This window comes from Helianthus annuus, chromosome 10 (genome assembly GCF_002127325.2).
Source record: "Helianthus annuus cultivar XRQ/B chromosome 10, HanXRQr2.0-SUNRISE, whole genome shotgun sequence".
In the NCBI taxonomy this organism is placed as follows: Eukaryota; Viridiplantae; Streptophyta; class Magnoliopsida; order Asterales; family Asteraceae; genus Helianthus; species Helianthus annuus.
In genome coordinates, this window is record NC_035442.2 from 172,809,553 (window position 1) to 172,881,641 (window position 72,089).

Genomic DNA, 72,089 nt, shown 5'->3' on the forward strand with positions numbered 1-72,089 from the left:
AAATTAAATGAGAGAGTGCCACGTGCCATTATTTGTAGTCTTTTATTAGAATTTAGATAAATAAATATATGTAATATTAAAACGCCAAATGTTTTGCAGTCTATAATATATAAATATATTAATCTATAAGTAATATTTATAAATATATCGCACATTCAAATGTTTTGTATTTATAAAAATTTGTATTAGATTAGATTTTAGATTTGATTAAATATTATTAATAAGAATTTGTATTAATTTAGATTAAATATTATTATTTTTAGTATTATTAATAATTTTAATCAATTAAATGAGAGAATGACAAGTTTCCCAAAACAGGTTTCTTTTATTATATAGTATAGATTTCGCATAAAGCAATGGTCAAGTATCCATACTATAACTCATCGAAAACGACACCTAACCCTTCCATGAACGAGGGTATATAATTTTTTTTTATTTTATTTATTGAACAAGATATCGTTTTTAATTTTTAATATGAACAAGGTTGTCCATAAAGAATGTAAACATTATAAAACCTGATAAATAAAATAATATAATATCACATATTACATATAGTCAATAAAATTAAACATTTAATACAATTCAACTAAACATGCTTTTTTTGAATCAATTAGATTTAAGAATACACATATAAGATTATGGTCAATGTTTTGTAAACACCAACCACCATTTTATATAAACAATGTTAGGAAATTTTGTTTATGATAATCCCTATCCAATCACTATGTATAAACAATGTTAGGAAATTATGTTTATCATATTCACTATCCAATCACTATAAGTTTTTTTAATCATATCATTTTAGCTTGTCAAACACATAATGTGAATCCAATATTTTTCTAATAAAATAAAAAAACCAACTAAAACAATATCAACTCAAATGTGAACTTCAAAGAATACAAGATTACACAAAAGTATAACCTAACCAGAAAATGTCATATTAGCTTATACATCGCAACTGGTACACTTACACAATTTTGGTCTTAAAATTAAAAAATAGCCTAATTGAACAACCAATGACGCGTCAACCCAAACAAAAAATAAAAATATAGTGAAGTTTTGAGCTAAAATAACGCAAAAACATAGTAATCTTATTTAACCAATGAGATTTAAAAACGCTCACACTATTCACACGCCCTATCTGTTTATTTGCACACCCTTTGTCTCGTATAGGCCTATACGGGGCGGGAGTATAGGGTTACATCAAACTCAGTGTCTGACTCATGTCAGTTCTGGTTTGGCTGCTCCTATATGCTTATACGGGGCGTATAGGACCCCTCGTGTAGGTCTTGTATATGACTCATGCCACGTATAGGCCTATATAAGGCGTATATAAGGTTTTTTTAACAAACATTTTATACAATAATAATCGCTTTAGTAAACTTTTATACAAAAAAAAGTTTTCTATTTTAAAAATAACAAGTGCAGGATATGATACAACACTTGTATAGGCCTATACGAGACCTAAACCACACCTATAGTCCTATGCGAGACCTATACCTATACGAGTTATTATAATTAATATGAGTTTTTTATAATTAATATTAGTGTTATTGATATTGATATGAGTTTTTTATAATTAATATTAGTGTTATTATAATTAATATGAGTTTTTTTTATAATATTACTGTTATTGATATTAATATGAGTTTTTTTATAATTAATATTAGTGTTATGGATATTAAAAAGATAAAACAAAAAAAATTAAAAATATATGCCGCATATAGGGCTAGACTGAGCGTATAGTGTGGTCCAAAAGACCATTATAGCCCTATTTTGCCCCCGGTCTAGGCCTAACTTAGGGCTAAAATGGTAATTTGCCATTTATAAAAGTGTCTTAAAAACCCACATTATATACATACGTCTCATACAGACTTATACTAGGCATATAAGAGAGGCAAAAAAGAGCAATTTACCCCCAGTCTAGGCCTAACTCAGGGGTAAAATGGTCTTTTTCGTCTATACGCCCCCTATAGGTCTATACGAGACATATACGGGGCATATAAGACAAAATATGACATAATCAGAGATTCTCTTGGAAATTGAAAAAGGTTATATGCGACGTATAGATCTATACCAGGCATATATGAGGGTGTGTAAATAGGGACTAGGGTGTTTAAGTATGTAGACCCTTTAAAAATCTAAGCTTTAATAATGTATTATTTTCAGATGTTACCATTTTCATGGATGAACTTGGTACTGTACCAGTACCAAACCGATAGTACTGATCCCGAAAAATGTAAAAAGTGGGTACCGGTACCAATAGTGGCCGGTACGGTACGGTATGGTATCAGTATTGGAAGACAAATTATCTTAAGATACTGTATTGTACTAAACCTGTACCGATCTAAAAAATGCAAAATGTAGGTATCGAAAATGTCACGACTCGATACGATACCGATATACCGATACCAAAACCTTATACGAAATACTTATCCCTAACCTTTTCTCCTTCTACCTAATCAAGCTTTGTAAATAAGAAACTTGATCAAAAGATAATATCCATGATTAATGGGCTGTTTGAAAACTTCTAAATGGTTAAGTGCTGAACTAGTAAGAGATCTGAATCATTAAGAGTCGGTATAATGCTTAACCATTTAGAAGCAAATGTCTAACCAATTCTGATTAGAGGTCTTAACCACTCATACTTAGGGGTTGTTTGGCAACTTCTAAATGGGTAAGTGTTGAACCAGCAAGAGGTCTGAACCATTAAGCTGAACCATTAAGAAGTCTGAACTATTAAGAGCGAGTATAATGCTTAACCGTTCAGAACCATTAAGTCATTTGCTTGCGAAACAAACAGTCTGAACCATTAAGGTGCTGTTTGTTTTTTCTGAAAAGCTCTGTGCAGGCTCTTCTGTCTGCATCGCGCAGACAATGCACAAACATTGCCACACATAGACTGTTTGTTTTTCAAAGACGTTTTATTATAAAACGTCTGCGTGAGCTCTTCTTGGTGCAGATTTGGCCCAACCACTTCTAAGATCTTCTAAGGTCAGTATAGGGTTAAACGCCACCACCCACCACCACCATCCATCATTACCACCACCGTCCACCACCCACCACCGTCCATCACCACCACCACCACCACCACCACTGTCCACTGTCCATCACCATCCATCACCACCACCCACCACCGTCCATCACCACCACCCACCACCACCATCTACCACCATCACCGTCCACCACCACCATCCGTACACTACCACCATTTTATTTTAAAAGTCTACATACATTAAAAAACAAACAGTTTTATTCTTACACACTACAGAGATTTGATCCACATCTTCTTCGATGTGGTTCTGCAGATTACAGACATTTTACCTCTTAAAAAAAAACAACAGCTAAACAAAAGGCACTAAAAAACAAATTTCAAGAAACGATTTTTTTTTTGTTTACATGAACAATGACGTTATCTATTGGCAGTATCATCAGACATCAAAGATCAATCATGCTCGCACCCCTCCTTTTTCCTTTCTGTCTACCTTCGTAGCTGCTTCCACCCTCTGCAAACGAATCTTCATACAGACGAAAAAATTGTAAAAAAAATCACTCACTGTTGTGATCATCCAATCACTTTTCAAAGGTTTGACCTTTTTGATTGCACTTATATTGATTTATTCTCAGTTAGCTTCTTGCTTCACAAAATCTCTACTGATCATGGTATCTTGTTGCTTTACTATATTGCTTTGAGTAAGTTATTGAAATTGTTTTATGGGTTTGATGAAATTCAATGTTTTGATTCAGAATTTAGGGTTTTAGTATTCAAATCTTGAAGGGGGTGAGTCAAATTTGGAATCTTTTGCTGCTTTTTTTTTTGGGTTTTTGTTGATCAATTTAGGTTTTTGGTTATTAAAGTCTATAAATTGTTGAAATTTGTATATCTAATGGCAGTTGAAGTGGTTTTAAAGTAGGGTTTTGCTTTGTTTCTTGTTTCATCAATTGGGTGTGATCCAGTTTAATGATTTCAATAGAATTCATAGGGGAATTATTTTTGTTTATATATTTATGTTTTTATTGCAAATCTTGAAAGTTTTCTATATTTGATGTTGTGGGTATCAAAGAATGGATTTAGGGCATTTAGATATCAAATTCTATGGATTTTTACAGTTTGTATATCTAGTGGCAGTTCAAGTGGTTTAGGTCTTTTTTTTTTTTTTTTTTTTTTTTTTTTGGGGGGGGGGGGGGGTGGGGTGTTTCTTGCAAACTTGAATCTTGAAACTTTTCTATATTTGATGTTGTGGGTATCAAAGAATGGATTTAGGACATTTAGATATCAAATTCTATGGATTTTTACAGTTTGTATATCTAGTGGTAGCTCAAGTGGTTTAGGGTTTTGCTTTTTTTTTTTTTTTTTTGGGGGGGGGGGGGGGGTTGTTTTCTTGCAAATCATGGAACTTTCTATATTTTATGATATGGGTATCAAACATTCTAGATCTTTAAGCTACATAGTTTCTTAAATTTTAGGTTTCTTGAAAAAAGCAGTTTTAAGTCAAGAAATCAGTTTATGTGAGCTTCTGAGTCATTTCCATAAGATTCTTTTGCACCTGCAACTCACATCTCACATGGGTAATTTTACATTTTTCTATTTTGTAATCAGGTTTCGATATAGACCTCTGGTTGACTTCCTCGGTGATTGCGGAATAATTTCCATAGTGTGAACAAGACAACTTCATGATTCTTGATCCAAAATATCAGAGAAATTAAAAAAATTACCACTTTCCTATTTAGGTTCTCTCGTTTTTCTCGGTCCAATGAACCAAGAAATAGTCTTTTTCAATTTACACTTCCCAAACGAATGAAAGTCGCAAGAGAATGTGATCAATATAATTGTCGATTATATTCACCGTTCGATCGTCACACGCGGTGGATGATCTTTTTCAGGTAACTTTGTAGTCTGTCAAATTATGTTTCTGTTTCCTTTTCGAAGAAACGAAAATGAGATTTATATGTATAGTTTTGTGTTACGTGCAGATTATTTATATTTAAAGGGTGGTAGGAGATATTTACGTGATTAAGTTATAAACGAAACTCGAAAATCGGTTTTTAGAACAAACTATACAGCCATGGATAGTGCCCCTGGACTCTTGTTTCTTTGCTGCAGTTGTATTTGCCCTTGTTTTCAATCCAGACGGAAAGATACAGAAGATGCGGTTCTCGTTAAGGAGTCAAATTCATGTGAGTAAAATTTGTGATATTCTGAATTACTAAGCAGCTATGCAGTTAATGCGGTAAAATATCGGATATCGGTCAAGGACCGATATTTGAAATATAGGTTATCTCGGTGAGATATCTGTGGGATATCGGTAGTTTTAATATAATGCAGAATTTATATATATAGCCATTTAACACCAATAATTCCGTGATATATCAGTGATATATCGGTTATATCGGTCAAATATCGGTGATATATCGGTCAAATGTCGGTCAATATTGCCGATAATATCGGTACCGGTATTTTGACCGATATTTGACACCGATATTTTACTAAGGGACCGATATAACCGATATATCACCGATATTAACTGCATAGCTAAGCAGTTAATGCGGTAAAATATCAGATATCGGTCAAGGACCGATATTTTAGATATAGTTTATCGCGGTGGGATATTGGTGGTATATTGGTAATTTTAATATCATGCAGAATTTATATTTATATACATAAATATAACAATTTAACACTTAACAATTCTGTATACACTCCTGCCATTAACAAATTAACCTTTTGCAACTTGCAAAACAATTGTAGCAAGTAGGAACTGATTAAGACTTAAAACACTAACAATTAACAATTAAGACTTAAAACACTAATAGCAGCAATAAGAAGAAAGACGAATGGTAGAACTAAGAAGAAAGGTACTGATATCGAGGAAAACGGTGATATATCGGTCACATATCCTTTAAATATCGGGACCGATATTTTATATGGGGGACCTATAACCGATATATCTAGGGGTGCAAACAAGCTGAGTAACTCACGAGCTACTCGAACTCGGCTCGAAAAAAAGCTCGAACGAGCCGAGCTTAAACGAGCTCGAGCTCGATCCCGAGCCTAAAAACAAGCTCGTTTAGTAAACGAGCCCGAGCTTCGCTTATCGAGCTCGAGCCGGCTCGCAAGCCTTAACGAGCTTTCTTTTTATATATTTTTTATTAATATATTAAACATATATTTAAATAATAATATTTACCATTTATATAAATATAAAAAAATAACTAAATTATATATATAACAATAATTATAATTAATAAATACTAAACGAGTCGAGCCCGAGCCGAGCTCGAGCTTCAAAAATTACCTTCGAGCCGAGCTCGAGCTTTAGAAATAAAGCTCGAATTGAGCCGAGCTCGAGCTCAAGCTTTCATAAGTTAAACGAGCTCGAGCTCGAGCCTGGTCGAGCTCGGGCTCGGCTCGGCTCGTTTGCACCCCTAGATATATCACCGATATTAACTGAATAGCTGAGTTATAACATACTCTATTTTCCCCATGAAAATGTTTAGATATTTGAGAAATAGTCAAAATGTTGTTCTAAGCCATGTGTAAAGTCATATGTTGCAGTATTTTGACGTGTGAAGTATGTATTTGATATTGTAGTGGCTCCAGCTTCGTCGGCAGAAATGGGATCCGTATCTGGAAAGATTGCTGCAAGTCCACTACGGGTCCCACCAAGTCCCGGTAGATTCTCGATGTCACCAAAACTTGATAGGATTGGTTCGGTTCATTTGACTATGCGGCAAGTTGCAAGAGCTACACAAAACTTTTCACCATCGATGAAGTTAGGTGAAGGAGGTTTTGGGACCGTTTATAAAGCTCAACTACAAGACGGTCAAATGGTCGCCATTAAACGCGCAAGCAAGGTAACATTTGCACACATATTGTAATTCATTTTGACTTTTTTTGGGTCAAACTGTCCATAGTTGTCAATAGCGATTGCTACGGTCTCTATAGCAAATAGCGTGGCGTATAGGTCCATGCTCGCTATATGGTCTGCAGCGATAGATAGCGGCCTTTAATTTTTTTTGGTTTTTTTAATATATTTTTTTTGAACGGCAAATTTCTTTTATTTGTTTCGTCTGTGGGACTTGAACCCAAGACCTCCCTCACCCTTTTAATATAAACTAGTTTTTCTTACGTCGCGCGTTGCGGCGAAACCGAGCAAATGATAATGTAAAACAAACGTGATTTGAAAATAAAACATATTATTTAGAAAGTCGAGCCATTAGAACGGTTTAGTTTATCATCGTACCATTTTATAATACCAAATAAATACTTTATTTTGAGTACAACTTCGTTTTTAACAAAACTTGTAACGGAATGTCAGGGAAAAAATAAGCACAACTACGTACTTAAGTTTTTAGAAAAAAGTTATAAACGTAAATTATTAGAGAAGTATCAAACTAATCGATAAATTAAAATATGTTCAAAACAAAGAAAAGAGAATTGTTAAAAAATGGTAAAGGAAATATATGGTTTTGATTTTTAAAGAGGTAAAAGAATATTAAAAATATGTTATTAAAAGTAAATATAATAATAAACTGTTATAATATATTAAATAAAAAAATAATAAAAAGCTATATATTATTATAAAATAAAGTTACTATTCATCGTCCTTCATCTGTCATCAACAATATATATATAATAGCAAAATATAGTTATAAAATAGCTGGATTTTAGGTTTTTGTTAAATAAACATGTAAAATAGCGTATATACGAGGGTATTTTGATATAATATACATATAAAATATTTTTAATTTTTTTTTCTAGTGTAACGTATAGCGCCCGCTATTTATCGCTATTAGCTGTGTAGCATATATCTACCTTATCTCTATTCGCCATCAACAACAATGAAACTGTCATATTTTTGCGGTCCTTGTGTTAATTAAAATGTTTATGCAGGAAAACTCTGATGCCCTAAGAAGTGAATTTAGAAGTGAGATCGAGTTACTTGCGAAAATCGAGCATCGGAATTTGGTGAAATTACTTGGTTATGTTGATAAAGGAAATGAACGTCTTATTATTACCGAGTACGTGCCCAATGGTACTCTTAGGGAACATTTAGATGGTAAGATCATGTGTGTGTGTGTATATATGTATTTATGTATACAACATTTTATGTTTGTGATTTTATATTAGAGATTATAATTTTGTTATTTATTTCCGTAGGTATTCATGGAAGTTACCTAGATTTCAGTCAACGGCTTGAAATTTCCATTGACATTGCTCACGGCTTGACATACCTTCATTCATATGCAGGTAATGCCCGTTTCTGTTCGGTTTGTTAAGGGGATGTTTGGATGTGTACAACCAATGCGTAATTATGTATTATAATGTGCGTAATTATGCAAAGTTAATTACTATTGTGCCACCACGTTCAATTGAAGGCCTAGATTAGATGTGCAGTTGAGATGCTCTCATACACATCACATGATAAGGTGGTCTTGTACGTTCAGCGGCCTCTATTTTTTTAAAGACAATTATTATTTATTTTAACCAGAAAGTTGTGTTGTACACATGAGCCCCTAACACGACATGAGTATTCTCAGGTTGACCCGAACACGACCTATTTAACCCAATATTTGTTTTTAATTCAATATTTCTGCATAGTACTCTAAAATTGCAAATTTACAAAAAAAAAAAAGTACATATTAACTATGTGTAAACTATAGAACCGGATGCTCGTTTACCCTTGTACATTTAAATTTTGGCACAACTGATTCAAGTTATGGCATAAATACGTTTTTTAAACTATAAAAATAAAGGGTTTAAACGTGTTCTTGGGTTCGACTTGAAACTACCCGAACCCGTTTAGCAAACAGGTTCGTGTCGTGTAAGAAATCACAACTCTAGGCTCTAACTTGGGGTGTAGTTAAAACAAGCCCGCTTGGCGAGCCCCAACCGGAAACCGAACAGGGCTTGTTAAGCTCACGATCGTTTCTGTTTTTTCGTTCTTACTTTATTAATATCTTTCAACAGGAAAACAAATAATCCACAGAGACGTGAAATCGTCGAACATTCTTCTGACCGAAAGAATGAGAGCCAAAGTGGCTGATTTTGGCTTCGCAAGGGTTGGCGATAACGAAGCTGGTAAAACACATGTTATGACCAAAGTCAAAGGGACGGTTGGGTACCTTGACCCCGAGTATATGAGAACCTTTCAACTCACCCCGAAAAGTGACGTGTACTCTTTCGGAGTTCTACTCATAGAAATTCTTACGGGTCGTCGGCCCGTTGAATCAAGACGGTCACCCGAAGAGAAAGTCACTGTTAGATGGGTAACCTTCGGTTCCTTCTCATAAACATAATGTGCATTTTGCATTACTATTTCAAAAAAAAATATTTATATAATTATATAAGTAATACAAGTTAACCGGTCGGCTCGTTTTACATGGCTGGTTCCAAGTTCCAAACCGGACCGAACCGTTAACCAGCAAACTGCCAAACCGAGCTGTGAACCGAATTGTTTGGATCTCAAACCGATCAAAACTAGGTGTGCTCCTCGAATCGAATAACAAATTTTTGAATATTTTTTTTTGGTTGAATTCGTATTCAATTAAAAACTGGTCAATTCGATTCGAATTCTTATTCGAATTAAAAGCTAATTCGTATTCGATTAAAAATTTGAATTTGAATTCAAATAAATTCGTTTTAATTCAAACTCATATAAAATATGTAATTTAGTATGGGCTATTTGGGCTTGGTTATTTCGTGAGAATAACGTTAAAAGAGGGGGATGGTTAATCATGCATCATGTGATGGCATTGATAGCCGAAAGACAAGGGGGTACATGCACTAATCGGCGTCTGTCTCAATTGCTGAGTGTTATGTGCCTTATGTCCAAGGCTTGATGCAAAACTACAATCGAGCCGGGGGTCTCATTGGAAGCAGCCTCTCTATTCCTACGGGTAGAGGTAAGGCTGTCTACATCTCACCCTCCTCAGACCCTGCCTTATAGATTCGTATTGTTTTTACTGGACTCGAATCGAATTTTGAACACCCCTAATCAAAACAACCGACTTGCCTCGGTTTGATCAGTTTACGAACACTTCTACATCATATAACCACAAGTTTCATGACTTCAATCAATCACATTCCATTTTCTTGAAACTTGAAATAACCGGTTAAACTAAGTGCGCCATACTTATTTTCGCAGGCCTTTGGGAAATACAGCGATGGTGAAGCGATGGAGTTGGTGGACCCACAAATGAGAGAAGCGGTGGATCCGACGATCTTCAAAAAGATGCTAAATTTGTCGTTTCAATGTGCAGCCCCCACTCGAGCTGATCGGCCGGATATGCAGTCGGTGGGAGAGCAATTATGGGCGATTCGAATGAAATATCTCCAACTTGGGAGAGAAGAGTGATTTAAAAAAGCTTTTAGTAGTTTCTTATGTTGTAGATTTGTATAATGTGTTTGTTTTAGTTATGTCATATGCGTGTTTCGGTCGGTTTCTTATATTACAGTTTCATGGTCCCAATTGTACAATGTATGTGTTTTTGAGTTGTACAATAACTATATGCATGTTCCTGAATTGGATAAAAGATTTGGAAGTTTCGCGTAAAGTTGATACCGTTTGTATCCGTATCTATTGTTTTAAGCGTGATACATAAAAAAGTTTATATCACTGTTTGTCTGATATGCACTACGTACAAATGTATAATACTGTTTTCACAATTCTTTACTTAAAACTGATACCGTTTTAATTGTACCTTACATAAGATATATTTACTACATATACATATAAGTCGAGGGAATAGTGCCAGGCAAGTACATATACATTTATAAGTTGAGGGAATAGTGCGAGGCAGCTTGCCTGGCACTTCCTTATTAGACTAATCTATTTTTAATTTAATTTTATTCCCAGTTTAAAATTACGCTTTCATCCTTCATTTAAAATTACGTTTTTGCCCCCAGATCAAATTAAAATTATAATTTTGCCTGTAGCTCAAAATTACATTTTTGCCCTCGAGTCAAAAACTCATTTTTAATTTTGTTCCCAGTTTAAAATTACGGTTTCGCCCTCCGTTTAAAATTACGTTTTTACCCCAGTTCAAAATAAAATAATGTTTTTTCCTCTAGCTAAAAATTACGATTCTGCCCTCAGCTCAAAATTACGTTTTTGCCCACAATTCAAAATAAAATTATGTTTTCCCCCCTAGCTCAAAATTATGATTTTGCTCTCAGTTTAAAATTATAATTTCGCCTCCAGTTCAAAATATAATCACGATTTTGCCATCTGTACAGACATACATGTTATGAGAGAGAAATATTCGGCTTATTGCCCCGCAACGCGGGCGGGGCAAAAACTAGTTCCAATACAAATAGAAGACATAACTCAAGAAAGTATATGTATATCAATCACTAAACACAACCAAAAAGCAAACATGAGCATCAACATATACAACATGATGTCATTCAAGGCCATTATTTTCTTAGCTCCAAACTTGTTATTCCTGCTTAGAAGCTAGTATAATTGAAAGCTTGAAACATAGCAATAACAAATTATCAGATACGACAACTACACAAGCTCGAGACCTTGATGGATGTCACAAATAGCAGTTACCTGTGTTCAGTAACTATAGACGACACGTATCTGCATCTTTAATAAGCGTCAAGTTCAGGAGTTGGGGTGATTGCGTGCAGATCATTTTCCTCTAGTTTTCTCTTTTTCCTGTAGAATGCGCATGGTGTAGTTTAGTATTAGAGGTCTAATGAGCGGAGTCGCTCTGAGATCGTCTTGCTAGAAGCACTAATCGATCCCGAGCCTATGCTTGACTAAGCTCTTGAGCCTGAATGAGCCTACTATTTATATAGAGTAAACTGCGATTTTGGTCACTTGTGCCACTTTAGTCCAAAACTGATACCTTTTGCATCTGGGTCCCTGTGGTTTCAGTTTTATTGCCATTTTGGTCCAAAAATGAAATCATATCATATTTGTCTTATAAAATCCTGCTATTTTGTCCTTTTCCGTAGAAGCAAAATGGTCATTTCTTTTTTATAAATAAATACCAGATTTTATAAGACAAATATGACCTGATTTGCCCCTGAGGAAAAGGACAAAATTGCAGGATTTTATAAAACAAATATGACCTGATTTCATTTTTGGACCAAAATGGCAATAAAACTGAAACCACAGGGACCCAGATGCAAAAGGTTTGAGTTTTGGACTAAAGTGGCAAAAGTGACCAAACCAAAGGGACCAAAATGACAGTTTACTCATTTATATAAATGTAATGATTTCTACTTTATATAACAAATATAAGTTGCCCATATATAAATATGATAAAAAATAACTAAACAATACATATTCGGTTATGTATAAAAATTATATGAATAGCTATACATGTGCATAAATAAATTAATTAAATCATATGTCACTGACAAAAACAACTAATCACAATAAAGTGGCAGGTAAACAAGCAACAAGCTGCGCTGCATAACTAATAAATGGGCCAAGCTTGAAAAGTTTCATACGGGCTCGTTTAAACCTACATATAGTATCCAACTTTTGAGTGGAATAATTAGATTAAGTATTTGAAAAGTAACAGACAAACGTACCCAGTAATACTCTACTCATAGCAAGCTAGTGTAATTGTAAAAAAAATAAAAAATAAACAGAAGTGTGAAACATAAACAAAATTGCAAGCTCAACATCAGCATCAGGGTGGAATGCGGTACTCACCAGTATTGGTTGCGCAACACGAAGGAATCCGTTGCAACTTTCTTTCCATCATCATTCCGATTCCAATGATAGAAGGCGTGCGTTTTGTTTATTAACTCAAGTGTCGAATGTCCATAACTGGCCTCTCGGAACGCCGAATAATCAGGCTGAGGGTCATTAAAACTACATGATCATTGAACACAGTTTAACAAAGGATAAAACACATATAGATGGTTTTTTTTTTTTTTTTTTTTTTTAAGAAAAGTTATAATTAGAAATAAAGAGTTAAAGACCACCTTGATGCAAGACCTTCTTGGTTTCCACCATCTCCAACGGTTATATAAATCGGAGCTGATTTGTCTGGAACGGGATAACTCACACCACCAGTTACGTCGTACTCGATGTTCGAGATCCGATGCTGAAATGCATATTATTTATGGAACTGCTATCTTTATATTCATACAAATATCAAAAGATATAATGGAGAGTGACGAACCGATCTTTCATATGCATGAACATGTCCTGCAAAGACCACATCAACTTTGTACTTAACAAACCAACTCTCGAATGCTGCTCGCATGCTTTCGCCTTCCATGTAGTGAGCACTATTACTGCTGTATATCGGCACGTGCATAATAACGATGAGCCAAGGTGTTTTCCACCTGTTGACTTTTTTAAATTCCGCTTTCAGCCACTTGTATTGCGGCGTATATTTCACTGTCACGCGTCAAGTAAATATGTATAACGTATCAGACACAGGTAATCTATAACAGTCGTCACATCCTAATAGGGCTGCAAACAAACCGAACGAACACGAACAAGACCTTGTTCGTGTTCATTTGTTATGAAATATATTTGTTCACGAACTGTACATGAACACTTAAACAAGATTTTATGTTCGTGTTCGTTTGTTAAATTTAGGCAACTAACTAAAACGAGTGTTGATGAACACAAATGGAAACAAACAAACACAGACAATAGTTCATGAATATAATATATAATACACTAACACTACTAAATATTTTATTTGTCGGAATTTAGAAATATTCAAATAAAATATAAAAACTAAAATCACTAATGAACTATCGAACATAAACGAACACGTTACCGAACGTACACGGACATAAATGAAAGAACACGGCCTCTGTTCACGTTCGTTCATTTAACTAAACGAACGAAATTTCCTGTTAGTGTTCGTTTGTTTATTAAATGAACGGACACAAACGAACTTCCCGTAGGGCGGTTCACGAACTGTTCGTTGAACGTTTGGTTCGTTTGCAGCCCTCCCTCCTAATGCAAAGGTAAAGGGGTAAATTACCGAATGGCGAATAACTGGATAGCACAATTATATGAGCGGATGCGCGTCTAACGGCATACCAAAGAGGACTACTGCTTTCACTCGCAGCATAAGGAGTCGGGTATCGATAAAGATACTGTTTGAAAGGAACAACTTCATCCTGCACATAAAAAATGTTCAAAAAAAAAAGAAAGTTGGGGACGATAACGTTATAGAATGTCATCTAGGGGTGTGAAACTCTTACACGGCCCAAAAACACGACACAAACCTAACACGAAATTCGCGAGTTTAGGTTTACTCTAAACGGTTTCGGGTCAGTTTCAGGTTGAACTCGGAAACCTGTTTAGCTAAATGGACGGGTTCAGGTCAACCCAGTTGGGTTGGCGCGTTGACCCTCTTAACCCATTTATATCATATTATATTTTTGTTACAATATGTTTTATATCATAAATTAAATAAGGTTTGTCTTTTATACCATAATTATAACTTAATTAAAAAGAGAAATTGACATTAGATTTCATAATTTAAATATAATTGCACTAAATACATTTGGGTTTTTTTAGTAGATTTTAATTTTAATATATAATATATTAGGGTTTGTCATTTATGCCATAATTATAACTTAAAAAGAGAAATTGACATAAAATTTTATAATTTAAATATAACTGTATTAAACACATTTGTGTTTTTTTAGTAAAATTTAATTTTAATATACGAATTTGCAAAAAAAAAAAAATAAAAAAAAAATTGGCTTAAACGGGTCGTGTTCGGGTCAACCTACGATTATTCGGGTCGTGTTCAGGTTTATACGTATGACACTATTTTCGGGTTCAGGATCGTCTAAAATTTTCGGGTTCGGGTCGGGTTGAACCCATCCTCCTGCGAACCCGACCCGTTTGTCATCTAATGAACGAAATCATGATTGATATTAGTTCCGACAGGAACTATATTCACGATAGGAAGAAAGTTGTAGAAAGGGTATCAATATTAGTTCCGCGCGCAACCTACCATATATGGCATATACTCGATCTCATGATTTCCCGCTGTCGATATCCACGGGTTATATGCTTGAATTCTTTCGGCGAAACGACCGTATGTATCCCAACGTACACCCATATCATCATATTCATATTTATCAGCATACGATAAATCTCCAACATGTAACACAGCTTGTGCTCCACTCTCTACGTAATGGTTAAGTGTTGAACGAGAATTATATGTTTGACCCAAGTCACCTAAAACACATAATAAATAATTAATCCACAAAAAGAAGTCATAATAATTCCATAAAAATAAATAAATAAATAAAATAGATAACTCACCTATAATTCCAAATTTGTAAGGAACATTTGGACCGATCTTTGGAGGAGTTTGAAACCAAAATGATCGAGCAGATTCACCTTCCCCAACCTCATAATAGTAAGTGGAATCATACTAATAAAAACACAATTGTTAGTTATGAAACAATCTTTTAAATGATTTGAGGTTTAGCCAGTTTTGCGACTTTCGTATACTGTTTTTTTCTTTCTGTGTCTGGATTCAAAAGGTTTGATTTCATCCGGCTTGTTAACTCCATCCATTTTTCTTCGTTAAGTCAGGGTATTTCCGTTTTTTTGTTAACTTGAAGGGCAATTCAGTCTTTTTCACGGATATTTGGTCATTTTACATAAAGTGAAAAGGAACGAATTGCCCTTTAAGTTAGCAAAAAGACAGAAATACTATGAGTTAAGAAGAAAAATGGATGGAGTTAACTAGGACCAGGCTTGAGCTTGAGCTCGATTAACTTATGAGAGCTCGAACACGCCTCGGTTCGAGCTTTGTTTTCAATGCTCGAGCTCGGCTCGTTTATTATCGATTAATTAATATATTAACTAAAAATGATAGACTTGTTTGGGTTCGTGAGTTAGATAAGTGAAGCTTCGGCTCGGCTCGTTTACTAGACAACTTTAAATAAAGAGTAAATGTTATTAAATATTAATAAAAACTATATTACACCAAGGCTCAATAAGGCTTAACTAAGTTGACGAGCTTCAGATGCAAGGCTCGAGCTCGGACTCGATAAATAAACGAGCTTTATTTTAGGCTCAAGCTCGGCTTGAGCTCGATAAGGCTCAGCTCATTCAAGCTTTTTCTCGAGCCAATCTTAAGTAGCTCACGAGCCGCTCGGCTTATTTGCACCCCTAGAGTTAACGAGCCAGATGAAAATGACAAGATTTCAAACTTTTTGGATCCAGATGCGGAAAAACAAAACTTGGGACGAAAGTCGTAAAACAGACCAAACCTCGGGGACGAAAATTACAGAATTATGCAATAGATAAATCATAATTGTTATGGAGTTAAAAAACAAATACCTCAAGGTCATCAATAAGGCACTCATGAATAAAGCCAGATGTATAGTTGTAAAATGTATAGCTTTTAACCGTCCCTTCTGCGGTAAAATCATAGTTTTTCTCTTCTTTCCCGTATTTTACTTGGTTTGACCCTGGTTCATCAGGTGTCACCCATGTTATAATTATAGCTTTTCCATTATAATCTCCTTGAGTAATGTGTACCTGCAGACAAAATGAGCTAATTAAACAAAACCCGTCGGGTTTCTAGCGAGTAAAAACCTGGGGATTTCGAAACCTATTAATTTGACAAATTACCCGTTGGGTATTACTCGACCCAAAAGGCCAAAACCTATAAGGTATCTATCGGATAACTACTAATCAGTTACTTTTACTATTTTCACTATAAAAAATATGAAATAACTACAGTTTATACGGAACAAAATACCTATATGTAAAAAGAATGGATGTACCATATATACACATATTTAAAAATATAAAAGAAATTATATCGGGCAAACGGGTCAGGTAAATAGGTAAATGGGTATATCACCAAATTCTAAACCCGTGAAAAAAAAACCCTGTCCCAAACCCGATTAACTGACCCTAAATCCATCCAAAATGTATCGGGTTTACCCATTGGGTTCGGGTTCGATTGCCATCGCTAATGTAAAAAAACGAACTTATACAACCTCAGAAGTTTACCTGCTCTGGAGCATTATAACCATTCGGAACTGCGAAAGCGTCATTGTCAAGAGGCATGTCATCCGATGGCCACTCGGAACGGATGAAACTACTTGTGACACCGGCATGTATATTGTCCAGAAAGTTGAACAAAATAAAGACGATAAGCGGAAACCGAGGTACTATCGATCCCATAAATATTTTCTTATCCTTCAAAATGATCATTGCTCAATCAGTTACAAATTCTGAACAATATAATCCACAAACAAAGAACGGTCACAAGTTTAAAAAAACACATAAAAACATTGCATTGTGATTATGTGAAGGAAAAAGGAAGGGTTGCGTTAGAATCAAAGGCGTATGGCTCTATTTAAAGTCGTGAATTATAACTAACGCCGAGGAATTCATGCACATACTAATTGTGTGACCGAATGATACTCGAACAATAAGGCTGGCTAGTCGAAATCCTCGATTTTAGGTGACATTGCTACATAACTCTCTCATGAACAAACAAACAAACATTGCATTGTGATCGTGTGAAAGAAAATGGAAAGAATGTGTTACAAAAAAAAAAAAAAAAAAAAAAAAAAAAACCTTGTACCTCTGTTTGAAGTCCTGATATAACTACCACAATGGGATTCATACACATACTAATTGTGTGACTATATACGTGAGATACAAAAATGATTATAATTAAATTCGCAACAGAAAACAGTTACTTTGGTTTTGGTTTGCGTAAGTTAGCAGGAATCAAGTTTATGGCTTACGTTAGTGTCATAAGGGGGGTATTACGCGACAAGGCCTTTTGAAGTTACAAAACGATAACGGTTTATATTAATCTTAGAGTTAATTGCCCGGATGGTCCATTTAGTTTCACGCTTTTTCACGTTTAGTCCCCACCTTTTGAAAATAGCAAGTATGCTCCCTATGGTTTGTTATTTTGTTACTCGGATAGTCCCCTGAGTAGATGCAGTTAGTTTGGAAATAGCAGATATGCTCCCTATGGTTTGACATTTTGTTACTCGGATAGTCCCCTGAGTAAATGTCAGGGGACTATCCGAGTAACAAAATGACAAACCATAGAGAGTATACCTGCTATTTCAAAAAGTTGGGGACTAAACGTGAAAAAACGTGAAACCACAAGAACCATCCGAATAATTAACTCTTAATCTTATTTAATTTTGGTTTTTGACTATTCTATTTGAAAGATATTTTATAATTTTGGGATATTTCTTCCGGTCATAAACATTTTCCAATATGCATCATGTTATTTGTAGAGAAAATAAAAAAAAATATAAAATATCTTTCAAATAGAAAAGTCAAAATTATATTGGACTTCGCCCATTGAGGGCCCAAAAAAGCGAAAAGGTGACCTGTATCCTATGAACAAACCCTTGGCTGGAATCTAGCCAGAATAAGACCGTCATTGACCGCCTAGTGTTAATCGGGATTTTTACAACCATGACTTTCGGTTTAATGGATCGTTTTCAAAAGATGAAAACTCGTAATTAACAACTTTAGAAATTTGTAATGTCAGTGCAATTTTGTTGTGTGCTTTCAAATGTTCATGCATTGTTGTTATAATTTCGTATTCTATTATGTTCCCCGACCCGAAAATGCCAACGTTTGTTGTGAGAAATCTAACCACCGAAAAAGGTGAACCCATAGAAAAAAATAATTTCTATGAGCTGTATATGTTTATGTAAATGGTACATACCCTCCTTAATCGATCATCATTAGGTTTAGTTCGCATCGTTGTATACATGTTTATAAAACAGTTCTGACCCTGAACCGAATTCCATGAGACACATAACAAACCGACCTTCTTTCGGTCCAGTTCAGGTTCTTGTTTTCATGCCTTTCGGTCCAGTTCCGACCCGATAACCAGCCCTATAATAAACCAAGGTGCAACGGGTCAAAAAGGCGTCTCATCTAGTTCGGGGTCAACAAATAGTGTATGTAGGAGGCTTATACGTAAACAAAACCGAAGGCGTATGAAGAAGTAATGAAAGGTCTACTTGATAAAAAGGTTGACGTGTAAAACAGACGCAGTTTCTGGTTGTAAATAAAGCTTATTTGGTCGTATGCGCTGAACCTTGATCCAGCTGTCATGACTCTTCCATTTGGGGCCAATATCGACATACGAGACACTGTTCGTTATAAAGAAGTCATGAAACAGTTTAATCTTGGACCCAACGGAGGAATCTTGACTTCACTCAACTTGTTTGCCACAAAATTTGACGATGTAAACAATCGCGTATCGGCGTACTATGCATTTTTTTTTGTTTGATTTATTTTAACCGTAGTGTTGTGATGTTAGGTGGTAAACGTAATTGAGAGGCGAGCAGATGAACTTGATTACGTTCTTGTGGATACCCCTGGTCAGATTGAGATATTCACTTGGTCTGCATCCGGAGCGATTATTACTGAGGCGTTTGCTTCGACTTTTCCAACTGTGATCGCGTATGTTGTTGATACACCGCGTGCAGAGAGTCCGAATACGTTTATGAGCAAAATGCTTTACGCTTGTAGCATCCTTTATAAGACCCGTTTGCCCATGGTTGTCGTTTTCAACAAAAAGATGTCATTCAGCACCAGTTTGCTTTGCAGGTGAAATACACTTTTGAAATTATCTTTTTAGTTTCTTTTCGTGCCTGTGGTTTGTCCAGTTATGTCGGTCCAGGCCAAATTTCAAATATGTACTATTTCCGTCCCTGACGTTCTTGAAACATGCCAATTCCGTCCAAAAAACTAAGGTTGAATCAAATATTTGGACAAACCACAGGGACGAAAATGGCAGTTAACTCATGTTTTTTTGGACGAAACTAGCATGTTTCAAGAAGGTCAGGGATGGAAATGGTACAAATTTGAAATTTGGCTTGAACTGGCATGATAGGACAAACTACAGGGACGAAAATCTTTTTGATTGAAGATTAAACACTTTTTTGTTGTGATAAATGAATAGTGGATGGAAGATTTTGAGGTGTTTCATGCTGCGTTAGAATCTGAGAACTCGTACCCGTCAACTTTGACTCGAAGTCTTTCTCTTGCACGTGAGGAGTTCTATAAGAATTTACGGGCCGTTGGAGTTTCAGCGGTATCTGGTTCTGGGATGGATGCTTTCTTTAAAGCTATTCAAGCAAGTGCAGATGAGTACATGGAAACTTACAAGTATTTTCAAACTCGAGTTAATTACTTTTTGAGTCCCTGTGTTTTAGTGGCTTTAACCACTTGAGTCCAAAATCAAAAAGTTTAACGCCCTGAGTCCCTAGCCATTTATTTTATAACGTTTTGAGTCCAATTTTGTTCATTTTATAACGATTTGAGTCCAAAAAATTGGACTCAAAAGGTTAAAATTTGGACTCAAAAGGACTCAAATGGTTAATGAAAATGCTTATAGGGACTCAGGTCGTTAAACTTTTTGCTTTTGGACTCAACTAGTTAAAACCACTAAAACACAGGGACTCAAAAAGTAATTTACCCTTCAAACTCTCTTTGTTATATGTTTCACACACACACACACCACATACGTTTATCTGTAATCTATATGAATGTTCGCGGTAAAAACAATTTTATATGCTTCTTAATATTGTAGCGTAGTGGTAAGCGCTTGAGGATTTTTTAGCAGAGATCCTAGGTTTGCTGCCTATACGCTACATAGCGATAGTGATGAAATGTTTAGCATACATTAGAAGAAAATTTTGGAAATATTTTATATGTATATTTTATCAAAATATGCTGTTTTTAATTTTTATATGTATATTTACAAAAAAAAAAAAAAACTAAAATTTCACTATTTAATAGATATTTTTTATCGTTATTTATATTAAAATATAAACAACCTATAATCCCGCTATAGAGGCGCAAAATATCAGATTGCGACCTGTTGCTGTATCACCACGCTAAACGCTATAGCAGGCGCTATGCTCGCTATTAACAACAAAGATTAACAACAAAGAGTGCTTGATTCTTTGGCTCAAAGAATAATGAAGTCATGGCTTTCGCAGCAGCAATCGGATAATCTTCTTAACGTTCACATCTCCAACTGTTGTAATTTGACCTTGAACGCTTTGATTTGATCTGGGTTACTTTTAATTTTTAAAACAATTAACAAATTGATCTGCAAATGGTGATAAGGATCTACTCATTTTTTAACTCAACTTAAATAGTTAGATCAAAAGAATGCTTATTTTTGTTGTATAATAAACACACTTTATTTGGATTATTGGTAGAGCTGATCTGGACAAAAGACGGGAAGAGAAGGAACGGTTAGAGGAAGAACGCAGGAAAGAAAACATGGAGAAATTGAGAAAGGATATGGAGAAATCAGGGGGCGGAACCGTTGTGTTGAGTACTGGTTTAAAAGGCAACGATAGCGAGATGGATGAAGATGAAGAGGAAGAGGAAGAAGATGAAACGTTGAGTGATGAAGGTGCAATAGATGATGATGATGATGATGAAGAGATTGCAAGTTTCAGATTCTGAGATTTTTGGAGTGACATTTTGGAGGGTTATTACATTTGACCTTTTCATCATGATCTCTATAATTTAGTTAGTTAAAATCATCTTTATTTTAAAATTTTTATTGATTTTTTAACAACTTCTACATTTAAGTAGTTTTAATCTTCATCTTGATCTCTAGTTAATAATATTTATTTATTTTTGTTACTTTTTTTTTTCATCTCACAAAATATGACAGTGAGAAATGAGGATTGAATAATGATTCCTTTTGAACTTCATTTTATTTTGTGAAATGCAATGCTTAGAAAAATCTAATGAAAACAGAATAAGATATGCTTTGACTGATTTGTACCTTTTTAAATTGGATTCATATTTTTTATTATTCATCTTAGGTGAGATGTCCTTTTATGTTTCTAGGTCAACTTTGATATTATATGTTTTTAGGTCAACTTTTATATTATACTAGTTGACGCCCTGCCCGCATTGCGGGGCGATAGCCGAATAATTCTCAATCAGTTAAAAAACACTATTATGGTTTTGTTAGGAAAAAAACTAAAACGATGACAAGACCGTAGTTCTGAGCTCAGGGCAAAACTGTAGTTTGTCAGGATTAATGAGCGAGTGTTAGGCAGCTCCTTCACATGGAAAAAAATTAAATCTAGTCAAACCAATTAAAAAAACACTCTTAGAGGGGACGGGGCGGTCCGTTATGGACCCCCGAGCACGCGTGATCATCAATAAGCACACCGCCGCCGCCCATAGTTTAACGCGTGTTATTATTAACGCGTAATGTGTATAACGCGTGGAAAACTCAAAAAATCGACCGTTTGGATGATGACCGTTGGTTTCAACGGTAACTTTAATAAAAAAAAAATCCATTTTATCTATATATATATCCACATTTCAACCATTTTTTCATACACCAAACTATATCTTTTAAACCATTTTAAACCCACTTCACACATTTTATATATCTTTCTCAAATGGAATTCCCTACCGATTCGACGTTTCCGATGTCTAGCGATTCCGAGTCGTCTTCCGACAACGACACACTAAACTATTTTGTGTCGGTGTATAACGAGCTTGATGCCGAGTCGTCCCGCCCAAAGAAGAAGATGGTCGGCCGTGATCGTATACGTGCCAACGAAGTTTTGATGAACGATTATTTTGTGGAAAACCCGCTATACAATTCCGAAACGTTTAGAGATCGTTTTCGTTTACCCAAAGAATTATTTTTAAAGATTGTTGGAGACATCGAGGCAAGCGAGGGATGGTTTCAAGAAGGTTACGATGCGAGGGGCAAACCAAGTTTCACGCCGATTCAAAAATGCACGTCCGCCATTCGCCAACTAGCGACAGGTAACCCACCCGATCAATATGATGAATACCTAGCTATGTCTGAAAGAACTTCACGTGAGTGTTTGCAATTTTTTTGCAATGCGGTTATTAAGTTGTATTCTAACGAGTTTTTACGAAAACCGACGAGCCACGACATCTCTCGTATTTATGCCGCACACGAGGCTAGATGGCATTTTCCCGGGATGCTCGGTAGCATCGATTGTACACATATCGAGTGGAAAAATTGTCCAAGAGAGTTGCGAGGGGCGTATGTGAGGGGAGACATCAAAAGACCAACCATCATACTAGAAGCGGTGGCGTAGAATGATTTATGGATTTGGCATTCGTATTTCGGTGTCCCAGGTTCAAACAACGACATCAATGTGTTGCACACGTCGCCGTTGTTCCAAAGCGTAACGGATGGTACCGCACCTTCCTCTCCTTTCTATGTGAACGGTCGACATTACAGACGAGGCTTTTATCTTGTCGATGGTATCTACCCGTCTTGGTCTGTTTTTGTGAAAGCTCCCTCATTTCCCGTCGAGGCTAAAGAAAAGGCGTTCAAAAAATTGCAAGAATCGGCAAGAAAAGATGTTGAGAGGGCGTTTGGTGTTTTAAAGGGTAGATGGGGTATACTACACCGACCGGTTCGTTCGATGACCAAGAAAGCAATACATAGCATAGTGTATGCGTGTATCATATTGCACAATATGTTGATCAAACACGACGGACGTGCAATATCCCCGGATTGGGTACCGGATCCTCCTACACAAGTTCAAGTTCCACAAGATATCAATTTACAATTGCGTAACGAAGAAACTCACTTTCGGTTGAGATACGATTTAATCGAACTAGTAGGTTCTCTAGGTTTGGAGTTTCCGGATTCGGACGAGGAGTAGGTTTTTTTTTTTTTTTTTTTTTTTAAATTGTATGTTCCTAGTATGTTAAATTCGAGGAGTAGGTTTTTTTTTTTTTTTTTTTTTAAATTGTATGTTCCTAGTATGTTAAATTGAAATAGTATGTTTTAAAATTAATGAAATTTTTAATTTTAGTGTTTTATTGTTAATTTCTAATTTAAAAATAAAAGTTAAAAAAATTGGGAGGGAGTGATAGAATCCATCACTAGTGATTCCACCCCTAGTCCATTTCTATCACTAGTGATGGAAATATGGTTGATGACATGGCATTAGTTGATTGGATAGTGGGAGTGATGGAATCCATCACTAGTGATTCCACCCCTAGTCCCCTTATAGTTTTGCTAAAAAAAATTAAAGTGATAGCAATACTGTAATTTGAACTGAGGGCAAAGTTGTATTTGTTGAGCTAGGTAAAATCATAATTTGCCAAAAATTAAAGTGATGACAATGCTATAAATTTGAACCAGAGACAAAAGCGTAATATAACTTTGCACTAAGGACAAAATCGTAATTTTAAGTTGGGGACAAAACTATATTTTTAATTTGAATTTGGGCAAAATCGTAATTTTGAATTGGGGGGCAAAAGCATACTTTTATTTTGAATCGGCCAAAAACATAATTTGAAACTAAAGGCGAAATAATAATTTTTGAAACGGGGTGAAAACGCAAAATCGTCATTTTTAGTTTGGGGCAAAAGCAAAAATTTTTTTTTGAACTCGGGCCAAAATTGTAATTGTAATTTGGGGATAAAATCATAATTTTGAACCGATTGGAAAATCGTAATTTTGAGCGAGGGACAAAAACAAAATTTCGTTTTGAAGTGGGGGCAAAAACGTAATTTTATTTTAAATTAAAAACGAAACCGTAATTTTAAAACGAATATAAAATAATAAAACAATTGGTCGAATAGTGAAGTGCCACGCAACTGCGTGGCACTATTCCCCTAACTTCTTTTTGTATACGTAGTTGTATACTTGGATGTTTCAGTGTATATGCCACTTCTTCTAGCATTATTTAAACAAACCCTTCTTATTTAAATCCCCACTTGTGTCACTTTGGTGGATTAGACAATGATAAATAGAGCCTTGCCTCATTGCAGAGTCATGCTCTATCCTGAGCCCACTCGGGTTTTCGTCCCACCGTGCGTTACGCCAGAGAGTTCTGTTCTTGTGGTGGCACAAAGACTGTCAAGTGACAGCCGACGGTATGGTTTCCCGGGGGAATGCCCAAGCCAAACTCTGAAGCTAGCATGAGCCTGGTTAAGATAACAGAGCTCATTATAAGGACAAAGTCCTTTTTGAGTCCTTGTGGTTTGTGCATTTTAACTATTCGAATCCAAAAATTAAACATGTCTTGATTTGAGTCCCCGTGGTTTGTATTTTTAACCCTTTGAATCCAAAACGCAAACCTCATCCAAATCATGGACTAAAAGGGTTGGATTCAAAGGGTTTAAAAATACAAACCACAGGGACTCAAAGGGTTGGAGGAGGTTTCATTTTGGATTCAAAGGGTTAAAATTACAAACCACATGGACTCAAATTAAGACAAGTTTGATTTTTGGATTCAAATAGTTAAAAATGCACAAACCAGAAGGACTCAAAAAAGACTTTACTCATAAAAAAAACTACTAGACAATAAACAGCACCCTAATTTATAACTAGGAGTCATAATTTCAATAAAAAACTAAATAAAGATAAAATAGGAATTGTTGTACATGAAATTTCCTTCCGGGCCTTTCCCTCGATTGTAATACCTTGTTGGGCTTAGTGCTATTATAGGCCCACATTTATTTTTTTTCAGTGTGCTGTTCCACCACCATTTTTGGACGATGTACTGAATTAAAAGGCCAAACAATCTTTTCTTTTCTGGTGGATTTAATTTGTCTGTAGGCTTAATCAACTTAACCCATTAGCAATACATGCATGACCATTCAACCATATCATGCATAATATCTTTGTTAATGGAAATCAAGACCTTTTCAACAATTTTAAAATCACTTCCGATTTGAATCTCCAAATTCTTCGGAGATAACAAGATGTAATGAACCAGCGAAAATTTTGTGTCATCCAAGGGAAAAGCATGACCACTAACCACTGTCTCACAACCAATGGTCACCATAGCACCACCATTGACATATTACATTATGTTGTTATTTAACATATAACCAATACTTTTATCCTGCGTTGCGGAGTCAGATTAGATCGTCACGTTAGCACGGAAAATACACTAAAAGGCGAAATACTAAAACGAATAAAAGTAGAGCGACCTAACATGTATATTACCAAAGTTAATTAGACGGACTCTTTATGTATATGAATAAAGTTAACTAATAAGAAGAAAACTGTATTAAAGTAGAGGGACTAAAATCTATATTAACAAAGTTCTAAGAGTTTAAAATTATATACAAAAGACGTTATAAAAAATAAATAAATAAACAAATAAATAAAAGGTTGCCACATGGCACACTTTAGTTAGCTAAAATGAATTATGAGAGAAATCAAGTTGCTTTTTAATACACTCGAACGGTGCTCGCGTGACGCGACGTGAAACGTAGACACTATCAGGTGTGCATTGTTCGGTTGGTTTGATTATTATCCTCAATCAAAACCGAAGTTATCGATTAGTCTTTTTTATTAACCAAGTGGTTTTCAGTTAATTGGTTTGGTTTATTCGGTAATATTAACAGTTTTTTGTTTGATTCATTTAATTTCGGTTAATAGCCAAAACTAAACCTAGGCTAAAACTTTTTCTTAGAAATACATGACATCCAGGTATAAATGCATGAAATGGATGTATAAATACATGAAATGGAAGTCTAAATACATAAAATGGATGTATAAATACATGAAATGAAAGTATAAATACACAAAATGGAGATATAAGTATGAAATACATGAACCGAAGGTATAAACGCTTGAAATATATGAAAATATGAATGGTTCGTTCGGTTTGGTTAATTTTTGGTTAAACGTTGGTACAAAAATAATCGACAATCAGTTTTGGTTAATTCAGGTTTCGGTTAATTAATTTTCAGTTAATTCAGTTTTCCTTGATTTCGGTTCGGTTTCGTCTATTTTCGGTTAACGATTCAGTTCTTGCTTAATCACGTAACGTATCAATTTTTTATTTAAAGAACTATAGTAATACTATACTCAAATTGAAAAGTATAAAATACTCGTTTTATGATGTATTTTGAAAAGAAATATTAACGTACAAAATAGCTATGACTGTTTAAAAATCATGAAAGTAGTTTGTTTTTTTATAAGGGGATCTAGTTATCTATAATTTGGTTAAAGATGAGAGATTAAAATGCAATTATGAGTGGATTAAAGTGTAATTAGTGTTTAAAAGAGCAATTAAGATGAGGGAATTAAAGTGTAATTAGTGTTTAGGCTGGAGGGTGTGGGATGGAGCCCCTAGGGGCTTTATCAAGACACGTCAGCGCCACCTAGAATCCACATCAACCAAGTGGCTTTATCACGCCTTCTCTAAACTTCCAGGGTGTGAGATAACACCCCCCTATTAAACAAAATTAAAAAAAAATTATTGGTTGCAAAGATGTGGGCCCCACCTGATAAAGCCCTTCTTCCTCGTTACCATGATGAAACCTCTTCTATAGCGCATCTTTTTGAATTTGAGGGTGTGGAGGTATGGCGCCGTGAGGCGCTATAGAGGGTGAGGTGGCCCTGGTGGCGCCTCCATACCCTCCGGCCTTAAAGGACTAATTTACACTTATTTTAGGTTGTACATTATGCATTAAAACAAAAAAAAAAGTTTTTAAGTTTTGGGTATTTTAAAATGCCACTGTGTTATGCATTATATATATATACTAGGTTAGAACCCGTGTATTACACGGGTTAAATAAAGGTAATTTTATATATTGAATAATAAAAAGTTATATCTTTATGAACCCCGTATATTGTACGAGTTAAATAAATGTAATTTTATATATCAAATAATAAAAAAGTTATATCTTTGAAAACCATGTGTATTACACTGATTAAACAAGTGTAATTTTGTATACTAAATACTAAAAACATCGTATCTTTAAAAAACCTGTGTATAATCGGGTTGAATAAATCTACCAAATAATAAAAATTTACATCCTTAAAACCTCGTATGTTACACATGTTGAATAGATCTAAAAAAAGTTATATCTTTAAAAACAATGTGTATTACACAGATTAAATAAATGTAATTTTGTATATTAAATACTAAAAACGTCATATCTTTAAAAAACCCACGTATAGTCGGGTTGAAAAATCTACCAAATAAAAAAAAATTATATCTTTAATAAACCCCGTGTATTACACGTGTTGAATAAATCTAATTTTACATACCACATGATAAAAAGTTATATCTTTAAAAACTTCGTGTATTACACGAGTTATATAAATGTAACTCTGTATAGTAAATAATAAAAAAAATATTCTTAAAAACCCCGTTTTCCATGAGTTGAACATATATAATTTTTGTATACCAAATAATAAAAAGAGTTATTTTTTAATAAATTAGGATAACATTTAATGTTAATTTATTATTTATATATTTAATATAAGATAAGTAGGAAAGAGAGGTATTTATTTTAAATATATATATTAAATTAACAATTTAGATTTATGGATAATATTTTATTAAAGTATGATAAGATTTAATATTAATTTATATTTATTTAATTAATTTAATTAATATTTGAGGATACCTTCAATGAATGACACGTGTCTAAAAGTTGGTTTCTTTTATTATGGTAGATATATATATATATATATATATATATATATATATATATAACTCCTAATAAACAATCATTTTATATATAAGTTTTTGTATTTAGGATCTTTTTATCATCTATTATATGTATCTTTGATTACATACATGTTAAAAGTAGTTTACATATGTTTAATTGCCAAAAGAGTAAATTACTGTTTTGGCCCCTGTGGTTTAACCAATTTAACCATTTTAGCCCAAAAAGGAATATTTTAACATATCAGACCCCGAGGTTGCATTTTATAACGGTTTTCACCCCTGCCACTAACTTGGTTACTTTTTTGCAGTTAAGTATAAGGGTAATTAAGTCATTATATACCTTAGGGGTTGTTTTTGATAATTATTTTTTTTAATATTTAAGAGATTATTAATGTAATTACTCAAGCTTTTTTTATTATTTCCTTATTTTCACGATTATTATTTAACAAAATTCGTTTTAAATATACAAATAAATATGTATTTTCATTAACCGTGTATTTTTATAAAAGTCGTTTGAAAAATAATTTGTTGTTTTACATTTTGTTTAAACCATCTATCGTTTTTAAAATTATTCCTTTTTAAACCGTTTGTTTTTTAAATCGTTCTTTTTAAAGTCGTTTGTATTTTGAATTTTTTTTAAACACTTCATTTTTTTGCCATTTTTTAACTCATTTAATTTTTAAACACTTATAAAATACGTACTTTTTAGGTCGTTCATTGTTTAAATTTTACAAAACGACGTGTATAAAAAACAAAACAAATGTAAGATTTGAAAAAAGGAAACAGTCTGATAAAAAATTTGCAAAAGGTCGTTCATTTTTCAAACTTTTATTGGAATGGTTTATTTCCTTTTCAAATATTCCATTTCTTTGGATCGTTTGTTTATTCAAAATTCATTATTTTTTCACCTTTCATTTATTAAATTCGTATATTTTCTAGTTGCTTACACTTGTTAACTTATTTTTTTAAGGTTTTGTTTTTTTATAAACATCATTTTCTAATCTTATTTTTAAACCAATCGTTCATTTAAATTCGATTGTTTTTAAATTCCTTTGATTTTTGTAATCGTTCATTTTCTGAAGTTATTTTTCCCTAACGCATATAAGTAAATTGAATACAAAGTTTAAAAAAATGAACGATATAAAAAACGGTTCTAAAAGGAATGGTTAAAAATAAACGCTTTTAAAAATTAATGACTAAAAAAACAAATTGTTTAAAAAAGTTAAAAAATGATTTTATATAGAATGGTATAAAATGAATCGTTTAAGAAAAACATTATAAGACAAACAACTTTAAAAGAAACGATTTTAGTAAACAAGTGTTTGAAAACGAATAATTTTAAAAACGACAGACGGTTATAAAAAGGTTAAAAAAATCATTTAAAAACGACATTTATAAAAAGGCTTAATGAAAATACATATTTGAGTAAATTACAAGTTTTGTCCTTTATGTTTGTCCCAAATTTCAGGCGCTGTCTTTTGTCTTTAAAATTGATGAGTTTTGTCCTTAACGTTTCAAAATCCTGCACGTTATGTCTTTTAGGCCGGAGACTGCTTCACCGGAATTCTCTGGGTGTTATCTTCGGACCTCACCAGAAAATACAAGATTCGCCGGATTTCTCTGCGTGTTAGCCGGAGTTCGAATTTCGCCGGAGTTCACCTTGATCATCGATACTCAGTAAGTGGGGTGGTGTGGTGGAATTGGTAATGGTTTTCTTTTGAGAAATTGCGATTTGGATTGTTGTCTAGCTAACATCTCAATTTAGGTATTGTAATTTGATATTTGAGATGCAATTATTGTTCGTTTTTCTCAAGTTTTTGTTATTTTTTGTTGGATTTAGGTATGATCTGTTCTTACGGAAGTTTGGATGTAGAGAATTTGATGTGTATTGAATCAATTTGTTTCTAATTGTTCATGGATTACAAAATAGCATCTGATGAACAATTTTGATTGCTTATTATATGCAAAAAAAAATTATGATTGTAAAATTTGAATTTATTCTTATAACAATGGAAGTTCTTTTTTTTTTTTTTTTTTTCAATTTCATTAGTTTGACCACATGAATCAAGCTTGTTAATTTTGGTTTTGCAGACGATTGATGGTGGGCCTGTAAATATTTGGGGGAGAAGCGATAAGAGAGAAGGGAGGTTTTTTTATATTTCTTTTTTTATTTTTCAATGTTTTACATATAGTCCCTAAATAATAATTTATTACAAAATAACCCCTAGGGAGGCAAAATGACAAAAGTGCCCTCATGTGCAAGGCACATGACCAACTTTAACAAAAAAATCAAACTGGGTTTGGCTTAAAGGACATAACGTGCAGAATTTTGAAACGTTAAGGACAAAACTCGTCAATTTTAAAGATAAAGGACAACGCCTGAAATTTGGGACAAACATAAAGGACAAGGAAAGCTGTACCAGGAAGCGAAGGGAATGAAGTAATTGAAAACGAATAAGGAGAAGAATGTAAAACTAGTAATTTACTCTACATATTTATTTGTATATATGAAACATATTTTGTTAAATAATAATCGTGAAAATAACAAAATAATTTAAAAAAACTTGAGTAATTGCATTAATAATCTCTTAAATATTAAAAAAACTTTGTAATTATAAAAAACAACCCTTAAGGTATATAATGACCTAATTACCCTTGCACTTAACTGCAAAAAAGTAACAAAGTTAGTGTCAGGGGTCAAAACCGTTATAAAATGCAACCTCGGGGCCTGATATGTTAAAAGATTTCTTTTTGGACTGAAATTGTTAAACTGGCTAAACCACAGGGGCCAAAACAGTAATTTACTCTTGCCAAAATTATATATATGTGTCATAACTAATTACATATATGTAAAAAAACTAGTTTACATATGTGTAATTATAAAATTACATATAAAAATGATAAAATTACTCTTAACATGTATGTAATTGTAAAAATACACATAATAAATGATAAAATTATCCTAAACATAAAAATATATAAATAAAAAGATTGTTTATTAGGAGTTCTGCGAGTTCTGTAAATATTTATGATTTTGAAATAATCCTGGCCCGAGTTGAGTTCATTTCAGAACTCTAAATAACTATAAACAATCATTTTATATATAAGTTTTTATATTTAGAATCTTTTTTATCATCTATTATATGTATTTCTTTGATTATATACATGTTAAAAGTAGTTTACATATGTTTAATTGTCAAAATTATATATATGTATCATAACTAATTACATATATTTAAAAAACTAGTTTACATATGTGTAATTATAAAATTACATATAAAAAAGATAAAATTACTCTTAACATGTATGTAATCGTAAAAATACACATAATAAATGATAAAATTATCCTAAACATGAAAATATATAAATAAAATGATTGTTTATTAGGAGTTCTGCGAGTTCTGTAAATATTTATGGTTCTGAAATGATCCTGGCCCTATATATATATATATATATATATATATATATATATATATATATATATATATATATATAGGATAGGAGTTGGCCAGAAAGTCCAAATTTCCTAAAAATTGTAAAAAGTCATAAAACATCATAATGTCAACCATAAAACACACCAAAAACCCACAAATAATATGATAAAGATTACTAAAACATCATGTATGTGGGTTTTGTGTTGTGTTTTAGATGTTAAGGCTCTGATTGTGGAATGACAAATATTATTGTGTTTTATGTTGTTTAGCATTGTGTGTTTTATATTCATAGTTCTACGACTAAAAAAGTGGGGAACAGTGGGAAACCGACTCAAACGAACTCCGATTGGACTCCTTCCAGCGGCGTTGGAACCGGCTCGTTGAACCCTAACTAGGATCTTTTAACCCTAAACCCTAAATCATAACCACTAAACTCTAAATATATTAGGGTTTGGCTTTTAGGGTTTGGCTTTAGGGTTTAGTTTTAAGGTTTAGGGTTTAGCTTTAGGGTTTAGCTTTAGGGTTTAGTATTAGGGTTTAGCTTTGGGTTTAGCTTTTAGGGTTTATAGTTTAGATTTTACGGTTTAGCTTATGTTTTAGCCTTATTTTTTAGCTTTAGGGTTTAGAGTTTAGGAGTTAGGATTTAGGGTTTAGGGTTAAAAGATCTTAGTTAGGGTTCGATGAGACGGTTCCAACGCCGCTGGAATGAGTCAAATCAGAGTTCGTTTGAGTCGGTTCCCCGTTGTTCCCCACTTTTTTAGTGTTCCCCAATGAACATTCCTATATATATATATATATATATATATAGTGTGAGGTTCATTGGGGAACACTAAAAAAGTGGGGAACAGGGGAACACTCTTAAAAATTTAACTTAACATGTTAAAATAATTTTTTTTAAAAATCTTTTTCGGCGCTTCTTATATATACTTGTAGAAGTATTCTTAATAAAAAAAATCAAAAACTAAAAATATTAAAAAAACAATTAAAAAAAAGGCTAAAAATGTTTTTTTAGAAAAAATAATTTTTTTGCTAGACTAGTTTCTCCTCTTTTTTATAAAGATAAGCGGTGAAAAGTTTTTAAAAAAAAATTATTTTTAACATGTTAAGTTAATTCTATAAGATATAACTGTTTTTTAAACATTTTTTTATATTTTTAGTTTTTGATTTTTTTTTTATCAAAAATGTTTCTACTTGTATTTATAAGAAAAAACGCTGAAAAAAAGTTAGAAAAACATTTTTTTAACATGTTATGTATTATACCTTGTACCAACCCAGCTAGTTATGTCAATACCGATCCCACCTTCACACTAATAGTGGTTGGCACATCCTATTTGGTAGCAAATACCATTTTCGAAGTTGTGTGGTTAGGGATTAAGCCATAGTTACCGGTTCACATTATGCTCGAAAAGAGCCATGACAATGAACTTTTGATATGATACTTTTCTTTAGGATTTATGGCTAAGGATAAACATATTCTATGACGTGTACATGATTGTTTGGCATAAGAAGTCCGTATGTATATCAGTAATTGTCACATGAACTTTAATTACACATAATTGGCATTTTAAATCCTAATAAGTTTGATACATTTTCCAAATTTCCCTGCAAGTAATGAATATACAGTTCGTAACATTGTTTTCAACTCTTGATCTTTTAATTTCCAATCTGACATGTCTTTTTACACTAGGTGATCACAAGATGTTAAGAAATGTTAGTGTTACACACCTGTTACATGTATATTACATGCCCTAAAAATTCAAAAAAAAAAAAGTTTGGTACATAAGATTTTCTCATCAAGAGTGAGTTTCTTGTTTATCTTTCACCTATATATATAACTAGCTTAAGATCCCGCGAGCTTCGCGGGTGGTTTAACACAAACATATAATATATACTGGCAATGAGATGAGCTTTGTAATGAAAGAACTTTTCAATATAAACGTATAAAAATATAATTTTTCTCACTTAGGTAAATATGTCTTGATTTATTTTTTATAGGTATTGAGATGTTATTATATAAATGATTTTATAGCAATTTTTAGAACCCGGATAGATTTCATTTTTTTTAATTATTTTTTTATAACTTTGGTTATTTGATATATATTTTTTTAAATAAAGCATTTTTAACCAGTTTTGACCTTAACGTATATTGAGCAGAACACATATGGACATGAACCTATTTTGAGCAAAACCCGTTTTGACTGACCCGAACCTATTTTGACCTTAACATATATTGAGCAGAACACATATAATCAATAATCAATGAAATAAATCATATAGTAAAGCTATTTATGATTAACTGCAAACTTTTTTAAAGTGAAAATGGTTGTATAACATTTAATATTCATCATCAAGCATGCAATATCTTTTTAGCACATGCAGCATGTCTCTAACACCTTTTGTGAATAAAAATTAGTATTGAAGAGGGACATTATAGTTAAAAGGAGACTCAAGAAAGTAGTTACAAGTGATAGAATCGTTGTCACCCATTTCCATTTCCATATCTTAACATATCAATATCAAATTACAAAACTTCAAAATCAATTTTTGAGCAACAGTTGAGATCAAATTACTAACCCAGTCACCAAGGAGACTGAAGAAAATGTGATTGTGCAGGTCTTTATTAACCGTAGAGCATGAATGTGATCACCACTATGTTCAAAATCATCACCAATAATATCTTCAAGCTGTTACACCAATTGCAAAAGTTGGTAATTTTTATAATGCTTCAAGCATGTAGTAGGTGTACAAAGGAAGCACAATATAATTAAATGCAAGTTCCACATATGACAATACTTATCCAGCTCACAAAACACGTGCAATTCAATGCCATTAGCAAATGAAAACTTCATAGCAGCTAGAAGTAATCTCCACACCTACAGGAGCATCAAACAAAGTGAAACCCCCAAAAAGTAAGACTAAAATAGGGATTACTGATAATACCAGGTAAAATTATAGTGAAAAAGCTGAGGTCTTTAAACCCATTCAATATAATGAGGTCAATGCATATAGCCAAATATAAGTATCGGACATGGTAAAAGATTAAAGAAGTCAAAAAGGATAGCACAACCGTAATGTAACCAATAAAGGTGGCAATGTCAACCTGTTAATATAAATGAGTTATTGTGTATTCTATTTGCTTAATAACCGATCAACTGAAGGAAAAATCGTATCAATGAACAAAAATGTTCAGACGTGTTAACAGGTTATAGGAATCAAAAGTCGTCGAAATCTATTTTATTTAAAAAAACTACTATTTTTATTTAGTAACTTATTTCTTTCAACTGTATTTTACATGTGAACTATTTATAAAGTTTAAGAAATACACAATAAATAACCTGTTTCAGTTGAGAATGGATATCCGATGTTTCAATTGGGAGTCGCCATGCTATAGAAAACGCAAGACCCTCGAATCTTTTAATGCATTGATGATTCTCTGTGGAATAACAATTATTAAAAGAAGATTATCGATTCAATTGGATTGTAGATGCTTCAAGTAGAGGAAGAAGAAAGTGATATCTAGAGTTTTGACCTACATCGACTAATGGTATTTGTAGTGAATTTGAATAAAATTGAAAACCTCAATTCTTATAACATGAACATAATATATCATTACTATAGCTAAAATATGTAAAAAAAATAGTGAAACATGTCGAGTCAACAACCAGCTAAACCATATGGCTAATCTAGTCATAATATAAAAATCCCCAAGTTCAGGTAAAGTACATAGCAAAAGAGACCTTAGTTGGAGATCAGCTCTTGAATCTTGATTTTAGAAAGACCCATCTACACATCAAACATGGTAAAATAAAACTTTCAATCAACAAACTCATATAACATTCAGTTGATCAATCAATAAAAATTTAAAAAAGGTGAAAACTTGAACCTTGAACAGGATATGATCAAGCGGTTCCTGAACATAGGGTAAAAGCCAATCAAACTCCCCAGCTAGCTGGTGCGCACCCTATCGACCTGTTCAGCTAGCCGGTGCGTAATATTGAACCATATTCCTTGTAAAAAGTGGATGACTACCTGCTTCAATTGGTGATATATACATAAATTAAAAAATTAAAAAACTCAGTAAGTAATACATAACATTTGCTTTACTTTTGAAAACACAAACAGAATAAAAATGGTAATTTTACCTTTGCTCGTTGTTGTGCCATTGTTGCATATGCTACTGGACACGATGTTGCAGTTGCTAGACATGATAAACGGCTTGGATGGTTTCACAATTTGAAAATAAGGTGTGAACGCCTCTATTCATACATAAATTATGTAAACTTTATAGTGGAGGTGGCAATGGGTCAACACAGGTAATCATTAGTGTGAGCTGAAATGGGTTGGGTAGTCGGACCACAAACACATCATTTATCATTTTTGGTTATACAAAATCTGTATTATTACAATGTATTCTAAATATTAATGAGGACTCGTTTTAGGTTTTGGTGTATTTACATACACTTCCGCTGAGTTTCAAACCGTTTGATCAAGCTTGACTCATCTAGCCAGTTAGATTTGTTCAAAGCAATTCTCTTTAGTTAAATCATTTAAAACATAATATGTTTGACCCGTTTAAAATACAAAAAAAATAACCTACTAATATATAGAAGGTAAGGATGGGCATTTGGTACTTGAGACCAGTACTGTACCAAATTATTTTCGGTACCGATTCTTACCCACTTTTTGGCATTTTTGGTACCGATACTTTTGGTCAGTACTGCAATATCTACTATAATAAAAAATCCACATTAAAAATCACAAATCCTTGATACATCAGATTATTTTTTATTCATAGGCAAAAAAATAAAAATAAAAAATACGGATATAAAACACACATCACCTTCAAATAGCTGTTGTTATATTCTTCAAAACTGTAGCACCGTAAACAAAACATCCTATTTCTTTGTTGTTTGCTTGAAAAACACAACTTTTTAACAGCGAAGAAAACTGCAATATGAAGTAATAAGAGAAAACTGGAATATAATTACCGCAATAACGTCTGAAAGTGAAGGTTGTTTCTTCTTCGTGTGGAGAAGATGCGACTGCCATTAACTTAGTATACTGGTAAATAAACTTTGGTCATATAAAAATATTAGAATTCAAGAGATTTTGTAACTTACAACATTCATATTAGCAGCCCATATAGCAAATTAATGTTCCCAATTCCTTAATGTAGAAAGCGGTGCTACTAAATGAGGGGAGACATTCTCTTTAGACAACGATGCCAAAAAAGCAATACTTTGTATCGTTTCCCTGAATGTTATAAAGCATACTATAAAGGTAAAGGTTACTTTTTCATAAATATATAAAAAAATTTTTTAAAAAATATAAGGAAATCTTACCAAGACCCATTTCGTCTGCAAGTATCACATGTGTTTGTTTAGACTTTAGACCATGAGAAACGTAAGAAATTCAATCCTTCAAGCTGGTACGGAAGTAGCTCACCTATAGTTACACGTAATCAAGTTATGAGAACATCTTCTAGATTATACATATAGCTATTAAAATTGAGAGGCTTATACTGTGACAACCCTCTCAAAACCAGGTATCCGTACGACTTAATTAATTATTAATTATTGCCTAATCACTGTGCTTTACTGAGTTTGCTGATAAACTGCTACTTGATTGTTGATACTTGTACATATCTGCATCATACTTTGATATTCCTGTCACTACACTACTTATTTGCTGAACCTTAGTGACAAACATGATGCACAAAAGCACAGTAGCATTGAACGGATAACCTATTAAACATGCTGGTATAGCCAGCATCAGGCAAACACTGCCTCTAAAGGCCTGAATGAGCCAGAATTATGTTACTACACCCATAGTGTGTGTAGGGATACAAGGGTTGTATGATTACGTCTCTAGGAATAAGATATAGAGATTTGGATGTGCCTAAAACATACTTTAAGCACGAAACACAGCACTTTTATCAACACACTAGCTTCAAGCTAATTAATAAAGTGCCAAAATATGAGGAATTATTCCCGACACTTTGCAGAATAAATTGTGTCGCTAAAAATATTATTTATGACGCTTAACGGATATCTTAAGCACTTTAACGGATTACTATCCGACCGAACAACCGGACAATACCCGGAACATAAAAATATTGCCAAAATTAATATTGGTACTTTTCTGAGCCAGTTAGGGTCCCTGATTACCCTAACACCCGCTTTTAATGCACTTAAACAACTAACGGGGTTAGACCTCGCACTTAACGCACTTAACCAAACTGGACCGTAACTGAACGATTGGAAACGAACCGAGCACCATTACATCCCAATGGGATCGGCCAACTAGTGGGACCCGGGGGAGTACGCCCTTTATTATATTAAATTAGATTACGCGAAGAACGAGGCACTTTTGTCTATAAAAACCCTCATCTCTCACACACTTGAACACACACACCTCACCTTCACTCTCTCTCCCTCCCTTGCTCTCCCTCTCGGCCGAACACTAGCACCACCACCCACCCGTTTTTCGGTTCAAGTCTTGACATTCCAAGTATACTCAAGTGTTGGTGGTTACGTACAACGGAGCTCGGAACAAACGGAACGCGGAGGACCTCTACCGTTTGCTATTATCCACGCAGTTTTCGACTAGTTTCTTCCCTAGCCCCGAGCTAGAGGTATAACGTTTAAAACTCATTTTTGGTCATGTCTAAAGTGGTTAAAAGGATATTTGTCGGTTGAATGTCGGTAACCCGCTTAATGGAACTTTAAAGTCTACTAAAACGTGTATATCGTTGGATAAAAGCTCAAAACGCGTGTAAATGTCGTAGTATTTGAATATGTTGATTTTTATGGCCCGATCTATGATGTGGTGGCTCTCATCATCGTTTAACCCGACTTTGTTAGGATCACGTATCCTGACATACACTTGTTTCTTTGGTACAAGGGTTAAAAGGTGAAACTCCACCACACGGGAAACATGAACTTGTGTAAAAATGTTTTAACGTGAAAAATAGTATTTAAAACAAGCCGATCTACGTATGTACAAGTGGTATATTCGTAGGACCGGGTGTCGAGAAAATCATGTTTTTATAAAAATGGATAAAGTGTTAACATATATGATTTCTATAAACTACAAGCGTAGAAACACTTGTAGAATGAAAGATCCGACAAAATAGCAATGTTTACAAAAATTGTCGGGAAGTTGTAAGAAGTGATTTGTTCCAAAAACGAGGTTTTTGCAAGACTAAGTTATGTTATGTATAGATCCACTAAAAATAACGAGATCTACACCGTAGTTTTTGTAAAAACTACAAGTTCATGAAACAACGCGGTTTTACATACTAGTCTTCTATTTGAAGTGTTGAAAATTGATTCGGTTGATTCGATAAATTGTTGAGATGATTTGTAAAAGAAAATGATACGCTTGAAAGCGTGGCCACCTCCAGTTACAGGGGAAACTCTGGCGAAATTTTCTAAAAATCTAACACTTAGAATTATTTACAAGTGTTAGACTACTTTGACAAGTTTTCAAAATATATTTCGCCACAACTTTATTTACAAATAATCGGAGGTGGGATTTTCACAAAAGTAAACGTGATAAGTATATATTCGGTAAATACATTTTGTCACCTCACTGTTTATGATTATTTTGTGAAGATATATAAATATTATTTTTAGAGTAAAAATAATATTTACTAACCTTGTCAAGCCCGAAATAATACAAACGCCTTCACGGCAAACATATAAGTTACAACGGTGATTATCATTACCACTTAATCGATAAAACGTAACTTACGCTTTATTCAGAAGTATTCATAAGCGCGTGTGTTGTCAATATATTATTTTGGGAAAATATTATGAGAAAAAGGAAATATATTATTTTTGAGAAAAATAAATATATTTTGAAATAAGAAATAAAATATATTAAGTGGGACTTAATAAAATAATACAAGTATACATGTATTTAATTCCCCCATCCTTGGGAAGGAGAATGCGTATCAAAAATATACACGGAACGGTTGTCTAACTGTTTCCAAAAATGTAAACTATGAAGCTAAAGCACGGCCATCCGTCTAATAGAATTAGCATATGTAGGTCGTTGCACAGCACTTGGATATTGGATTGCTTGATTTTGTGACGCGCTCACTGTGAGTTCATGTCCCCCTTTTCTTCTCTTAACTGTTTTCAGTTTTATAAACTGCGGGGGTGAAATACATGTTACAATGATTATGGATATGTTATACATGGTATGGTTAGCATAAGGAGGGTTATTACTTAGATCATGTGAGTGGGTAGGCAGAAACTTGAGGCCATTAATCCTCGTTGAGGACCGAGGGACAGGAGCGGTAGATCTATCTGGGTGTAGCGAGCCCAGCCCCAGGTCCAGCTGAACGGACCTCGGGGTGACTTAGTGCCCGACGCATAAATCCGCTAGGTTTGAGTCATCCCTACTTGCACTTCACACATATCAGTGGACTTGCAACCCATTGGTGATCTCTTTTATTTCCTTATTTGCTACATACCAGGGTTTTTGATAAAGATAAAGGTTTATTTACTCATTTTCGCATGAACTCGCTCAACATTATTGTTGATTTTTCAACTTACATGTATTTCAGGGAATTAAGGATCTGGCACGGTTTAGCAGGATTTCCCGCTGCATTTAGACTCAGAGTCATCCGGGTTCAAGGCTTATGGCTCTTTCCTGGACAAGCCATAGCCCCTGAACCATGTTTATTTTCGTGGCATTATGGTAGTGGTTGTACTGTTTAAGACAAGTAATGGTTGTTGGGTGTTTACCCATTTAGACAATGTTTGACAATTTTATTTTCAATGGATGACTTTGCATGATTTTAAATTCATATAGCTTGTTATGATTAAGCTATGGTATTAAGAAGTCACACCAAAATAACCACGCTTCCGCAAAGCCAGGGTGTGACAGCTTGGTATCAGAGCTCTGATCATAGCGAACTAGGGTTCATTTTGAGTCTAGACTATGATCACTAGGGCTCTCACGAAAACATTTTTCTGCATACCACTTAAGTCCAGATCCAAAACTTTTTATAAACAAATGTTGAGCACATTTTATTATTTTAGGCTCGGTCTGGGAGGCCGAGGCTCGATCTAACGGATCGAGGTAGTTGTCTAGTGGGACTAGGGAGTCAGTCTGGGAGGCTGGGAGATGTTTGCTAGTGGGACTAGGGAGTCAGTCTGGGAGGCTGGGAAAAGTTGGCTAGTGGGACTAGGAAGAACAGTCTGGGAGGCTGGGAGGCTAGTGGGACTAGGAGGAATATGTGATTATTATGTGGTAACTTGTGTGATTACCTGATTTGCTGATATTTGTGCATACTTGTGATTGTATTACAGACTCATGGACACCTCAGATACTGGAGACTCGGACACTACTGGACCCCGACCCATGGAGTCAGACGAGATGATGTCATCAGAGCACGAGGTGCACACCTCGGATTATACCAGTACAGACGACGACGACTTTCAGCCGTTCGCACTACCTGACGGCGTCGTTGAGCCCATCGTTGGTGGTCCTGCTGCGGATCTTCCTCTCGCTGTGATTCCCGCCCCGATTCCTCTTGCATCCTACCCAGCTTATGAGCTTATGCTTGATGCCGAGGCTGGTGACGATATTGATCTTTTCGATGACGAGCTATACGAGGACGAGGTTCCTGACCCAGCTCTTTTGCCCGCTGGCGGTCTTTTGATGATCGCCGGTGCTCCTGTCGGAGACTCGCCTGTTCATTCTCCAGCCCCAGACTCCTTTGAGTCTGTGGCATCTGCTCCATCACATGTGGCGAGCACGCAGCTTTTCGTTCATGACTCGGATCCTGACCAGGCGTCATCTGCCGCCCCTATGCCGAGCTTTGTTTTTGAGCATGACGATATCGAGGATTCTGACCCTGTATTTCCCCCTGGATTCGATCCAGACCGTGATATTGAGTTCGTTCACATGGACCAGCCTGTAGAGGACCCCGTTGACCCTGCCGACCCTTTTGATCCTATCGATCCGGACTTTGACTTCGATATGGCGTTTGACGATCCCGAGCCTGCAGTAGCTCCAGAGCAGGCCGCTGCTTTCGATCCCGCACATGAGCATGGTTTGGCGCATGCTGATGTTCCTGTTGATCCTATTTTGGCGGGTCAGCCACTTGGCGACGTTCCTGTTGATGATATACCTTTGTTAGATGCTGACCATGTTGTTGATCCTCTTGTTGACCCTCCGATCGCTGACGTCCCAGTTGACCCTCATGTCGATCATATTGATCCTGTTGTTGCTCACGTTGATCCTGTTTTAGCTCCTGTTGATCCCTTACCTATTGAGCCCGAGCATGCTCTGTTTGCAGAGCACATGGATCCCCCTGACGAGGAGGCTCAGCACGGTTGGATACCGGCTGACGAGGATATTCCGCCGCTTCCTCCTCACCGCACTGATGCTCACCATCCTGAGTTCTCGTTTCAGATTCCTTCAGTCATACCTCCAGCGGGGCCTGGGGAGGGCTCTTCCGCCCATCCATTTGGCCATGTACCGATGCCATTACCTGTCATATCTCCTGTTTCAGCATCCACTTCATCTTTTCCTGTTATGCCTTTTGGCACTGTCAGCGAGCCTTCTTTCTGGTCTTCGCTACCCGTTATGCCACCCGTCGATCCACCTCATTTGGGGCATACCCTAGAGGACCTGTTGATGTCATTTGTTTTTCAGCATGATTCCCATTCTCAGCGTTTGCAGGAGCTCGAGAGAGCTCAGATGCCTCCTTGTTCATATCATGGTCCGTCATCCTCATCTGCTCAGCCATTTCGGTCTTTTCCCCCTGACATTGCCGCTCGACTTTCGATCCTAGAGCAGCAGATTGCATCCGTGATCCGCACCCAGCAGGCCTTGGATGAGGATTGGCTTCTCTTTCGCCGCTTACATTATCCTCCACCACCACCACCATTCTAGAGCACATCGACGTTACCAGGGTAGACACCGGTGAGACAGCCGCGATTGTTATGCACAGCTTTTGAAGACCATTTGACTACACAGATTTTTGTTGATACATGTGATGTATTGATTGTATGTAACACTGATATGATGTATTTTGTACAGGGGTGATGTAACCCCTATGTGATTGATGGATGTACTAACACACTTACTATGCTTATGGTCTTGATATATATGCAATCGCCGCATTCTCATCATATCTGATTTACTTGATTGATTATTTTTGTATTTGGACATGGGATGTTGGACATGGGATGTTGTGTGTGATATATTGATAACATGAGATGTTATATGCTATTACTATTACTATATACGTATGATTTCTATGGCCTAATCGACGTACGCATCTTTAGAAAATGGCACCAAGACGTCAACCGCAGCCGATGCCCACGACTCAAGAAGAACTGCAAGGAATCATTGCTGTCGCGATTGCTCAGTATGCTGCATCGCAGGGAGGACCCAGCTGGAGTAGCTCCAACGGCAATGGCAACCAGAATCCCACTCATGGGTGCACCTTCAAGCAGTTTCTGGACTGTAAGCCCACAAACTTCGACGGCACGGGCGGTGCTGTTGCCTTCGTTCGTTGGGCAGAGAAGACTGATTCCACCATCCGTATGAGCAAATGTGCGATCGACCAGCAGGTCACTTACATTTCAGGGCTGTTTCTAGATGGAGCCCTATCTTGGTGGAACCTTCAAGTGCAAACTCTAGGCGAAGCTGCCGCCTACGCCCTGTCTTGGGCCGAATTGAAAGAGCTTATGCGGAAGAAGTACTGCTCTCGCGCGGAGATTCAAAAGCTTGAAACCGAGTTTTGGCACCTGAAGATGGAAGGGTCGAAGATAGCGGAATATGTTCAGAGATTCCACGATCTGTCTCACGTGGTACCTTATATGGTAACACCCGAGTTTAAAAGGGTTGAGCGCTTCATCTGGGGATTGGCTCCTCAGATAATCAGTATGGTGACTTCTTCCAAACCCGCAACCATCACAGAAGCCATTGATCTGAGTGTGGCTTTAACTGAAGAAGCAATTCGGTTAAACAAGTTCGATGAGATTGAACCCAAGAAAAAGGAGACTCATGTGGAGTCCTCTGGTGGTAATAAGCGGAAGTTTTCAAGTTTCAAGCAAAGCACCGGGACGGTGGTCAAGAAGGGAGAATCGAATGCACCAGCTCAAGATTCAGTTGGTGATAGAAAGAAGAGCAGGGGATACATGGGTGCACAGCCCAAGTGCAACTCATGTCAAAAACATCACTCTGGTCGCTGCAGTCTAAGGGTTTGTGAGTCTTGTGGGAAGACTGGTCATACGAAGGATTTCTGTTGGGCTAATGCTGGCCGGGGAGGCCAAGGAGGAAATGGGAATAGAAACAACCGTGGTGGTGCTGGGAACCGCCCACAAGGAAATCAAGGAGGAAATGGAAACCGTGCTAACCAAGCAGGCACCGTGAACCGAAACCAGGGAAACCACCAAGCTGGGAACAATGGTGGAAACGGGCAGAGGCCCGGATGTTTTAATTGTGGAGATCAAGGGCACTTCAAGAGGAACTGCCCGGAATTAAACCAAGCTCGTGGAAGAGTTTTCAACATGGAGGCCAGGGAAGCGCGCCAGGATCCCAATGTTGTTACTGGTACGTTCCCTGTAAACCAACGCTATGCGTCTGTTTTGTTTGATACTGGTGCCGATTATAGCTTTGTATCGCTAGAATTTAAGAACATGCTTGGTTTAGCCGCTAGTAAGTTAGATATTCCTTATTCGATCGAGCTAGCAAATGGGAAGTTAGTAGAAGCCAATGAAGTGATTAGAGATTGCGTAATCGAGTTAGGAGAGCGTGAGTTTGCTCTCGATCTACTACCAGTCCAGTTGGGGAGCTTTGACGTGGTAGTAGGGATGGATTGGTTAGCAAGTAACAAAGCAGAGATTGTTTGTCGCGAGAAGATTATCCGTATTCCGACCGACGATGGTGAGACCATTGTTGTTCATGGAGAGAAGCGTGAGACGCCGTTGCGGATTATCAGCTGTCTGAAAGCAAGGAAGTGTCTGAAGAAAGGGTGTGTTGCTTTTCTAGCACACATTGTGGATAAAAAGGCCGCTGAGCCGAAGATCGAAGACATCCCTGTCGTGAGGGAATATCCGGAAGTCTTTCCAGAAGACTTACCTGGCTTGCCGCCTCAGAGGCAAGTGGAATTTCGCATCGACTTAGTTCCAGGCGCCGCGCCTGTGGCTAAGGCACCTTATAGACTTGCCCCGTCTGAGATGCAAGGGCTATCAACGCAACTTCAAGAATTGTTGGATAAGGGATTTATTCGACCAAGCTTCTCGCCTTGGGGAGCTCCAGTTTTGTTTGTCAAGAAGAAGGATGGTAGTTTCCGTATGTGCATTGACTACAGAGAATTGAACAAGCTGACGATCAAGAATAGGTATCCTTTGCCAAGGATTGATGATCTGTTCGACCAACTTCAAGGTTCAAGTTTCTACTCAAAGATCGATCTTCGATCTGGATATCATCAGCTTCGGATACAGGAGGAAAGTATCCCGAAGACAGCCTTCAGAACTCGTTATGGGCACTACGAGTTCCTTGTCATGCCGTTTGGTTTAACAAACGCACCTGCAGTGTTCATGGATTTGATGAACCGAGTTTGTAAGCCGTATCTGGATAAGTTCGTGATTGTGTTCATCGACGACATCTTGATCTACTCAAAATCGAAGGCAGAGCACGAGCAACACCTCAGAACTATTTTAGAGCTACTGAAGAAGGAGCAGTTGTATGCCAAATTTTCTAAGTGTGAGTTTTGGCTGAGAGACGTGCAATTCCTTGGGCACGTGGTAAATGAAAGTGGAATTCATGTGGATCCAACCAAGATCGAGGCGATCAAGAATTGGGAAGCGCCAAAGACGCCAACCGAGATCCGGCAATTCTTGGGTTTGGCTGGCTATTATCGAAGATTTATTGAGGATTTTTCAAAGATCGCTCAGCCATTGACGCTCCTCACGCAAAAGGATAAAAAGTTTGATTGGGGAATCAAACAGGATGAAGCATTTCAGTTGTTGAAGGATAAGCTTTGCAACGCGCCAATCTTAGCTCTACCGGAAGGTACCGACGATTTTGTGGTATACTGCGACGCTTCGCGTCAAGGATTGGGTTGTGTGTTGATGCAACGTCAAAAGGTTATCGCTTACGCATCACGCCAACTGAAAGTGCATGAAAAGAACTATACCACGCATGATTTGGAGCTAGGCGCAGTGGTTTTTGCTTTGAAGATTTGGAGACACTACCTTTATGGGACAAAGTGTACGATCTTTACAGATCACAAAAGCCTCCAGCATATATTCAACCAGAAGGAGTTGAATATGAGGCAAAGGCGATGGGTTGAGTTGCTGAACGATTACGACTGCGAGATCAAGTATCATCCAGGGAAGGCGAATGTGGTCGCCGATGCCCTAAGTCGCAAGGAGAGAATCAAGCCCATAAGGGTTAGGGCTATGGAAATGATTATCCAAACCGATCTTTCCTCGCGCATTCGAGCAGCGCAAAAAGAAGCTCTCAAGGAGGAGAACCTTGAGAAAGAATATCTCTGTGGGATGGAGAAGATATTGGTTCCAAACAAAGAAGGAACGTTATGTTTTGAGAAAAGGATTTGGGTTCCTTTGTTTGGTGATTTAAGAGAGGTTATTTTTGATGAAGCTCACAAGTCACGGTACTCTATCCACCCGGGAGCGGATAAGATGTACCAAGATCTTAAGGATTATCATTGGTGGCCTAGGATGAAAGGCGATGTTGCTATCTACGTGAGCCAATGTTTGACTTGCGCTAAGGTTAAGGCAGAATACCAGAAGCCTTCGGGACTTCTGCAGCAACCAAAAATTCCCCAATGGAAGTGGGAAGAAATATCCATGGATTTTGTTACAAAGTTGCCAAGAACGCCTAAGGGCCATGACACTATCTGGGTGATAGTGGATCGCTTGACGAAGTCAGCACACTTCTTGCCTATCCGCGAAAAGGATCATACAAGCAAATTGGCGGAAATTTACATGAGAGAGATTGTCACTCGCCATGGAGTACCTCTCTCGATTATTTCTGATAGAGATGGAAGGTTCGTATCGAGGATATGGCAATCCTTCCAGGAAGCTTTTGGCTCGAAGCTGAATATGAGCACCGCATTTCACCCGCAGACCGACGGCCAAAGTGAGCGGACGATTCAGACATTGGAAGACATGCTGAGAGCATGTGTGATGGATTTAGGCGGTAGCTGGGATAAGCATTTACCCCTGGTTGAGTTTTCATACAACAACAGCTACCACACCAGTATTGGTGCCGCGCCATTCGAAGCTTTATATGGGCGCAAGTGCAGGTCGCCGCTCTGTTGGTCTGACGCAGGTGATAGACAATTGGTAGGTCCCGATGTAGTTCAGGAAACTACAGATAAGATCGCGCAAATCCGAGATCGCATTAGCGCGGCTCGTGATCGCCAGAAGACCTATGCAGATCTGAAAAGGAAACCTCAAGAGTTTGAGGTTGGGGATATGGTTTTGTTGAAGGTATCACCCTGGAAGGGTGTAGCACGCTTTGGGAAGCGTGGGAAGTTGAATCCACGCTACATTGGTCCTTTTAAGGTTTTGGAGAAAATTGGAACAGTAGCATACAAGTTGGATCTACCTGCCGAGCTGAATAACGTACACGATACATTTCATGTATCCAATCTTAAGAGGAGTCCAACTCAAGTTAACGTTGCCATTCCTACCGACGAAATTCATATTGATGACACGCTCCACTTCGTTGAAGAACCTGTTGAGGTCACGGATTGGAAAGTTAACAAGACCCGCCGGAGCAGTGTCAAGCTCGTCAAAGTTCGCTGGAATGCTAGACATGGTCCTGAATTCACCTGGGAGCGTGAAGACCGGATGAAAGAGAAATACCCCCACCTGTTTCCTAAGAACCCTGCTTCTTCAAGCAGAACCTAAATTTCGGGACGAAATTTATTTAACGGGGGGAGAATGTGACAACCCTCTCAAAACCAGGTATCCGTACGACTTAATTAATTATTAATTATTGCCTAATCACTGTGCTTTACTGAGTTTGCTGATAAACTGCTACTTGATTGTTGATACTTGTACATATCTGCATCATACTTTGATATTCCTGTCACTACACTACTTATTTGCTGAACCTTAGTGACAAACATGATGCACAAAAGCACAGTAGCATTGAACGGATAACCTATTAAACATGCTGGTATAGCCAGCATCAGGCAAACACTGCCTCTAAAGGCCTGAATGAGCCAGAATTATGTTACTACACCCATAGTGTGTGTAGGGATACAAGGGTTGTATGATTACGTCTCTAGGAATAAGATATAGAGATTTGGATGTGCCTAAAACATACTTTAAGCACGAAACACAGCACTTTTATCAACACACTAGCTTCAAGCTAATTAATAAAGTGCCAAAATATGAGGAATTATTCCCGACACTTTGCAGAATAAATTGTGTCGCTAAAAATATTATTTATGACGCTTAACGGATATCTTAAGCACTTTAACGGATTACTATCCGACCGAACAACCGGACAATACCCGGAACATAAAAATATTGCCAAAATTAATATTGGTACTTTTCTGAGCCAGTTAGGGTCCCTGATTACCCTAACACCCGCTTTTAATGCACTTAAACAACTAACGGGGTTAGACCTCGCACTTAACGCACTTAACCAAACTGGACCGTAACTGAACGATTGGAAACGAACCGAGCACCATTACATCCCAATGGGATCGGCCAACTAGTGGGACCCGGGGGAGTACGCCCTTTATTATATTAAATTAGATTACGCGAAGAACGAGGCACTTTTGTCTATAAAAACCCTCATCTCTCACACACTTGAACACACACACCTCACCTTCACTCTCTCTCCCTCCCTTGCTCTCCCTCTCGGCCGAACACTAGCACCACCACCCACCCGTTTTTCGGTTCAAGTCTTGACATTCCAAGTATACTCAAGTGTTGGTGGTTACGTACAACGGAGCTCGGAACAAACGGAACGCGGAGGACCTCTACCGTTTGCTATTATCCACGCAGTTTTCGACTAGTTTCTTCCCTAGCCCCGAGCTAGAGGTATAACGTTTAAAACTCATTTTTGGTCATGTCTAAAGTGGTTAAAAGGATATTTGTCGGTTGAATGTCGGTAACCCGCTTAATGGAACTTTAAAGTCTACTAAAACGTGTATATCGTTGGATAAAAGCTCAAAACGCGTGTAAATGTCGTAGTATTTGAATATGTTGATTTTTATGGCCCGATCTATGATGTGGTGGCTCTCATCATCGTTTAACCCGACTTTGTTAGGATCACGTATCCTGACATACACTTGTTTCTTTGGTACAAGGGTTAAAAGGTGAAACTCCACCACACGGGAAACATGAACTTGTGTAAAAATGTTTTAACGTGAAAAATAGTATTTAAAACAAGCCGATCTACGTATGTACAAGTGGTATATTCGTAGGACCGGGTGTCGAGAAAATCATGTTTTTATAAAAATGGATAAAGTGTTAACATATATGATTTCTATAAACTACAAGCGTAGAAACACTTGTAGAATGAAAGATCCGACAAAATAGCAATGTTTACAAAAATTGTCGGGAAGTTGTAAGAAGTGATTTGTTCCAAAAACGAGGTTTTTGCAAGACTAAGTTATGTTATGTATAGATCCACTAAAAATAACGAGATCTACACCGTAGTTTTTGTAAAAACTACAAGTTCATGAAACAACGCGGTTTTACATACTAGTCTTCTATTTGAAGTGTTGAAAATTGATTCGGTTGATTCGATAAATTGTTGAGATGATTTGTAAAAGAAAATGATACGCTTGAAAGCGTGGCCACCTCCAGTTACAGGGGAAACTCTGGCGAAATTTTCTAAAAATCTAACACTTAGAATTATTTACAAGTGTTAGACTACTTTGACAAGTTTTCAAAATATATTTCGCCACAACTTTATTTACAAATAATCGGAGGTGGGATTTTCACAAAAGTAAACGTGATAAGTATATATTCGGTAAATACATTTTGTCACCTCACTGTTTATGATTATTTTGTGAAGATATATAAATATTATTTTTAGAGTAAAAATAATATTTACTAACCTTGTCAAGCCCGAAATAATACAAACGCCTTCACGGCAAACATATAAGTTACAACGGTGATTATCATTACCACTTAATCGATAAAACGTAACTTACGCTTTATTCAGAAGTATTCATAAGCGCGTGTGTTGTCAATATATTATTTTGGGAAAATATTATGAGAAAAAGGAAATATATTATTTTTGAGAAAAATAAATATATTTTGAAATAAGAAATAAAATATATTAAGTGGGACTTAATAAAATAATACAAGTATACATGTATTTAATTCCCCCATCCTTGGGAAGGAGAATGCGTATCAAAAATATACACGGAACGGTTGTCTAACTGTTTCCAAAAATGTAAACTATGAAGCTAAAGCACGGCCATCCGTCTAATAGAATTAGCATATGTAGGTCGTTGCACAGCACTTGGATATTGGATTGCTTGATTTTGTGACGCGCTCACTGTGAGTTCATGTCCCCCTTTTCTTCTCTTAACTGTTTTCAGTTTTATAAACTGCGGGGGTGAAATACATGTTACAATGATTATGGATATGTTATACATGGTATGGTTAGCATAAGGAGGGTTATTACTTAGATCATGTGAGTGGGTAGGCAGAAACTTGAGGCCATTAATCCTCGTTGAGGACCGAGGGACAGGAGCGGTAGATCTATCTGGGTGTAGCGAGCCCAGCCCCAGGTCCAGCTGAACGGACCTCGGGGTGACTTAGTGCCCGACGCATAAATCCGCTAGGTTTGAGTCATCCCTACTTGCACTTCACACATATCAGTGGACTTGCAACCCATTGGTGATCTCTTTTATTTCCTTATTTGCTACATACCAGGGTTTTTGATAAAGATAAAGGTTTATTTACTCATTTTCGCATGAACTCGCTCAACATTATTGTTGATTTTTCAACTTACATGTATTTCAGGGAATTAAGGATCTGGCACGGTTTAGCAGGATTTCCCGCTGCATTTAGACTCAGAGTCATCCGGGTTCAAGGCTTATGGCTCTTTCCTGGACAAGCCATAGCCCCTGAACCATGTTTATTTTCGTGGCATTATGGTAGTGGTTGTACTGTTTAAGACAAGTAATGGTTGTTGGGTGTTTACCCATTTAGACAATGTTTGACAATTTTATTTTCAATGGATGACTTTGCATGATTTTAAATTCATATAGCTTGTTATGATTAAGCTATGGTATTAAGAAGTCACACCAAAATAACCACGCTTCCGCAAAGCCAGGGTGTGACATATACATATACCCAAAAAGCTTACATGCGGCAAATAGTTTTCAGCACTTAAATACATATTTAGAAGAGAGATGAGGCAGAACAATAACTTAGGCCCTTCGAGACTACAGCCAAAAAGAAGAAAAGCTAAAACATAAACCCTAACCTTTTTATCAACTTTTTACACCATATCAAAATTATTAGATTTGATATTGCATTATTTAATCATCATAACTGAAACAATACACATCTCCAACAACATCATTAACTGTCCAAGAAAGTAGTAGTTAGTTGATGGCTGGCTATTCGCTTAATTTATCACAGCACTTTGAAACTCAAAAGTAAAGACATATGCTAGCTAAGAACAACAAACACTCATGAAAACGTAAATGGTTGATATTTAAATAGCGTTAATTCATTAGGAGAAGCATGATAGTCATAGCTTGTAGCAATAAACGGGCCACCAGTAGTACGCCCGAAGTTGGTTCCTTCATGACAGTATTAAAAAAATTAAATTAACAAATAAAGTTAAATCCATTATTATCAAGTGAGTGGGAACTAAAAATAATACATAAAAAGGTACAAAAAAGGATATTTTTGGCTGTCTTACTCTTGCCTGTCTCACTTATTTGGAGTGCCCGGATCTCCCGTCAGCCTACAAATGAACAAAACTATCGGTGTTATATTAAATAAATGTAAAAATTAAGACATAAGAAAAGGTACTTATGAATACTCTGAACCACCACCAGACTCACCCAATTCTGGAAAACCCTAACCATATAAATCAAACGCCACAACCACCTTGTCGACAGAAAAACTGAGCACCTAACAAATCGGAAAGAACAATCAAATATATAACAAATTAACAATCGGAATAACAAATAAAATTAACCCGATTTACACCTTGAATCCAAACTTGCTATCATAGTACCAAATAACATAAACCACATAAGATCAGGCGAAATAAAATCCCCAAAATTAAGGTAATCCACATATAAATATGTAATCAAAATCAAATACAACAAACCTAGTAAAATATTAGCAATCAAATCGAAAATATGAAATACCTCAAAAAGATTTGAAACAGGGAACATTATCGTCTCTCGAATCCTTTGGATGCTTCAAGTGCCGCCAGTTCCGATGACTCCTTCAAGAATCAATAGTTATAAAATCCGGTTATCGGACTGACTGGATCACAACAATCGAAGAACCAGGATACAACTGATTTCAGATGAGATATACAAAACAAAAGAAATTATTAGTTATAAAATCTAAAATATCAAGAACGATAGTTGATCCATTGACAAAATCTAACCTTTATCACGAAGATCAGAGTCGGATTCATAGAGGAATGAATGAGAGGCAGAGAGCGATTCATTGATAACGCAGAAACCCTAACAATTCCAAAGCGTGTGAGAGACGGAACATAATCAAGAGTTAGAGATGAAACTGAAATTAGGGTTTCTCAATGAAATTCATTTGAAAAAGGAAACGGTTTTATAATTTTGGCAAGATTGAGGGCGGATTGTTTGAGAAGCTATGTGAAGGTAGCGTCTATTCATTTGCCGCTCAAAGAAAGAATTCGAGAAACAATTAGATGCCACGTGGCATCTGGTAGCCTAAGTACATGCCAAGTGGCATAAGTTTGTTTTGTTTTAATATAGATAATAGATAGGAAGTACAGGCATAAAACCTACTTGAATTGCGAAAACTATGAAAACCCTTTGTAAAACATCTGTAACAAACCGTTTTTTTTTATAAAAATTAAAATTAAGGTATGTAATATACATATTTTCAAACATTTCGAATAAAAGACCCAAAAAGCATTGAATAAATTTTTTTCTTATATTGGTTACAATAGTTTTCTATGTAACACAGTTATTTTACTGTCACAATGTCACATATTTGTTACACACTTGTGTAACACGTGTTTTACAGCTGTTACATTCAAAATTACAACATTTTAAGAAAAACTACTTGACCTTTTTTTTTGTTTTTTCTTTTTGGCTTATAACATTCGAAAATATGTATATTATGTGCTAAGTTTTTTTTATAAGAAAACGAATTCTTACATAAAATATACAACACATTATATTATATTATACTACATCTTAAATTACAAAGTCGGTGTTTTTCTTTTTCTTCACTATCAGCCAGCAATCTCCTTCCCCCCCCCCCCCCCCCCTTTAGCTACACGTGTATAACCTATATTTTCTCCTTACTTAACATGTGTGCTCTGCTCTTCGAACTTTCTTTCAGAACTACCGAGGATTTAGAAAAGTATGAGATGCAACCCTAGAATTGAACCTGCAGATTTCCAAATCTCCTATCAGATTTGTCGTTCAGGTCAGTTGTCTTCCTTTTAATTTATAGGCTAGGGTTTCTTACTACTGAAGAAAACTTGAAAAATGAGATTCGATCATCCTCATTTGGAAATGTTCGGGTCATTATGATTTTTGAACTGCATCCTTTGTTTTATGAGATGGAGCTCAGTCTTCAAGTTCTGGAGATCGAAAGTCGGTCTTCGGGATATTTGTATTTACTTTTATAGACCAGTAGCAAACTTGATTTATGAAATTCTTTTTTGGTGTAAACTCATGTCACAATTTTCTGTCAATTGTCATGATTGCTAAGCATTAATGTAGAGACTCACGTTTTAAGTCTAATAGTACTATATGAATTATAGAAACCAACTAATAGTATTATATGAATTATAGAAACCAATGTTTATAGCTATTCAAAAGACTTGAAAGGTTTCAATCCTGAGAGACATGATTTTTTAATATTTGAGAGTATAAATTCATGCCAGTGAAGAAATCCGATGTGGTTCCGAAACCGGACATAGACCCCGTTGTTCTGAACCGCTACCGGTACTTCGGTACCGCAATTCCCGAAAACTGGGTACCGCTACCGGTTTCGAATATACCCGTTACGATTCGGAATTGGTATGGTACTACTATTTTTGTGTAGCAACCGGTAAATACCGGTCCCGATTATCTCTCCGTTATGTGCCAAGAATTTAATGAAAATGGTCAGAGGTTCTTTATATTGAACACCTTAGGCACCATTGTTAGCTTTCTTTTAGAGTTTTACTTGCTTACAGTATGAGTACAACTTGCAACTTTCTTCTACGGGTATCGGAACCGAATATGCCTGTTACGCTTCGGAATCAGTACGGTAAATACCGGTTTCTTTTGGGGGCCAAAAAACGTTAATAACAATCCTAATGCATTGACTACACCCAAAATGATAAGGTTGTACTAGATTCCGATACTGGTAGGATAATCGTGTTGGGTATCAAATTGCAACAGCAAGAAACAGAGGTAAAATAACAGAGTAAAATGGGTAGGTAAAATTAACTAACCTCCAGGTTCTGTTTCTGTTTATTGAATCCAGTTCTTGTTCCATTGCTTTTCGCCAGCACTGGTCTTTTGCAGCTTCATCATAACTCATGGGTTCATTGTTGAGTAATAACAACTCTGGGTTTCTATCATACAGATCTCGAACTTCATCATCAGTCATTGCTATTGTTCTGATCCAATTGCATGCCCAAGTTTCTTCGTTTCGAAACCATGTCAGTCGTAACATCCTCCAATCCTCCGAAAGATAACGTCTTCCCGTTTCAGTGTCCGATTCTTACCGCTACAAATTACAACACTTGGTCAATCAAAATGGAAGCTATTATGGATGCCCACGGGTTGTGGGAAGCCATCGAACCGGCAACCGGAGTGGTTGTAGACGAGAAGAAGAATAAGCAAGTTCGGGCTTTCATTTTTCAAGCGATTCCGGAAGAGATACTTTCACAAGCTGCCAAGAAGAAGACGGCTAAAGAGGTATGGGATTCGTTGAAATCGCGGTACGTAGGGGCTGAACGAGTGCAAAAGGCAAGGCTTCGGATATTGAAAAGTGAATTCGAAGCCTTACATATGAAGGATGAAGAAACTATAGATGAGTATGCCGGAAAGATTTCGGGTATGATATCGAAGTATAACAGTGTTGGAGCGACTTTGGAAGACGAAGAACTAGTCCGAAAATTGTTCGATACGGTGCCCGAAAAGTTCATTAATCTGGTAGCCTCTATCGAACAAAGTTCGGATGTCGATTCAATGCCATTTGAGGAGGCTATTGGGCATCTCAAAGCCTATGAGGATAGGCTGAATCTCAGGAAGGTAAGTGTGACGAATGAAAACAAATTACTGTTTACAAAGGCTGAAAATTCGTTAAATCAAAAGGCAACGAACAAGACGAACACGGCGGGTGGTCGAGGACGAGGTTGAACATTGGAATTGGGACCCGGTCCCTCAACAAGAACCACCAGGTCTGGCAGCTAAATGGACTGGTGTATCTTTTGTTGTAGATGGAGAAGAATCGGGTTCAACACCACATTTAAACACTGATAACTTTTCTAGCCCAAGTTCCCAGTACAACAACGCGAGCCCTAATTCACAAGTTAATAATGAAGATTTTGTGTCACCTGTGTTTAATTCTGCAGGAAATTGTGAAGGCAATAATTCAACCAGGTCTGAAACTGCATCGGCTCCATTTGATGACACACCTCCCCAAGGTTTTCGATCAATGCATGACGTGGAGCAGAGATCAACAGCAATGACTGATGATGAAGTTCGAGATCTGTATGATAGAAACCCAGAGTTGTTATTACTCAACAATGAACCCATGAGTTATGATGAAGCTGCAAAAGACCAGTGCTGGCGAAAAGCAATGGAACAAGAACTGGATTCAATAAACAGAAACAGAACCTGGAGGTTAGTTAATTTACCTGCAGGCCAGAAAGCAATTGGGTTGAAATGGGTTTTTAAGTTGAAAAAGGATCCAAACGGTACAATCACGAAGCATAAAGCTCGATTGGTGGCGAAAGGATATGTTCAGAAGAAAGGGGTGGACTTCGATGAAGCATTCGCACCAGTTGCCAGGTTAGAGACTGTTAGATTGTTGTTGGCTATGGCAGCAAAGGAACGATGGCTTGTACATCACTTAGATGTCAAGTCGGCGTTTTTGAATGGCGATCTCAAGGAAGAAGTGTATGTGCAACAACCAGCTGGATTCGAGATTAAAGGCAAAGAAACTCAGGTATACAGACTGAATAAAGCTCTTTATGGGCTTAGGCAAGCGCCAAGAGCTTGGAACTTGAAGCTGGATCAGTCACTCAAGAAGATGGGGTTCACTAGATGCTCACATGACCAGGCTGTCTATAAGGTACATAACGCTGATTCAGTACTCATAGTTGGTGTTTATGTAGATGACCTTATAGTCACCGGGTCAAACGAAAGTGAAATTCTGGAGTTTAAGGAAAAGATGAAAAGATTGTTTGAAATGAGTGATTTGGGCCTTTTGACGTACTACCTGGGTATTGAAGTATCTCAAAAGGAAAATGAGATAATTATATGTCAAGAAGGGTATGCAAAACGTATTCTTGAAGCTGCTGGAATGCAAAATTGTAACAGTGCAAAATGTCCTATGGAGTTCAAACTGAAATTGTGTAAGGATGATAGTGGCAAGCCGACTGATGCAACTAAGTACAGGAGCATCATTGGAAGTCTTAGGTATTTGATAAATACTCGCCCAGATCTAAGTTATTCTGTGGGTGCATTAAGCAAGTACCTGCAGAATCCAAAAGAAAGCCATTATGCTGCACTTAAACAAGTATTAAGGTATCTAAAAGGAACTGTTAGTCATGGCTTGAAGTACAACAGAGGTGGTGATGGCAAGCTCGTTGGTTACAGTGACAGCAGCCATGGTACAGACTTGGACGATAGAAGGGGAACAACTGGTATGGTGTTCTACTACGCTGGAAAGTTAATAACTTGGGCCTCACAAAAGCAACAAACAGTCGCTTTGAGTTCGTGTGAGGCTGAATTTCTAGCTGCAACATCGGCTGCTTGTCAAGGTTTATGGCTACGAAGCTTAATCAGTGAATTAAGTGGTGAAAAAGCACAAAAAGTAAAGCTCTTAGTGGATAACGAATCTGCAATTGCACTGATGAAAAATTCTGTGTTCCATGGGAGGAGTAAGCATATAGATATTAAGTTCCACTTCATACGCGAATGTGTGGAACGGGATCAGATTGGAGTTGAACATGTTAGTGGAGATCTTCAGAAGGCAGATATGCTTACTAAGGCACTGGCAAAGATCAAATTTGCAGAAATGAGAGAGCTCGTAGGAGTTGAAGACTTGAAGACTGTGGTCAACACGAAAGGGGTGAATGTTGGTTAGTGTTTGACCAGATAAAAGGGAAGACCAGTTCAGAAAATAAACGTTGGAGAAAAAGAAAATAATAAACGTTTGCAGCAAGTGGGTCCCAGATTTTTATGGTGAACGTTGATGACCAATTCTTCAGCATATTCAGTTTCGTTTTCTAGTATTTATAGCAGCAGACATCTTGTTTTTTATTATTCAGTTTTCCTCAATTTCAATCAGTCGAAAAAGCTTGTAAAATCTGTGATGATTATTGTTCCAGTTATTCAATAAAGTTATAAGCTTTCGGCTCAATCATACCCTGTATTTCTGTTCTTTTGATCTGCATTTAGATACCAAATTCTAACAAATCGGCGTCAGTCTTTTTTGGATCTGTGCTTTGAGAGGCGTAGAGGAACCCCTAGGCCTCGACGATGGTGCCCGCTTTTCTGACTACAGCGGAGATACCGTGGCAGGTGGAATAGAGTTTTGCGGGGAAGATTTCGTCTGGCACCACGAAAGTGGTGGAGTTAGGGCGAAAGTTGGTGAAAAAGAATGTTAACGAGTACATGACTACGAGGTCGATACGGTTCTCCTCCAGTTAGTATTACATGTTTATTAACATTTGTTGTATGGACTCAAACAAGGCATTTTAGTTATTGGCTTGATCAGTTTGCTGTAAATTTTCTGCCGTTTGTTTCATGTACCCCGGAGGCTTCTGTCGAATTAACCTTTCATATTAATTTAGAGATAATTAAGAGCTCGGATGCCCAATTTTTTTGGCTGCTACACCTAAGATTAGATTATAAAAGGAAAAGAAAGATATATATGCAGAATGGTACATGTCGTTTTACTTATCGCTACTTGGTAGACTTCACCAATGGCATCCATTGTCTTCGCGGGCGGGATCCAACTGATACCACTTAAGCTGTCTTCTTGGAATAGGTTGTTTTCGTAGAAAGCGATATCAAGTAAGAGCCAAGTGGAAATGGTTCCGAGCAACTGGACGCCGTGGCGAGTACATAAATAATATTATACGTCAGACTACCACACAATGGGATAATCTTCAATATCTTACTAAATCGGCCGGCACAAGATTCTTGACTCGATGGTCGCTGAATCAGCCGCCTGATCTGCAAGATCCCAGATATCTTGTAGCTGCACATGACTAAATCTGTGTTTTCTCTGCTTCTTCCCTTGAACAATGTGACATCTATGTCGTCCCAAATATTCTGCGGCCACCCCGGTAATCTTGACCTGCCCGCGGTGTCCCTAGGCAACAATGGTGTCTAACTCTTCACCTTTGGTGTTTTGGTAATGATATATTGCTCAAAGGATACATTTATATATATTGTTTTTTAATTGCTATAGTAAAAAAATATTTATATTTCCTTTTCAATTCTCATGTGTCACATTTAGGATCTTTATTTGCTATTTTGCCTGAAGTTTGATCAATATTAAATACATACAGCAACTTGAGCAACTTTATCTACTTTATCTGCCTGTAAGTTCCAACAAAGGAGGTTAATTTGACAACATAAAATAAAAACTATATTATTTATGGAATGTTGAAAATACTTTATTATAGTATTTGGTTTGGATTTTACTCTGCATATGAAATGATGAAATACTTCGTTTCGATTTTCCTCTAAAGAGGTGGTTTTAGCTTAAAAATATTAACAAAAGCCTTAGAATTTTTGCCCAAAGGTATAATTTAAAATGTTCAGGTCTTGAATCATGAATTATATAGTTTTCTACATATTACTACAATATTAGCAAGCGGACAGATATGTCAGTCGGAAATTACAATGAGACAACAAATCTCGAAACCAAAAACTTAACCACTTTGTTATGTATATTGATCATTTTGATAGTGATACGTTTTTCATTTTATTATATTAATTATATATTGTTGATTTTAGCAACTTTTTACATTTTCATGAACCCAAAAAGTTGAAAAAAAGGTCAGATATCTTAAAATTCTAACATGAGGACTACTTTTGCTGGGTGAAATGACGCTTCCCGGGTATAGAAAACCCGAAACCGGGTACGCAGGGTATGGATTTCCTGGCCAATACCCGGACTCGAACCCGACCCGGATGTTGGCCATACCCAAAAAATAAAACTCGGGTTATTCCTGGCAAGGACGTACATGAATATGTTCGTGAAAAAGAATCCCATTAATTGGATTGCGGAACGCTCCATGCAATCGATAGAAAAGCCCGTCAAACAATAACCGGGAACGGTACTGAATATTGCGATAAGGGTTTCGCTTTTGCTACTTGGTAGACTTCACCAACGGCACTCATTGTCTTCGCGAGCGAGATCCACCCGATACCACTTAAGATGTTTCCTTGGAAGAGGTTGTTTGAGTAGAAAGCCATATCGAGTAAGAGCCAGGTGGAAGTGATTCCGAACAATTGGAGACCGTGGCAACTACATAAATAATATTATAAGTCAACCTACCACACGTTGTCATAATCTTCAATACTTTACTAAATCGGCCGACAGAAGATCGTTGACTCCGCGGTTGCTGAACCAGCCGCCCGATCTGCAAGATCCCAAATACCTTGCAACCGCACATGACTAAATCTATGTTCTACCTGCTTCTTCCGTTCATGAACATACATAGATTGGATCTGTCAATTTGGGACGTGTTTTCCTCCCATTTCTTTACCTAAGAACAAACTAAGGACATGTAGTATTCAACTTACTGATTTATACATGTGGTGATTAAGAGATTAAACTTACTGATTTATAAATGTTCTAATAATAAATGTGGTATTCAAATTAATCATTTATAAATGTTTTCCTACCATCTCTTTAGCTGAGAACAGATGAACGACATGTTTCCCTTCATTAGATGTGGAGATTAAGGACATGTAGTATTGAACTTACTGATATATATATGTGTGTGTTAGCTCACTTAATCTTATATTTGAGTAATTTTTAACGATATACTGCCTTACTTTTTTCTCAAATTAAGCTTGAACTTTTTCGACAAAGATTGTATCATTGGAGAACAAGGTGGGATTTGATTGAGACAAAGATTATATGATACAGTTTAACTAATAATTTAAAAGGGATAATAGTTACAATAATCAATAAATAATATTTAATATATATAATTTTTTTAAATAGGAATACACATTTGCTTTTACCTTTGTTTTACTGTTAGTAAAATATTTTAAACTCTCCTAGAAGTAGATTTCGTGATTGTGTACAGTTTCCATGATAAGTTAAAAAAAAAACCCTTCACTTTAAATCCTCACATGCTAAGTTGATAACATAAATGTACTGTTACATTGTATACTAAGTATTGATTGAATTAACAGGGTATAAAGATACGCGCAATGCTTTTTACTAATGTGTTTCTCTTTATCATCTCAGGCTTTCAGCTTTCAGTTGGTGTCTTCCGCCCAGGTTAGTCGTTAATATGTTTTATATTTGATTTCTTTTACTTTTTTAGTTGTCTAGGTATTGTTATCGATACGATAACGAACACTACCGCTACATATAATTAACGATGCAAAATGACACTTCATTTTACGCAAAACTCCTTTTCCAATAAAATTTATAATTAAATGTAAATTCATGTCTGTTTTTTTAAGTTTGCTTGCTTTTGTATTAGTTTATTACGTAAGTTTTTAGTTACCTTTGTGTATGTTAGCTAGCCTTATTCTTAACTATGTCTACCTCTCGAAAAAGGGGTCGTATACTTAACGAGTCTCTTCCTTCTCCTGATACGTCCACTTCAGTACATGTACGACAGTCTTTCGAATCTGTTAGCAATGAGGTTCCTAATTCTATGTATATAGATAATGGCGATTGTACTAACATATGCGAACATTGCCATGCCTTATTTTGGTATGATGAACGCGTCAATGCAATGTCTTCTAATCGTTATTCCTATACTCATTGCTGCAAACATGGTCATGTCAAACTTGATTTTCCTACCCTTCCTCCACCATCATTATTACATCTATTTGATCAATCTGATTTTCTTGATAATATACGTGCATATAATAGCATGTTCTCCATGACATCTTTTGGTGGAATAGTCAACGAATCTATCAACGATGGCTCCGCTCCTTACGTTTTAAAAATTGAAGGCCAAATATACCATTGGCTTGGTTCTTTTTATCCAACACCAAATGAACGCCCTCGATTCTTGCAAATGTATATGTATGATACGAAGAATGAAGTTTGTAATAGACTAAGCGTATTCAGAAATGATGGCCGTTCACGCTTGACTTCTGACATTGTCACTATGCTTATTCAGATCCTTGAGAATAGCAACAAGCTGGTTAAACTTTTTAGGGATGCAAGAGATTTGTCTCAGTCAACTGATGTGACCTCATTCTACATTCGCTTGTATAATTCTTATAACTCTTTACGTTATGATACTCCAACCCCAGGTTGCATTGGTGCTATTATCAATGACCCCGGCCCTCAGTCTGACGGCTTTGACATTGTCATTAGACATAAGGTCACAGGCCCTCAAAGAATAAACATATTACACCCATTGTATATGTCATTGCAATATCCTTTGTTGTTTATTCATGGTGAAAGTGGCTGGTCCCGTGACTTGCGCCTACAAGGTGATGGCTCAAAGAAAACCAACACTTTGACTAGGAATATGTTCTATAGCTACCAACTACATGATCGTGCCAATACATATTCTTTACTGCTAAGAGGTGGCCGTCTTTTCCAACAGTACCTGGTAGATGCCTACGTCTACATCGAGCAAGACAGGCTTAACTACCTTAGATATAATCAAAATGCTCTTAGAAGTGAATACATGCAAGGAATACACGATGCCGTCACACGTGGAGACACAGAAGGAAAGGATATAGGCAAGCGCATAATTTTGCCGTCAACATTTACCGGTGGTCCACGATACATGTATAAACACTATCAGGATGCCTTGGCAATATGCAGAGTTCATGGAAGGCCACAATACTTTGTTACATTCACTTGCAACGTCAAATGGCCTGAGATTAGTAGATACATGGCTAGATTTCCCGTTCTGAAGGCGGAAGATCGCCCTGATGTCATTGCAAGAGTGTTCCATATGAAAGTTATTTCATTTGTAAATTTTCTTAAAGTTAGAAGACCATTTGGGAAGGTTACTGCAGGCAACTTATTTACCTCATATTACATAGAAAGCTCCATAGCTGTTATACAAGTACACTCATGTCCCATGAAAGTCGTGAATTTATGTTGTGCAGACTTATACACCATAGAGTTCCAAAAAAGAGGTTTACCCCATTGTCACCTTCTCTTATGGGTTGATGAAGCCCACAAAATAAAGGACGCTTCACAATTGGATGAGTATATATCAACGGAAATTCCAGATCCCATCAATGAACCAACTTTGTATAAAATTGTGACCGACTCCATGATGCATGGACCTTGCGGCATGGCCAGACCTAATTCACCATGCATGGCGTTAGGGTCATGCACGAAAAAATTTCCTAAGGATTACGAGCCTTTTACACGATTTGATGAGAATGACTACGCACGCTATAGGAGACGTCAAAGTACTCACTTTGTCCAAAAAAATGGGATTTCACTAGATAACGGTTACGTCGTACCGTACAATTCTCTGTTGCTTCATTTTCATGCTCACATAAATGTCGAATACTGTGGTTGGAGCATGCTCATAAAGTACCTCTTCAAATACATATCTAAAGGAACAGACCGTATAAAATACACTGTTAAAAAAGCGCCTCCCACAACAGCCAATTCTACAGATAATGTTGAAATTAAAGACTTCGTTGATGGTAGATTCATTTGTCCCCATGAATCAGCATGGAGAATCTTTAACTTCATGATTCATGAACGAAACCCTCCTGTCCAGGTAACTTTGTACCGTTACAGAACATCCATTTTAGATTTCTTTCGTAATTTACTAATAGTGGAATTCCTTCTATATAGGTGCTTTCTGTTCACTTAGAGAATAGGCAAAATGTCACCTTCAAAGATAATGAGAAGCTTCAGAATGTCTTACACAATCCAAATGCCCGACGCACCACTTTAACAAAATGGCTAAAAAATAACTGTGTTCACAACAATGGACTCCATCTCCGTTACATTGACTACCTTTCGGAATACAGATGGGAATCTACGGGAAAATGCTGGCTTCGCAGAATCACAAATAAAACACCGGCAATCGGTAGACTTGTTATGTCTTCCAATAATACAATTTGTTTGTTGTGTACACGTCATGATGCACCATTGTATCTCATCCATTGATTAGTAGTGATCAATGACCCACATCATATCTTACACTCATCATCTTAAAATTTATTTAACATTTTTTGGTATAACATAGACATGGATAATGATGATAATAATAATAATAATAATAATAATAATAATAATAATAATAATAATATTAATAATAACTAGCTTTAAACTTCGCGCGTGTTGCAGCACGCTAAACCAAATCGTCTAATCGTTCTCGGATTGATAACATATACTTTTATATTTCGATTAGTTATACATTACTACAGACAACATCCTCTCAGGGGAAAAAGCCCGTTTCACAAATTTAGATAAATGAGTTAAAGGGGTTAGTATAGCATGAATATAATATAGATATAAATATGAATCATAAGTTTTATTGTTATAAAAACTAGCGGTAAGACCCGTGTGCAAACACGGGTCGTTTCTTAGAAAACCATGCATAACACATATTGACAGAACATATAGATATGTGTATAGATATTTTACCAAAATGTGTTATTTATTATAGCTAAAAGACAACTTATACTATATAAGTAAATATAAAAGATTTTAACAAACTTAATAAAAAATGTCTAACAAACTTAAAGTTTAGATTGTGCAAACACGAGTGGTTTCTTAGAAAACCATGCATAACAAAATAAACAATGATTATAGTTATATTTATATAGACTTATAAATAAAATAAATAAATAAGTCAGTCAGTAAATACTTAAAGTTTAGAATATAAAAAATTAAAGTTTAGATTCTGCTGAGTCTTGTTTTTCTTCCGTAAATGTCTGAAAAACCATTTTGATGATGTAATCTTCTTGGGCCTTGTCTTCTTTTGTTAATTCATCCATCTGCTTTTCTTTACTTCTTTGATAAAGGATGCTAACATGTGGAGCAGTGGGTCTCCTGATTGGCAATTTTTGTTGTTTGGCTAGAACCACTTGTTCCGGATAATCAAGCTTTTTAGGAGCAGTGGGATCTCTCTTCCTTAACTCTTTCAACTTTTTGTAGGTAGCAAACACCTTTTCTTCTCTCCACCTTGTAACCTGGTTTCTTGACCCATAATCAGCAGTTATCAGCTCTTCTTTCATTCTTTTCAGTTTCAAGGTCCTTTCTGGTACATTTTTCTTGTAATTGGCCCAAACCGGAGGAGTTTGCTTTACGTTGTCTTGAATCATCTTTTGAATTCTCACTGTCACCTCTTGCAGTTCACTGATGGTCCATTCTTTGTATTGATACTTTTCTGCCATGTACTTCTTGTATGCTATTATGTATTCAAGATGGTAATTTCTCATGCTTTCATCATATTTTTCTGATAATTTCTGAAAAAAGACTTTTGAGAAGTGCTCTAAAGTTCTAACTTTACTGAGCAGATATTGATAATTTCTTTGAATCTCTTTGTCAGACTTTCCCTCTGTATCTCTTTTAGATATATCCTCTGCTTGTTGGGCCTTTATTTTGAGATATTCTTCTATATTTCTTGGCAAAGGATAACCTTGAACAGATGGGAGTTTCCTCTTTTCAGGATCATCTTCAGAGTAGAAGGATTTGATTTCCTCCCTGATTGCTGGAAGATCTAGAGGATATTGACTCCTGCAGGGTCAATGGCAGTGTTTTGATTGAAGAGTTGAACTGAAGATAATGGAACAGGGTTTCGAATGGTGACAAGGGACAGTGGTTGTGTAGATGTTAGAGTTGGGGAAGTGTCATATTCCACTACATTGTTTGTTATCTTTCTCCTTTTGTTCTTTGGAGAAGTTGGTGGTGTATTTATGAGTTCAGTGGCAGAGATTGAAGTAGTTGGTATCTGATTAACACCTGTTGAAACAACTGGTTTTCCATCCATTGTGGTCACTACAACAGTTGATGTGTCAATTGTTGTTTTCTGCTTTTTGGCAGGTGGATTTTGTGATGGTGATATTGTTTTTGGTATGACAGTGGATTGACTGTGGGTTGATGTAGTAGTGATGGCAGTTCTTGAGATAACATCTGTTGAAACAACTGAAGTACCAACAACTGTTGATACAACATGAGTTTTAACATCCGTTGGTTTGGAGGCTTGATGACAGGAATTTTTGGGAATTTGAGGAGTTTGTTTGGTGGTTTTGGAAGGTGTGGTTTTGCGTTGACTTACTTTTCTGGTAGGCTGTCTTCTTTTAGGTTTAGAAGTATCCTGCTCTTTTTTTTCCATCAAAACTTTCTTCTCCTCCTCAAACCTTTTAGATCTTTTCATGTTTGCCTTTAATGCAGCAAATGCTTTTTGAGTCTCATCAATCTTTTTGGAACCATCTGGTCTTGGGATTTCTACCACAAGTTTGGACATTCGATCTGGTGGCATATATAAACCATCTTCTTTTCCTTTCTTCCTTTTAGTTTTCTCCCACTTTTTGACATCATCAGGATTTTCAACAAAGATGATTGAAGGAGGAGCAATGCAAGTAGTTTGAAGCAGATGAGCTTTAATGGCTTTGATATCTGCTTGAGTATCTTTGTACCTAGCTTCCATGACATTTCTGACCATTTGAAGTTGAACTTCATGTTGTTGATCTGCATATTGTCTTTGTTTATGAAACAGATGCCATAGCTCAGCAGCAGATGGATCAGATGTTGCGGATGGTGCAGCAGTGGGTGTAGCCTTTTGAGCTTGTAACAACTGTTGCAACATAGTTTTGATTTCTCCAACAGATGTATCAAGTTTATCAACCCTCTCCATCAATTATTTGTACTTTAAACCCTCACCCAAGTTAATGGGATCATCTGATTTCCCACCAGTGGTGGTTGTATCACTGGTTGACTTAGGAAAAGTTTCCCAAAAATCATCCACTGGTGCCCCTTGTTCTTGGTACTGTGGACTTCTTTCTTCAGCAGAGCTTACCATTTTAAGGTAACCAGCGTATAATGGAAACACACCAGTGGACACTATGGTTCCCAAAGAAGAAATTGCCTTCAAGGGAATCTCACTAATTCCACTACTGTCCAGGTGTAAACCAGTGGGTTCAACAACAGTAGTAGCTGCTCCACTTGAACTACTGACAGGAATTACTTGTAATTCCTGCAGTGTAGCTTTCTCAACTGTTGGTGGGTTAACAGAGATAGAGACACTAGACTCAGTCACTTGTTGTGGTATATTCTCATTGACAGGTGATTGAGAAGAACCGATTTTTATCTGAGCTATATCAAGTGCATCCAACAGAGGTATCATTGGTGTCCCTATTGATACAACCTGATCTTTTTCAGAGGATGCAGGAGGAGTTTTAGGCTCAGGTTGAGATCTTTCTTCCATCTGCTGTGAGGAAGTAGCAGCACTGGTTTCAGGTGACTTTTGTGTTGTTAGTTGTCACAGGTGTTACCTTTGGGATCTCGTCTTCCAGAGTCACCTTTTTGGTGGGTTTGGAGGGATTTTGGATAGTTTTCTTTTTGGTCTTTTTGGTGATTTTTTGTGTGGGTTTCACAGATGTGGTTGTGCTTCTGTGATCACCAGGAGCAGTGGGCTCAACAACAGGGGCCTGAGGAGCAGTTGTTACTGCTAAAGTCTGCTCAGTTACCTCTGTTTGGGTTTTTAAGGGTTTTGTGTAAGACCCTAACTCGTAATTGACAAAAAGTCGCAGCGGAAGTTTAAGCCATAAAATTTCTTTCATTATAAATACCTTAACTTATTTAAAATTTAACTTTAACATAACTCCTTCACATAGATCCATCAATCGACTTATTTATTAAGTAAAAACATAGCTTATGTTTACTACATTATATACATCAACGTTCTCGTACAATCTCACTAGTGACTCGGTCCTTGATCTCTATCCCTTGAAGATCCTTCGTATCTCGTACTACCTGCCTTCACCACATAAAATTCATAAACATCAGTACGCATCATAAACATGTAAAATTCATTCACGTTTATTTTTCGTTCCGTTAACTCTTTACATTCCGGCTTTCCATCTGATCATACGACCCGCGGTGAGACTTCTTTGCTATTCCTGCATTACACTTCATTCACCATGGCACGCCATTAGTAACATGACCATTCAAACATGTTAGAGCCATATATATAAGCATATATACAAGATCCTTTCTTTCATGCACAACAAATCCTACTTCATGGATAAGTACCTACACACGTATGTTCATACACATTTCATACCTACATACATACATGCATACATACTTACTTACATACATACATACAAGCTTTATTCCTTTGTGTACATTCAATCCCATTTAATACATATATACATACTTTCATATATGTATAGTCATACATCTATTTACATACACCCGAAAACATACATGCAAACATAAACACATCTACACGTACATGCTTACATACTTACATATAGTTATATAATGCATATAACGTATTTAGATAGCCTTCACACAAGTTTAGAGTTGAAGAATGCGAAAAAATATGAAAGAACCAGCAATTGGCGCAAGAAGAAACCAATCTGGCGCAACCTTGTGCCAGTTCTGGCGCAATACAGAAGACATCAGTCAGGGGCGCAACCTTGTGCCAGGGGGGCGCAACCTTGCGCCTGGTTCAGACCTGCAACTTTCAGCATGACAAATTTTTACAGTTTTGGTCATAACTTTCTCATTTCTTGTCCGTTTTACCCGATTCTTTTTCCTACGTGATCGTAATTTAATCCTCTATCATATGGACTTGAAATCCCACAATCGGTTTAAGGAAATTCTTAACTTACGGGCTTTCGGCTTAATAATCATTTTCAAATTATTCGACCCGTTTATGTTTTCATCAAACCACTCATTTGTTTTAACCCAAAACATACATGAACATTATAACCATAATACTTTTATTTTATCCAGAGTTTCGTACTTGGGGTTTACGCACCCGATACCCGGTATTCATTAAACTCATTCGTTCCATTTAAATCTACGAATCAAACTTTGTTACTAAAACCTCAACTTGCGCAAATGTATATCTATTAAACCAAACTCACATCTGAGTCTTTTGACTATTAAACCACATCTTCGATTCCCGGATTGCGTACTTATGTGCAATTCTACTCATTAACCGGTTATACTACCGTAGCCATTTCTTATACAACATTTCGATATAATCATAAGACCTCATTTTGACCCGTTTGGTCTACTTAGAAAAAATTCACCGATTTCATTCAACTAAATCCATATTTGACATTATACATCATGTTTAATTAATTAAAACGCTACATTACTTGAACAAACTAAGAAGTGATTACGGAATCACTTACCTTGTGCGTCCGAGTCCATGCTTAGCTTCCGTGTTTACCTTGACCCGTTGTCCTTCCATGCTTGTGTCCATGATGACATACCTCCTATCCGTACATGTCATCATATTCATATCATTATTAGCATTCATACACTTATTCAATTGTGTCCTAAAGCTCATTTACGGCATTTATACATAGTTGACTTCCAAAAGTCAACTATCCTAATTACATTCAAATCAAGAACATGACTCCGTTTTAATATGGTAGACCATAATATAAACATCATTTACATTCCACACTCATATTGTACGACATGTAAACCTACAAGATCATCCGATTATATACACGTGCACATTCCATTCCGTTCATACTAGCACCTATATGTCTTCATTACCAATAACAATCATCATTCCAAATTTTACTCCTTTTTCTAGGATTTGCATATACCTCACATCCACCATCATAAGTCATCATTAAGACAAAGCAAACAATCCATATTGTGTGCATCACACCCTCAAATCATATGTTACAAACTACTAATGCAAAATTCCACTAAAACACTATTTCAACAAGGTTACTCATATGGGTTCAATTAATCACACTTCCATCACGCATCTTTATTGACAACTTTTACCATTAACACATTTTATACCCATTTACCAAGTTCTTGCACACACATTTTATCTTCTAACTTCACTTAGGCATTTCATCATACACTTGGTGTGCATAACATTTTCTAAGCTCATAGTACAAGTAGTTTAAGCATGTTTCTCCCAAAATTCATCTCATGAACCATTTTATTTGAACAAGGTCACATTGTCATCAAAATTACATTATGTTTACTATCAAAACTTACCACATAACATCTTGTGCAACAACATAATCATAATATCAATAATTGCATGTTCATCATAATCATTCTTGTACTCCTACACATGGGTTTCATTCTAAATCATCAAATGACATCTAAAACTCACATAATTCGTGTTCCATATAGTGATCCTAACATATTCTCATGCTTAATTTCATATAATTTCACGGATTGATCATAACCCACTTCACATAAGATCACCAAACCATAAATTTCAACTTACCTTATGTTCAATATGCTTAGATTAGAGACTTCTTGGACTCATGCATCCGATTCTTGCTTGATAACACCCTCAATTGAAGTGATTTTATGAGCTAGGTTAAAGGAGAAGGGTTTCTCCTTCCATGCATCCGATTCTTCTTGCGTCGCACGTCCACACCCACACCCAGAATCACTGGGTTTTCATTTTGATGTTAATATTTATCACCACTTACACATTTAGCCCTTAAGGTTACCTTGTTGTCATGTTTGCACACATTTTTCATCTTTATAAACTTACATCATAATTATTGAACTTCACAATTTAAATTAGATTCTTTAACATCAATTAATCTATTATAAATTTTGGGGTGTTACACTTTTACTTAAAAGTTAGCATTACATTTAACTAGGTTAAGTTTCCCTAGTTACCCAACATCATGTCATACTATTTAAGCACATGCCCATAGTCAAATTAGGGATTTTGGGGCGTTACAAGTCTACCCCCTTAAAAGAGGTTTCGTCCTCGAAACCTTGTTCATTTTCATTTAAATTAATTTTCTTTTTCTTTCTCCTCATTAACTAGATCGCGAGCCCGTCTCAGTGACGACCTTCTAACTTCAAGAACTCGATCTGGAGTTCTGATTAGTATCATATTCCCTTTAAAGTGCTAGTTCCTAGCACACATCATCACTAGTTGTTCATTCATCGACTTCATTCGAAATGTATAGTATCGTTCGTACAGGCCTAAGTTTACGCTTCTTCCTATCTTTCTAGTTAAACATAATGCATGCGTATTCTTACTTATTTAACATAATTAGGTTCGTTTCATTCTATTCATATATTATATATATAATATTTCATTTTGTTCACCGTGAACAAACCTTAACATTCCAATACTAACATTCCTTCTAATTACTTTCATACCCATATGAGAGGTCAACATACTATCATACTCAATCTATGAGCATTGGCTGACTTGTTAGTCATTACAACATGACTACTTGACACGAGGATTAAACATCATCCTACGTTTGTTGTTGTCACATGATGCTAAGTACATTCTTAGGTTATTTTCTAAACTAGGTCATTCACATCACCTCGTGTTGTCCATCTGTTTGTTTACACATTACTTTCTATACGCACATATATGCGTTATTGAACGACATTAAGTCTGAACTAAAACTTCATTCCTTTGTTGGCCTCTACAAGCCAAATCTTTCATACCATTTCATACTCGTGTCACCACCAGTTCGCATAGAAATATTGTTCAATATGTAACTTTCTATTTAACATCCACAAGTTAAACCATTTACTAACCTCGCTAATTTGGCACAAACCAACGTGTAACAACCCGAGTTGACTTGCTCCTTCATGAATCCATAACTTAATAGGGTTGATCTTGTCCATCGGGTATCATAAGCTTTCATTCATGAGCATTCTTTCACCGTCCTAGGTAGATTTGTCGCATCATGATTCCTGCCAATCTCATTATAAAATTAGGGGTTTACACATTCCATTCGATTTCATTCAGACATGATGTTTATCACATCGCCTCATTTATATATTAATACTTTCTCAATTCCTGCGTAAGACATTAGTGTGTTAGACCTATTCATAACGGGTCAATACATGGCCATTTCTTAATATATCATTCTTATTATTTGACACGTTCTTGACGGGTAAATACATAACCATTATTTCGTAATTCTATAACCCATTTGGTGTACTACTCTACACATTTCCTTTCTTCTCTAGCACTCCCACGGTTTGAAATTAAATTATTTCTCAGCTTCTGCAGTTTGACTTTTCAAGGTCAAACTGTCACTTATCTCTTATTATATACATATATATACATGCGTACCGGAGTACATGTTTGTACCCCTTTTCAATTCAGACATGCTTGCGATCTCATCGCTTCACTGTTTCAGTGTTTTCTTGCGAACACTTGCCCTTCCTGTTTTAAAAGTTAGTCATAATACTTATTTCGCTTACAATACCAACATTTTAGTTCCATTCGCTTATATACTTTCATTTCTTTTTACGCATTCGATTACCCAATTAAATGGGTAATGGCATATACTCTCATAATGAGATTCAAGCATACCACTTACGACCCGGTCACATCGGGTTAATTGCTTTCAACATAAATCTTTCGTTCTATCCGTATAACGGATTGAACTTCATAAATTCGTTATTGCATTCACGACCACTAGTTCT

General features: G+C 36.1%; 3 protein-coding genes, 1 long non-coding RNA gene and 2 pseudogenes across 7 annotated transcripts; 3 read left to right on the forward strand and 3 right to left on the reverse strand.

Moving 5' to 3' along the window:
• Nucleotides 1–3,432: 3,432 nt before the first annotated feature.
• On the forward strand, nt 3,433–10,577 carry LOC110886643 (calmodulin-binding receptor-like cytoplasmic kinase 3). 3 transcript variants are annotated; one of them, XM_022134463.2, is made up of 8 exons: nt 3,433–3,586; nt 4,601–4,884; nt 4,975–5,178; nt 6,593–6,855; nt 7,895–8,060; nt 8,162–8,251; nt 8,972–9,270; nt 10,149–10,577. In XM_022134463.2, the coding sequence occupies exons 3-8, from the start codon at nt 5,067–5,069 to the stop codon at nt 10,356–10,358; spliced, it is 1,140 nt and encodes a 379-aa protein (XP_021990155.1). In that variant the 5' UTR covers nt 3,433–3,586; nt 4,601–4,884; nt 4,975–5,066; the 3' UTR covers nt 10,359–10,577. The 3 variants fall into 3 exon arrangements, with proteins under 3 accessions (XP_021990155.1, XP_021990156.1, XP_021990158.1); XM_022134464.2 differs by having other exon boundaries at nt 3,437–3,693; XM_022134466.2 differs by having other exon boundaries at nt 3,437–3,663.
• A 687-nt stretch (nt 10,578–11,264) lies between these two features.
• LOC110886642 (bifunctional purple acid phosphatase 26) lies at nt 11,265–17,553 on the reverse strand. 2 transcript variants are annotated; one of them, XM_022134462.2, is made up of 10 exons: nt 16,986–17,553; nt 16,305–16,505; nt 15,276–15,387; nt 14,962–15,188; nt 13,975–14,113; nt 13,153–13,373; nt 12,953–13,074; nt 12,678–12,839; nt 11,559–11,666; nt 11,265–11,475 (listed from the first exon to the last, which is right to left on the reverse strand). In XM_022134462.2, exons 1-9 carry the CDS (start codon nt 17,187–17,189, stop codon nt 11,597–11,599), a joined length of 1,458 nt encoding a protein of 485 aa, XP_021990154.1. In that variant the 5' UTR covers nt 17,190–17,553; the 3' UTR covers nt 11,265–11,475; nt 11,559–11,596. The 2 variants fall into 2 exon arrangements, with proteins under 2 accessions (XP_021990154.1, XP_021990153.1); XM_022134461.2 differs by having other exon boundaries at nt 11,306–11,666.
• A 1,416-nt stretch (nt 17,554–18,969) lies between these two features.
• On the forward strand, nt 18,970–21,489 carry LOC110883351 (annotated as a pseudogene).
• Nucleotides 21,490–36,809: 15,320 nt separating this feature from the next.
• LOC118483233 lies at nt 36,810–52,313 on the reverse strand. The gene is made up of 6 exons (XR_004869962.1): nt 52,229–52,313; nt 51,917–51,986; nt 51,772–51,816; nt 37,203–37,305; nt 36,981–37,113; nt 36,810–36,902 (listed from the first exon to the last, which is right to left on the reverse strand). It is a non-coding gene; the product is annotated as an uncharacterized LOC118483233 (long non-coding RNA).
• Nucleotides 52,314–54,289: 1,976 nt separating this feature from the next.
• LOC110883350 lies at nt 54,290–59,983 on the reverse strand (annotated as a pseudogene).
• A 1,058-nt stretch (nt 59,984–61,041) lies between these two features.
• On the forward strand, nt 61,042–63,611 carry LOC110883349. Its single transcript, XM_022131136.1, has 2 exons — nt 61,042–63,216; nt 63,294–63,611. Exons 1-2 carry the CDS (start codon nt 61,042–61,044, stop codon nt 63,609–63,611), a joined length of 2,493 nt encoding a protein of 830 aa, XP_021986828.1.
• Nucleotides 63,612–72,089: the final 8,478 nt, after the last annotated feature.

Bases quoted from the DNA above. Each gene is read 5' to 3' on its own strand.
- LOC110886642 (XM_022134462.2), bottom strand. From the start codon at position 17,189: ATGATCATTTTGAAGGATAAGAAAATATTTATGGGATCGATAGTACCT. The intron at 13,075-13,152 runs GTTCGTCACTCT...TATGCATTTCAG, and splicing joins TTCATGCATATGAAAGATCG to CATCGGATCTCGAACATCGA. The intron at 11,667-12,677 runs GTGAGTACCGCA...CGCATTCTACAG, and splicing joins GTGTTGCGCAACCAATACTG to GAAAAAGAGAAAACTAGAGG.
- LOC110883349 (XM_022131136.1), top strand. From the start codon at position 61,042: ATGTCTACCTCTCGAAAAAGGGGTCGTATACTTAACGAGTCTCTTCCT. The intron at 63,217-63,293 runs GTAACTTTGTAC...CCTTCTATATAG, and splicing joins AACGAAACCCTCCTGTCCAG to GTGCTTTCTGTTCACTTAGA.
- LOC110886643 (XM_022134463.2), top strand. From the start codon at position 5,067: ATGGATAGTGCCCCTGGACTCTTGTTTCTTTGCTGCAGTTGTATTTGC. The intron at 5,179-6,592 runs GTGAGTAAAATT...TTGATATTGTAG, and splicing joins CGTTAAGGAGTCAAATTCAT to TGGCTCCAGCTTCGTCGGCA. The intron at 6,856-7,894 runs GTAACATTTGCA...ATGTTTATGCAG, and splicing joins CCATTAAACGCGCAAGCAAG to GAAAACTCTGATGCCCTAAG.